Source organism: Coenobita brevimanus, chromosome 17, assembly GCF_032717465.1.
Source record: "Coenobita brevimanus isolate Jiangsu-jjx chromosome 17, ASM3271746v2, whole genome shotgun sequence".
NCBI classification, from domain to species: Eukaryota; Metazoa; Arthropoda; class Malacostraca; order Decapoda; family Coenobitidae; genus Coenobita; species Coenobita brevimanus.
Window position 1 is genome coordinate 4,074,027 of NC_136970.1, and position 72,089 is coordinate 4,146,115.

General features: G+C 41.6%; 1 protein-coding gene across 1 annotated transcript; it reads left to right on the plus strand.

Moving 5' to 3' along the window:
• The first annotated feature begins 3,977 nt into the window (after positions 1-3,977).
• On the plus strand, positions 3,978-36,795 carry LOC145391187 (peptidyl-prolyl cis-trans isomerase D-like). The gene is made up of 7 exons (XM_080265868.1): positions 3,978-4,089; positions 10,325-10,462; positions 11,552-11,847; positions 21,158-21,286; positions 22,819-22,937; positions 26,112-26,262; positions 36,083-36,795. The coding sequence occupies exons 1-7, from the start codon at positions 4,026-4,028 to the stop codon at positions 36,299-36,301; spliced, it is 1,116 nt and encodes a 371-aa protein (XP_080121994.1). The 5' UTR covers positions 3,978-4,025; the 3' UTR covers positions 36,302-36,795.
• The last annotated feature ends 35,294 nt before the right edge of the window (positions 36,796-72,089 follow it).

A 72,089-nucleotide genomic window follows, 5' to 3' on the forward strand; every position in this document is an offset into this window, starting at 1 on the left:
CAATCTGGGCCAAGTTAATGTGAAAAGCGTAATCTTAACCATTATTCAAATCCCACGAAATGTTTGAATTCGGGCAACGTCTCTTGGTATATTTATGCTACAACCAGACGAATTTAGTAACTTAGAGAAAGCGCCTTGTATCTATGGGATTTATTAAGGCTACATGTAACCTATATATTTCTAAAAATCTCCCTAAAACTCAATAAAATCGTCAGGAGAAGGCTCGAAGAAAAAAACGATATGGGAAAATACCATCACTCCATCTTGAATGCCGAGTTGTAACACTAAATGGCACCAGAACATGATGCCAGTCACGAAGAAGTGCTACTGGAAAGATGTAGAGCTGTTGCACATTTTCCGCCACTGAGTTACGTGAAGCTGCAAAAGGACGAAAAGCTGGGCCGTTAAACTGAAGAATGTTTTAAGTCGTTGTCTCGTCGATTGAAGAAACTTTTTTTTTTTTTTTTTTTTTATGTGACCGACTCTGGGCATAGGCTTCACAGCCTGCTTTCAAGGCCCAGTAGTCCTCCTACGTACTGCACACCTCCACATGTCACCACTTCGGCGCTAACACCCACCGTCCATACTGAATACATGCTAGGGCTGTCTCATACAGGACTGGTGTATTGGTATTAGCGGGGGTATTTTTACATGTCGGCGGGTCTTCTGGTAGATCAGTAAAGTCTGATTTTGTGAAATTCAAATCCTTAAACTGTTCCCTGCCCCAGCGGGATTTGAACCCGGGTCCGTTAGGACTCAGGCCAACTCTACCGATTGAGCCACCGCCTAATACCTTTTCCTAAGCGATTTAATTTGTTTATTACATCTGACTGTCCTCTTCTGTGCTACATATATCTTTTCACTGTCGCCATACTCTGCACAAATCACGCACAAAACGACAATTAACAGCCATATATAAAAAGAAAAATCGCAAAGGAAGAGTTGTTAAGAAGCTTCCTTAACCGACGCAATACGAGCCTGAACCAGCCTTATCCAAAAATAAATCGCTAAGAAAGAGGTGTTAAGGAGCTTCTTTAACTGATGGGAATACAAGCCTTTGTGGACCCGTATTCTCGTCGGTTAAGGAGGCTCCCTAGCACCTCTCCCTTAGCGATTTATTTTTGAATATAGCCGGCTAATATCCCTCTGTACATTATTTTTGAAGTCTAGTGATGCTGAAAGGATTTACATTACACACAATAAGAGAAAGGCGTAATAAACAAAATAAATCGCTCAGGAAAAGGTGTTAGGGAGCGTCCTTTAACCTATTGTTGCTACCTCCAGACACTTACGTAATTTGCCAGACATCCTCGTGCTGAAAGGGTTAATCCGACACGGGGGGAGGGGGAGAGAGGAGGGGGGAAAGAGGGGAGAAGGGGAGAGGGGAGGGGAAGGGGGAGGGAGGAGGGGTGCATGTGAGAGGGGGGAGGGGGAGAAGAAGAGGAGTAGACGAGGGAGAAGAGGGAGGGGTAGAAGGAGAGGAGTAGATGAGGGGGAAGAGGGAGGGGTAGAAGGAGAGGAGTAGATGAGGGGGAAGAGGGAGGGGAAAGAGAAGGGAGGAGGAAATAGGAGGGGTGTATGTGAGGGGGGATGGGGAGTGGAAGGGGGGAGGGGGAGTGGAGAGGGGAAGGTGAGGGAGGGGTGTATGGTGAGGTAAAGGGAGGGACCTTGAGCGATATATGGAGCAAAAAAATGGAGGCTTGGGGAAAAAACTGGCAAGATTAAAGATTAGAGAGAGAAAAAGAGAGAGAGAGAGAGAGAGAGAGAGAGAGAGAGAGAGAGAGAGAGAGAGAGAGAGAGAGAGAGAGAGGATAAGAAAAGAATGATGTAAGAACGAATTACTGAAACAAGAGGAGGGGAGGGTAAGGACAAACTGAAGAGGAAAATGAGAGAGAGAGAGAGAGAGAGAGAGAGAGAGAGAGAGAGAGAGAGAGCAATGAATGGTGTAAGAACGAATTACAGAATAAGAGATGTAGAATAAGACAAGGAAAGAGAAGTAGAAGAGGAGAGAGAGAAAACTGGTGATGGCAGGAAGTAGGGGTCAGACGTTGAGAGAGAGAGAGAGAGAGAGAGAGAGAGAGAGAGAGAGAGAGAGAGAGAGAATCTGGGAGGAACTGGGGAGATAATGCAGTACGAGTTGCAGAGAATGACTTCGATACACAGACTACACAGCCCAAGAGGTCCTTCCTTGGTCAGGCCATAATATTAACGGAAAGACTTCCTCACTAATTATAGAAGTTTAAGAACGACATGGCAAAGCAGAGAGTGAGAGAGAGAGAGAGGGAGAGAGAGAGAGAGAGAGAGAAGGGGGGGATAAAGGAAAAATTATGTAACACGGGAAATAAGAGATAGATGGACATAGGAGGTAGGGAGGGGATAGGAAAGTTGAGAGAGAGAGAGAGAGAGAGAGAATATGGGAAAAATTATATAACAAGGGAAATAAGTGAGAGATGGATAGAGGGGGTAGGGGAAAGGGATAGGAAAATTGAGAGAGAGAGAGAGAGAGAGAGAGAGAGAGAGAGAGAGAGAGAGAGGATATGGGAAAAATTATGTAACAAGGGAAATAAGTGAGATAGATGGATGGAGGGGAATAGGAAAGCTGAGAGAGAGAGAGAGAGAGAGAGAGAGAGAGAGAGAGAGAGAGAGAGAGAAGGGATAAGGGAAATATTGTTACACGGGAAATAAGTGAGATAGATAGGGGGGGTTAGGGAGAAGGGACAGGAAAGCTGAGAGAGAGAGAGAGAGAGAGAGAGAGAGAGAGAGAGAGAGAGGATGTGATGTAACACGGGAAATTACTGAGATAGACAGACAGATGGATAGAGGGGGTAGAGGAAAGGACAGAAGGGAAGTAGATATAACCGGCGAGATAGGAGGAAAAATCTGACAAAGAAACCGATAAGAAAATCAAGTTGGAGAGAGAGAGAGAGAATGAAGAACGAAAAGATACAAGTCTATCTATCTATTGCCAGACGCCATAATCCCGTAAGGGGTGGCTATTTGACTTTGAGTTATTTGTTTTACGGGGAGGAACACTAACCCTTCACCAACCCACTTGTTGACACCTAGGGCTAAGCACGTATGGTTTGGTTATATGGTTACCACCCAGCGTTGTAAATGGTTTCTTGGCTTACAGGAAACCATTTGGCTTGTCACTCAATGTAAAGCCACCTGTAAAGGAAAGAAAATCAATAAGAAGTGACAGGAAAGATGGGAGAACTAGGAAGAGAGGAGGGCAGGCACAGAAAAAGAATGATAAAGGCTAAGGAAAAAGTAGGCAGCACTACATCAAGTGAGTGGATGATGGTCGCCACCACCTACCACTAAAGATACAAGTGTGACAGGAAATAACGATGAGTACCGATAAGAGACAGCTGGAAGAGGGAGAGAGTACTAAAAGGGGAGAGGGAAACGGCGAGATAAAAGATAACGAGGGTACGATAGAGAAACAGCTGAAAGGAAGGGAGCATAGATGAGACAGAGGAGAACGCAAGAAAGGAGGGAGAGAGGGATGTAGGAAGGAGGTGAAGAACGGAAATTACGGGAATCCGGCGAGATAAGACTGAAAATGCCGGAAAGATAGGCAACTGAAAGAGGGAGAGGTTGTGGAGAGGAAGAGAGGGAAAGAGGATGAGAATGAAAGGGAGAGGGGGTAAATAAGCAGATATAAATGAAAATGGAAAAATAAAGACGGAAAGGATGACAGCGTACTGATAAGAGAGACAGCTGGGAGAGGAAAGGAACAAAAAAGGGAAAAACGGAGAAAGAAAGAGGGAGGAGGAGGAATTAAGAGAGGTGTTGGTAAGGAGTGACGAACTGATATGCATAAAACGGACTTGATAAAAGGAGAGTAACTAAGATATCGATAAGAGGCAGCTGGAAGAGGGAGGGTGCAAAGAGGGAGAGACAGAGGAGAAAGGGAGGAAGGGAGGAAGGGAGAGGGAGAGAGGGAGGGGGAATCTTCCAGACCAGACTAGCGTACAGTATCGAGTGAGAAGACGCTAAGGACCTAACTCCACAGAAAGGCCATGAATGCTCCTCTCAGCGGCAACCCACACGTCTTCCTGGATGTCAAGATTGCAGATGAACCCAGTAAGTACATTTAGAAGCAATTAGATGTAGCTGTCAGGTTTTACAGGGGAAATTACGGATATCTAAAGGGAGGGAAAGTGTACCACGCGGGAGGGACGTTCTCTCACTGCGTATTGTTATATCCCCATTTTTCGATATTAATGTGGGTAGACATTCCCAAGTCATCTTTCAATGTGATTTTGATATATTTCATTTGATTATTGGTGATGGCAAGGGCTGTGGGTGAAGGGGGAAGTGTTTAGACAAAGCTGAGGCAACGCTGTGCAATTGCAAAGTCAGTATTTTTGCAACAACAAAGCATGGGCCCCAATTTCTCATGTTTTCCGCCGTTTCCGTCAATGACCTAACTCAGAATAACTGAAAATAGCATCTGGGTGCATAAAATGGCTCTGTTGTATCATAGTGGACAATAATCACTGAGTACTTTATGCAGGAACAAAGCCAGCATTGCAAGGATAAATTTGGTTGCTATGACCACCTGGGTTTGGTTTGGGTACATTTGGCCAGGGTACAAGATCAATATGCTTTCCTGTGGTTGGGATTTTGAGGATCTTACTTTGATTTTGATTGATTTTGCAAGTCTTGTTTTGATTTTTGATTTTAAATGCACTGTTCAAATCAGGGTACTTTGTCAAGGACTGAGTCTGAGTTAGTTGAAGTCATTGTTTTAGGTGTGAAGTATAGGGATCCAAATGGCATATGATTAACAGTGCATATTGTAGGTGTTTTTTCAGTATTGGACGGTCACACCCACTACTTTGGGTAGTTTAGTTAGGTTAGGTTAATGTACAGGTATGGTATGTAATGTTGTGTTTTAAGTTTTGTGGTTTAGTCAGGTTAGAAAGAACCAACACAGTAAGCTTGACAGTACGAAACAGCAAATTTTACCTTCTTTTGTAGTTATGTGAAAATTACCAGTTGACCTACCACTTTTACCAGTACTATATCATTGAATTCCTTTTGTGGTGCATGTGTTATTGCTGTAGTTGTGATTTGGGAACTGGATAAATTTATGTTGCGCTTTCTTTGGTAGGTTAGGCCCCATTAGATAAGGTTTGGGACATACCATAACATGTCGAGTAAAAAAAAAAAAAAAAAAAAAAAGTTCATGTTAGCACAAATTTTAAAAGTTGGCATTTTTTAAGCTATAACAGGCAAATTTTGTGTTCAGAATTCATGTACTGCATTATTGGATTAGCCTACATATTGTATATTTGGTCAGGTTTGGTTAGATAGATAGCAGAAATGTCAGCATAAACTATTATTATGAACTGCTTACCTATATGCTGAAATTAGTTAATAATTATTTTAACAGTAATGATGATGATGATGATGATGATAATGATAAAGGCTTATCTTCAGCCTTTTCGAGGTTTTCTGTTATATCCAGTACCGTACTGTAATGAAATGTTGCCATTAACAAAACATCCTTTTTCTAAACACCATTTGCATTTGCTTTTCCTCTTTATTCAGCAATAGTCAGGTTAATTGCATTTTGTGTGTGTGTGTGTGTGTGTGTGTGTGTGTGTGTGTGTGTCCGACTCTGGGCACAGGCTTCACAGCCTGCTATCAAGGCCCAGCATTCCTCCTACTTACCATACACCTCTACATGTCACCACTTCGGCACTGACACCCACCGTCCATATTGAATACATGCTAGGGCTGTCTTATACAGGACTGGTGCATTGGTATTAGCGGGGGTATTTTTACGATGTGTCGGCGGGTCTTCTGGTAGATCAGAAAAGCCTGATTTAATGAAATTAAAATCCTTAAACTGTTCCCTGTCCCAGCCGGGATTCGAACCTGGGTCCGTTAGGACTGCAGGCCACCTCTCTACCGATTGAGCCACCACCTCCCCCTATTGAAGGTGAAAATGTTTGAGAAAACGGCAATGAAACAAATTTTGTGGATGAACCTTACTTGTGAATGGGGTACATTTGTTGATACTGTACCATGTGAACTTGGTAGAACTTAAAGCGCAGGTTGTTATTATTATTATAATTTTTATTCCATCATATATTATTATAATTTTTATTCCATTCATGGATTTGGAGAAAGCATATGACAGGGTGGATAGACTAGGATTGTGGAAAGTGTTAAGAATATATGGAATAGATGGGAAGTTGTTGAATGCTGTGAAGAGTATGTGCGATGGTGCGAAGGCTGCAGTGCGTGTGGATGGTGAACTAAGTGAATTTTTCTCTTTGAAAGTTGGGTTGAAACAGGGATGTGTCATGTCTCCATGGTTGTTCAATCTGTACATGGATGGGGTAATAAAAGAGGTACAAGGTAGGGTAGTGGATGTTGGAGTGGCCCTGGTGAGAGAGCATAGTGTTTGGAAACTCCCTGTACTGTTGTTTGCAGATGATACCATGTTGTTGAGTGAAGACGAAGGGGAGCTGCAAGGCTTGGTGGATGAGTTTGAGAGAGTGTGTAAGAAACGGAATCTAAAGGTGAATGTAGGGAAGAGTAAAGTGATGGTCTTTGAGAGAGGTGAAGTCAGTGAATGTACAGCGAGGTTGGATGGTGAGGAATTGGAAAATGTGAGTACGTTTAAGTACTTGGGTAGTGTGATGAGTAAGGATGGAGGTTTGGAGGGTGAAGTGCTTGAAAGGGTACAGCAGGGAAGAAAGGTTGCTGGTTCTTTGAAAGCAGTGATAAGAAACAGGGAAGTGAGCATGGAAGTGAAAAAGTTACTACATGACAGTATTGTGATACCAACTCTAACGTACGGAAGTGAAGCTTGGACGTTGTTGGAAGGACACAAGTCAAGAGTGAGAGCCATGGAAATGAGTTATTTAAGAGGAGCCTGTGGAGTCACATGGAGAGACAGGCTGACGAATGAGGATATAAAGGAGCGTTGTGGTGTTGATATGGATGTGATAGGAAGCGTTATGAGGAACACACTGAGGTGGTTTGGCCATGTGGAGAGGATGGAGGGTCAAAGACTGACGAAGAGAGTGTATGTGAGTGAGGTGGAGGGGGAAAGAGGGAGGGGGAGGCCGAGGATGATATGGAGAGATGGGGTGGAGAGGTATATGAGAGAGGGGTGTGTGAGTTGGGAGCAGGGGAGTGAAATGGCGGGGGACAGGGCGACTTGGAGGCGATTTGTTTGTGGCCACCCCAAACGGGATTGAGGCGTCTGGCAATAGATAGATAGATAGATAGATAGATGTCGGAGCCAGGATTCCATGGGTTTGAATGATGAGTGAATGGAAGTTTGGCTCATTGAATTGGGCAAACTTAGGCTGTCTGGACATTGCTACTCCTTACCCTGCCATAGGGTGGGAAAGGAGGTCTGGATGATGATTATTATTATTTTTATTTTTGTGAAAATAGTAGTGGTCCAATCTTCATCCCTACCAGTGCCTTATATTTTGTTATATAGGTACATAGCCAGGTAATTTTATTCAACTTAGGAGAAACTTATGGTGGTTAAGTGGTTCAATCAGTGTCATGGCTGTTATTGTTGTAAATCTGTGCATATCAGAAACATGAATCCAGAGGATTGCAAGTTAAAGTTGCCTTTCTCATGCAGTCCACCATCTTCCATTCAGGGAATAGGGAGAGAGTTTAGGGATGCTTGAATAACTAGGCAATAGAGCTGCTTGGTTATGTAGGTGCAGGATGCTACATAAAGGTGTCCCTCAGCACCAGTGTTGCTGACTTGAGGAAGCTTCCTTAGCAGCTCTTCTTTGGTGGTTAATTTTTCCCTTCACCACGGTGGTACTTTCTTGCATGTTATGCAAACCATACTGATGTTGAAAACATAGATAGCATATGAGAGGATGTTGTAGTGTCCAGTACAATGCAAATTTCCTGCTAAGGATGGGATCCCGGAAATCCTTATGCCATTGATAACACAGCCCAGTAATGGTGCCTCGATATTAAAGAATATCTTTTTGTACAGTACAACATTGTTTAACCTGTGATGCTTAATGTTGATGTTATGGGTATGTGCTTTTTTTTTTTTTTTTTTTTCTAGCTCACCATTTTTCTGTTGGTTAGACTTTCATTAAGTTTACTTTTTCTGTTCTTTAATTTTTAGGAATGTTTTGTCGGTGAAAAATGGGATATTAGACTTACAACCTACAGAAATTGTAAATTTAAGGCTTGTGGAGAGAATGGAGGATAACAACTGGGTGCAGAGGGTGAGAGTGTGTATGTTCAGCATAGCGTTGCAAGAGTAAGACTGAAAAAGACTTGGGATGTGGTCATAGTGTGACTTCAGGAATAAGGGACTGAATAGAGAGGCTGCCAGAGATCGAGCAGCATGGAGAGCTATCATTAGGTGACTGAAGCCAGTGCATGGAAGCATACTGAATTCTTTGTAAACAAGGACAAGATACACTCAATCCTCATAAATCGCGGCAATCTGGGTCTGGACAACTTCCGTGATCTATGAATAATAACTCTTATGTGAAAAATTAATTTGGGTCTGGACTTTGGCCAACCCGCCCCCACAGCACCCTACCGACACCTATCTAGGCACCATCAAACACAAACATACAAATTTAGGAATATTCAGTGCATGTATTAAATAGAAATAAGCCATGTTAAGGGATCTCACCTTAATCCTATGACAAAATTGCTTAAGTGAATGGAGTGGGGTGGTGTTGGGAAGAACTTAGAACAACATGGCAGCTTTAGTATGCACATATGCCACCAGGGACGCACGGTGATTGGTTGTTGGGTCGCCATTTTCAGTTTGAATGCTGCGGTTTATGGTTCTCCTCGGAAAAGGCCCAATTGGTTGCCTAGGCCCGCGACTTTCATAACTTAACAGTGATTTAAGGTTGCTGGCAGTCTGAAGGCCACCTAGCTGTGATTTATGAACACGCGATTTACGAGGATTGAGTGTATTGTAGCATAGTAGAAAAATAAAAATTGAGTTTGCCTGCAGTCGTCACATGAACATTTTTTATCATCACCTAATTTCTCGCTAATTATTGAGAAAATGGCTTTCTTGAGTATATACAGTACAGTATATATATTTTTTTAATGCACCAGTTTTGTTGACAGTTTACATAACCATACATCCAACCCTTATAAACCTGATAAAAAGCAGAGAATTTCATCAAAACACTGGAATCTGTTGGTAATAAGAATGGAACTGTTAAAACTGTCCTGCTGTCTTCAAGAGTTTGTCTTAAGATATTATATATATATATATATATATATAGTATTGTGCAGCATGCACTTATACACTGAATCGGTATGCGGTGAGTCGCTTAGACTGTGATGAAAAAGTTTTGACCTTTTTTTTATACAACAAATTTTTTGCCTACATAATTATTATGATTATGATCCTGTATGAAGCCACACTGGTCGATAGACGATTACTGTTTTTGTTCATGTGGTCACCCTTGTGCAATTTTGCAGTCATTTGTTTGTTCAGAGAAGGTCTTTCCACTCTTCACCATTGGATATGTTAATGTCATTGATGGAACAAGACTGTGATGTTGCAAGCAGCAAGTGAAGTCCAGTTAGAGAAATACAGTAAAACCTCGATATAACGGACATCAATAGACCGGAATTCGCTCTTATCGGACTCAAGAAGCTACCGGACTGAATTCCTGTATATCGGAAAATGTCTGATAAAGCCAGAAGCAGTGCGGACTGCCTGACCACTTCAGCTATGTTCACCACAATAAGATAAACAAAAGCAGTGTTTATCAGTGTACAGTACAGCATTATTATATATATTATACCATTGGATTAATGTGAAGATATAACACAGTACAGTACCGTAATGGTAGTCAAAACAGTTTAAAAACTGTTCATGCAATCCGAACTAATGTCTGATATATCGGAAAAAGTCCGGATTAGCGGGGGGGAAGTCCAGATGTCGCTTTTGTTGGAATTTTTCATTTTTCGGAATGGTTTGGGCCCCAATTAGTCCGTTATAGTGAGGTCTTACTGTTCTATATATACTGTACCAGTTGAGGTAAGTTGGAAACTTGTGTTTATCCTTATTTTTGGTGGTAAGCAGCACATGAATTGAAATAACAACCATTTTAGGTGAGTTGGAAACTTGTTATTAGGCCTGTTTGGTGGAAGACCCTTGGCCAAAAACATATCTCCACTGAACCCATGTTATAATCGACTCAAAGTACAATAAATCATTGATTTTTTTTTTTTCAAATGTCTTCTCATCTTAAAATGAAGGCACGTTGTACGTTGTTTTGAATGTTCTATTAAATAAAACCTCATTAATAATATTGTTGTATTTCAGCGGGTAGGATCGTCCTAGAGCTGTTTGCAGACACTTGCCCTAAGACAGCAGAAAATTTCCGAGCCCTTTGCACGGGTGAGAAGGGTGTGGGTCAGAAAGGATTCCCTCTACACTACAAGGGATGCACATTCCACCGCAGTAAGTATGGTTGTACCCTTACACCATTGATTGTAGTTTAATGATCTAGCAATGAAAAGTCCAAATTGATGTTTTAAGATATACTGTAGTCTCAACATTCTCCTATACAATATTGTACTTGAGCAATTGTTTATTTTAATGAACTTCTAACAAAAAATGCCTGGTGGTCTGGTGAAACATAATCATAGAATGGCATTGGTTTAATGGATGCTGTATGTATTGAAGAAATGACATGAGATTTTTCCATCTTGTAAATGCTGCCAGGGGTATAGGTCAGTTTCTTATGATTCACATTCCCTGTAAAACAAATAACTCAAAGTCAATGGCCACCCCTTACGGGATTATGGCGTCTTGCAGTAGACAGACAGATAGTGTCTTTGCCTTGATCCCCCTATGCCATGGAGGTGGTATTGCCTGTATTAGAACTTGACTACATACTTTGTTGGCGAAACATACTGCTATGGATTTATGATACCTTTTTTTCATTTTTAGTAAAAAATATTAATGGTACTGGGACTTCAGTTCTTCACACTTAGCGATTATTAATTGCTTCTTTTGCTAATACATCCATTTCTCACACATGTTGGTTAGATCCTTCATAGAAGCAGTTGTTTCCCCAACATTTAACCTCATCATGAGCTTGTAAGCCTTGTTATCTGTAATTCGTGTGTACTCATATGTACCTTCTGTCTCATCAGTTTTTGTTTACTTGTACCTACAGTTGCTGTCAGGCTTCACCCTTCACATCGTTACCAATCTTTGCTTCCACTTGGGAACCTGATTAGAAGTGGTCATAACGGAACTGTCTTCAGGCTACTTTGTCCTCAGGCCTCTCATTCTATGAGACACTCCATCCTCTGTCTTCTCTCACCAGTATACTGTTCCACTCATTCTTCACCTCCTGTGGTATCATCTAATAATACCCTTGCTTTCACTATCAGAGGCTTCCTTTTTAAACCTTGTCAGTTTGCATTCATAAGTGTCCATAACTTCTTCATGGTGAGATAGAAACCACTTGAATTCACAACAATCTGAACCAGTCCACAAAGATGGTGTTCAGTAATAATTTATCTGTTCTTCTCATTTCAGTCATTGAGAACTTCATGGTGCAGGGTGGTGACTTCACCAACCATGATGGCACAGGAGGTGAGAGCATCTACGGGGACAAATTCGAGGATGAAAACTTTGAACACAAGCACTCCTCGGCTGGGCTACTGTCCATGGCCAATGCTGGACCCGGCACCAATGGCTCCCAGTTCTTCATCACATTGGCTGACACCCCACACCTGGACGGCAAGCATGTGGTCTTTGGCAAGGTGGTCAAAGGCCTCGCAGTCACTAAAATTATGGCCAGACTTCCCACTGAAGGTGACAAGCCAGTTGAGGTAGGTGTCAAATGATTTTGTATAGTAAAACTTTGGTGATGTATATTTTTTTTAAGTGGTGCTGTAGAGGGATGCCTTCATGTGGTGATAAGTGTAACCATCTGCTCAGCTGCCCATATATACAAATGCTCCTCAACCAGTACATCTAGCAGCCTCCTTAACTCTTTGGCTGCGTGAGGTGACTGTGGTCACCTTTCTAATTATTCTTCATGACATGTTAGGTGACTACAGTCCGCCGCCGACAAATAACTTTTCAGAGTACCACGTAAGTCAACTGCTTTCCCTTGAATTTGAGCTGTGCACCAACCCAGGATGTTCTACCCTCTCTTGAAGAAAAGAGTAACTATGCCTGAATAACGATAACAGCCGGAATAGTAAAGTAAAAACAGAATGATTATCATGTTTTGTCTGTTTTACCCAAGGTGTATCCAAATGATGGCTAGTGTTATGACTGATACTGTATAAACATGTACCTCATAATGGGTCTTACTACACAGTGAAATATGAACTCTTGTGAAAGGTACATTGGTTCTCAGGCATGATCGTGCTTCTGAAATGTATTTGGGCAAAGTGTGAGCAATGCAGATCACTATAGATGCAAAATTAGACATCATCATCATCATCATCATCATCATGCGGACCTCCTTTGCCACCCAAGGGCAGGGTGAGGAGTAGCATTGTCCAGACAGCACAAACTTGCCCAGTCCAAATAGGCCACACTTCCATTCACTCATTGTTCAAGCCCCCGAAATCCTGGCTCTACCGGATACGCCAAAAAACATTCACCACATTCTGTAGCTTCACACAACGTATCCGATTGAGTCAATCCGGACGCTGCCGTGCTCACAAGGGGTGCCAAAATCCCTGATCATGCATTTCTCCTCACAACATTCATCCAGCCAGCTTGAGGTCTTGTCAGTTCCCTAGCCTCACCGACTTCCAAACCTCTCTTCCTCAAACACTCATCCACCATGTCTTTCCACTTTCTCCTTTGCCTACCTCGCCCCCATCCTCCTTCAAATTCGCTCAGGTATACCTTTTTCGCCACTCTGCTGTTATCCAATCTTTCCACATGACCATACCATCTCAGGACACTCTCTTCGATTCTGGTGTCCACTGACTTCCTCACTCCACACCTTTCATGAATCACACTATTTCATATCCTATCCACCCTCTGTACTCCACATTCACTCCTCAACAGTCCCATCTCCACTGCTCTTACTCTTGACTTTTCATTTTCATGCCACACTATAGTCTCACACCCATATGTTAGAGATGGCACTAACACTCCCTCATGTAAGCCTCGTGCAGCTGCAACACTCAAGCCTCTGTTTCTTATCAAGGCCTTCATTGCACCAGCTACTTTTCTTCCTTGTGTCACTCTACTTTCAACTTCTTTTGCTCATTTTCCTCTCTTTTCTATCACTGTACCCAAGTATTTGAACTCTCTCACCAATTCCAGTCTCTCTCCTTTCACTGTGAAATCACATTGGGAGTCCCCTCTCTCTCAATAACCATCACTTTACTCTTCTCTACATTTACTCTCAAGGCACGATGCTCACAGACATCAGCAAAACTCTGCACTAGTCTACCAAGTTCCTGTCTGGTACTTGCAAACAGTACTGCATCATGAGCATACAACAAATTTGAGATATTCCATCCATCACCAATCATTACCAACGCCATCTCTCTCTCCATTACTCGTGTTTTCACGTCTCTCATCACCCCATCCATATATACCATTGAACAACCTTGGGGACATCACACAACCTTGTCGCACGCCCACACCGATCGTGAACCATTCACGTAGATGCCCATTAACCCTTACACATGCTTCGCTACCAGCATAAAAACTTGGCAGCACCTAGCAGCTTACCATCTACACCATACATGCACAAAACCTTCCACAATCCTTCTCTGTCCGCTTTGTCGTATGCTTTTTCCAGATCCATGAATGCCATGAACATCTTATGGTCCTTCTCACAAGCTTTCTGTGCTATCTGTCTCACTGCAAATACTTGATCCACACATCCTCTGCCACTCCTAAAGCGACCCTGTTCATTACTCACTAGGACTTCTGATATCTCTCTTACTTTCTCTATAATAATTCTTCCATATACCTTCCCTACCACACTCAGTAAACTTAAGCCACGATAATTCTTGCACTCACTTCACTTACCTTTATTTTTGTACGTGGGTACAATCACAGTCTTTTTCCCCTCTGCAGGCACAATTTCACTCTCCATGCCTTCTTACATATCTCCAACAAGCACTTCATTCCACTCTCTCCACTACACTTAAGCATCTCTGCATACACTTCATCAACCCCAGCTGCTTTCCCATTTTTCAACCGTTTCACAGCGCTCTTCACATGTTCGAGTGTCATGTCTCCTGGCACTTCATTCCTTCTCTGCACACCCCCAAAACCAATCATGTTTACAGCCGCTCTGCTTTCTCTATTCCCACTCATCAGGCTTTCAAAATATTCTTTCCATCTAGTCCTTACTTCATCTCCATGGGCTAGTAACCTACCACCTGCATCCTTCACACTATCACATTTCTTTCTGCTTTCACTTCTACATTTCCTCACCTCTTTCCAGAATAACTTCGTATTTTCAGAATAGTTCGCATTCATTTTTCTTCCCAGACCATCATTTACCTCCTTCTTTTTCCTCTTCACTAGTCTCTTTATGTGCTTCCTGCTGTCGATATACTCAGTTCTTATTTCAACTGAACCCCTATCCTGTAACCACTTTAGCCACTTCTTCCTCTTTTCCTCACCGCTCTCTCAACCTCCTCATCCCACCATGCCGTCCCCTTCTTTTTTGTTGATATTCTTGCCACACCACACACCTCTTTAGCATTCCTAACTAAGCAGTCCCTAAATGCATTCCACTGGCTGTCCAGATCCAATTCATTCCACTTCACTGAATCTAACTCGTCCTCTGCTTTGGTCCTGTAATCATGTGCCACTTCTTTGATCCTCAGCTTTTCAACTTTCAGTCTTTCACCCTAACTGCTCTTCTCTCTCTTGATCCACCTCACTCTTCTCAGCTTGATCTTGCATACCATAATCATATGATCTGACAGACCTCCACATTGTCCTCTCACAGCCCTCGTATCAGCAACCATTCCCATCATCAACCTCTCTACGAGCACGTAATCAACATGATCCCTGTTTCCTCTATACTGTATATATTTATGTGGATCTTTGTGTTTGAAATATGAATTACATGTGCACAACCTCCTCTCCTGACACGTATCCTTTCGTCGATTCCCATTATCATTTTCTCTTGGTACTCCATAACACCCATTATGTCATCCTCTGGACCAGTGCCTACTCTTCCGTTCATATCCCCTATCACGATCACTTTATAGCTCCTGGGCATTTTTCCCACTACTTCACCCGGCTCATCCCAAAACCTGTCTTTCTCTCTCTCACTCCTGTCCTTACACGGTGCACACGCTACAATCACTGCCACTTTCACCTTCTCAGACTTGAACTTGACATACATACACCTCGAGCTGACACATTTGTAGTCTCTCATTCCACTCTGCCACACCTCATTCATCAACAAAGCAACTCCTTCCTTGCAGCTTCCTCTCTCATTCATTCCCGATCTTACACATTTCACACCCTCCCACTTCTTCACTTCGCACCCTTTCATGTTTGTTTCACACAGTGCCATCACAGCATATCTCGCACTCTTAATCACTCTCACCACTTCCACCCTCTTGCTTTCCTCATTCACACCTTCACATTCCACATGGCCAGGCGAGTCTGCCCATTTGGTTGGGGCCCTGGGCAGGTATTGCTGCCCTCCAAGGCTCTCTGAAACGGCTGCCATGATTAAGTGATTTTGGTTAGGGGAATCTGGGGGACACTTAACCCTGCCAGAAACCCCGGTTATATGGTTACCACCCAGCGTAGTAAATGGTTTCCTGGGTACAGGAAACCATTTGGCTTGACACGCAGTGTAGAGCTCACATGGCATCACTCTACATTGAGTGAGTGGTTGATGGGCTCCCCCGCTAATTATTTTCGAATTTCTTCTCAGAAAATGGCAGTTTTCTCGTAGAAAAGTGCATTTTTTACTATTATCACAGTAAAAAAAAGGGAAACTTAATGGTCATCTTGTATTAGAAATGTAGCAATAAAGTTACAATTAACACTTTCATTTCTTAGGGACTTAGGCCTCTTCCAGGAGAATGACTGAGAAATGCAGGGTCACAGCCAAAGGGTTACATTATGCAGTGTTATCTTCCCCTGCTGACCACCCAAATGGAGACACTGGCTGTTTTTTGAAGTTCATTATAGGGGGAAAAAGGAATAAAGTACCTCCCCCCCCCATATTTCATCGTCACAAATGATAACTAAAAAAGACATGAATGGTGGGGTATCCCTGTTGCATTGTCTTTGGGTTGCTGGCAGCCTCATATCTCCCATGGCACAAAATCACGGACTTAGGGGTTTGTACCTTGGGCTTCCATATACCAACAGTCGTGTTCTCAAAGAGATCAAAGGGCCTCAAGCAGGCTGTTACCCTCCCAGAGACATATAAGAAAATTGGATTACTCTGTAATGTTTGGTAAATGGAGTGAAGAAATGTGCTGGCAGATGACATATACAGTTGTTAATAGTGCACCACTGATCTGGAATTGTTTTTTATAAAATTTTGCTTGTAAAATAACTGGTGTGATTGAAACATACCGTAATTTTGTTTAGTTATTTTTGTGGGAATTATGAAAAAAATCATGCATGTAGTAATATAATTCACTGTAATAGACACTTTCCACCCCTTTGCTCTATTTTAAAATCTAAATGTAGTATTTGCATGTTTGCATTTTTCATCATAGCTATGGAATATAAAAAACTATTTAATCACTGATATGGTACCAGCACTTGCATTGTATGCAATTTTTAGCACCACATTAAGGCATAGATTGTTTGATGTACAGTTTCTGTATTAAGGAGTATATAAAACTATTTCATTATTTTAATTTTCCACCCACTCACTTGATGTAGTGCTGCTTTCGGGTGTCTTCCCTTTCCTCTCCTCCCTCCTTTCCTTCCTTCCTCTTCACTCTTTCTTTCCTTCATTCTTTCCTTGTCCTTCTGCCTACGGGTGACTTTACACTCCCTCTTTTGTCTTTGTTTCCTTCATTCTTTCCTGTTCTTTCAACCTATGGGTTACTTTACAGTGAGTGACAAGCCAAAATGGTTCCCTGTACACCAGGAAACCATTTACTATGCTGGGTGGTAACAATATAACCAAATTATGGCGCCTGGTGATTTAGTGGGTAATTGCGTCACTCCAATCGGATTGAGCCGGTGAAGGTTTATATCCAGTGGGTGGTTGGGGTCAGTGCTCATGTAATGCCACCCAGGGATGAATGAGGCTGGTCACTCTTATCTTAAACGTCAGGACCAACTTGCCTAGCCCTGGGCTCCTACGCTTCTCATGGGGCAACGTAGGATTGGATGATGGATGGATGGATGAATTTTGATGTTTGGATTTTTTTTTTTTTTTTTATGCAAGAAAGATGGAACCAAAGGCCAGGGGCCTGCAAACCATTCCTTCCAAGAAAAAAACAAAAACAATACAAAAGAGAGCCAAATTCAAGATCCGTTCATTTCGAGATGCCTGGACACACTGCATTTGAAAGACTGGAGATCATAGGAAGTAGGAAATACAGACAGAGGAAGACAGTTCCAGAGTTGACTTGTTGGATAAATGAAGGACTGGGAGTAACGGTTAACTCTTGCATTAGAGAGTTGGACAGAAAAGAGATGAGAGTTTGTTGCTAGACAGGTGCTACGTGCCCTTCGTAGAGGTGGAGGAATGCAAGCAGACAGTTCAGAGGAGCAGTGGCCATTGAAGTAGCGATAGAAAAGAGGTAAAGATGCAACAGTGCAGCGAAGAGACAGAGATTGAAGGGAGCCAGTAAGAGAAGGGGAGTTGATGAGACGAAAAGCCTTTGACTCCACCCTGTTGAGAAGAGCTGTATGTGGGGAGTCTCTCCACACATGAGAGTTGTATTCTACACAGGAGTGAATAAAACCCGTGTATAAAGTCAACAACTGTTCAGGGGTAAAGAAGGTACGGAGTCGGCTTAGCACACCTAATGTCTTGGAAGCAGATTTTACAAGAGTTGCAATATGATCTTTCCAAGATAAGTCCCGAGTGAATGAAACCCCAAGCATATTCAAGAATGATGCAGGATTGAGCTGGATATTATTAAACACTAGTGGGTACTCCTGTGGAAGATTTTGTTGGGTTGATAAATGTAAAAACTGAGTTTTTGCTGCATTAAAAACAAGATTATTTTTACCCCAGTCAGAGATACGAGCCAAGTCAGCCATTGGGTTTGCCACAGACTCATTCCTTGTTTGTTGAAGTAACTGCTGAGATGGACGTTGCAGGAACCGAATGGAAAGGTGAAGGGTGGAATCATCAGCATACGAGTGGTTAGGGTTAGATGTACAGCTCAGAAGGTCATTGATGAATAAAAGAAAGAGAGTCAGTGATAGGACAGAGCCCTGAGGAACACCACTGTTGATAGATCTAGGAGAAGAACAATGGCCATCTACAACAGCAGCTATAGAACAACCAGAAAGGAAGCTATAGATGAAGGCACAGATGGAAGGGTAGAAACTGTAAGAGGGCAGTTTGGAAATTAAAGATTTATGCCAGACTTGGTGGGAAGCCTTTGAGATGTCAAGTGCAGTGGCAAAGCTTTTGCCAAAGTCCCAAAAGGAGAATGACCAAGAGCCTGAAAGGTAGGTGAAAAGATTGCCAGTGGAGCGTCCCTGATGGAACCCATACTGATGATCAGAAAGAAGGTTGTGATAGGAAAGATGCTTTAACATTTTTGTGCTAAGAATTGACTCGAAAACTTTTGAGACACAGGATGTTAAAGCAATTGGACGATAGTTGGAGGGTTGGGAATGGTCACCCTTCTCTGGGACTGGGTGAATGAGAGCAAACTTCCAGCAAGAAGGAAAGGTACAAGTTGACAGACAAAGGTGAGAGAGTTTACCAAGGCAGGGTGTAAGCACAGAAGCACAGTTCTTGAGGACATCGGGAGGGACTCCATCAGGTCCATATGCCTTGTTAGTATTAAGGCCAGTGATAGCAGAAAATACATCAGATGAAGAAATTTTAATGTCAGCCATAAGGATGTCAGAGGGGGGAAGTGATGGAACAGTATCGGAATCGTCTGAGGTGGAATTGAAGGAGAATGTCAGAGCAAAGAGATTGCTTATCAGTGGAAGAAATAGCTAAAGAGCCATCAGAATAGAAAAGAGGAGGGAAGGATGATGAGGTAAAGTTGTTAGGAAGGTTTTTGGCAAGGTGCCAGAAGGAGCGGGACGAATTCGCGTTGGAGAGTTAAGAGCATATAGTGCGGATGAAATTATTTTTAATAGAGCAAAGAACAGACTTAGCACAATTCCGGGCAGAAGCGTAAGCAAGATGTGATTCGGGGGTGGGTTGGTTCTGGTAGTTTTTATAGGCCCCTGCATTGTTGCGGGCAGCATTAGAACAAGCGTGATTAAACCAAGGCTTTCTTGCATTAGTCAAAGGATGTGAGAAAGGAATGTATGCTTCCATGCCTGAGAAAATAACCTCCGTAATGTGCAATGCACACTCAGATGGCTCCCGGCCATGGAAGCAATAATCATTCCACGGAAAATCAAAGAAGTACTGCCTGAGGGCCTCCTAATCCGCGGCTCCAAAGTGTCACAGACGACGTTTCTTTGGAGGTTCCATAGGCCGTGCTGGAGCAGCCGGATAGGTCAAGGTAATTAGGTTGTGATTGGAGGAGGCCAACAGAGAGGAAAGATTAACAGTGTAAGCAGAAGGATTAGTTGTAAGAAAGAGGTCAAGTATGTTGGAGCTCTCTTCAGGGCAGTCAGGGATACGGGTAGGGTGCTGTACAAGCTACTCTAGGTCATTATGGATAGAAAAGATGTAGGCTTGTTCACCAGGTAGATCATTGAAAGGAGAGTAGAGCCAAAGGTGGTGGTGAACATTGAAATCTCTTAGAATGGAGATTTCAGAGAAAGGAGAAATGGATAGAATGTGGTCCATCGTTGAAGTAAGATAGTCGAAGAATTTTTCTTAGTCGGTAGAATTAGGAGATAAGTAAACAGTGCAGATATATTTAGTTAGAGAATGACAGGAAAGCTGAAGCCAGAGAGTATAGAATTCAGAAGAATCAAGTTCAGGAACACGAGAGCAAGATAAATCGTTGCGTACGTACACACAACAGCCACCTTTGGCTTTGAAATGAGTATAGAGAAAGTAGGAGGAAACAGAAAAGGGTTTGCTGTCAGTTGCCTCAGACATCAGGTCTCAGACAGGAAGAGAATGTGAGGTTTAGAGGAGGAGAGGTGATGTTCGACTGAGAGAAAGTTAGAGGAAAGGCCGCTGCTCCTTACCTTGCCCTAGTGTGGGAAAGGAGGTCCGGATGATGACAATGATAATTTTGACTTTACAGAAAGTGGAACTCCCATCATCCAATCCTTATTGCCCCATCAGGAGCATAGTAAACTTCTCTGTAACCCATTCTTTACTGATTGCATTCTCAAATATAAGAGAGACATTTCACTCACATACCATCTTGATCTTGCTTGCAGTGGAGGGTGGGTGGTAATGATATAATTACAGTACTGTACAGTATTGTTAAATTAACATTCTTCACGCTGAGTTACCCCAGTCTTCACATATACAGGTATATACACATAAACCTCTCCTCACTATCAGATGGGATAGCTTTGGACTCCTAACAAAACCACACACACACACCCTTGCAGTGCTGTCAAGAAACAACTGGCAAGTGACAGTACATATAGGGGTCATGGCGAATTTGATCAGTGAGGTATCACACGACCGTGGAATAAACATGATAGGTGACCAGTTGTCAAGTTTCCAATTGGTCAAGGCCTTTGAAATTTTATTGCACTATGTGACAAATTATGATGTCATATAGCATGCCAGAACAAAGCTGATATGCTACACCAGTGCACACCAAAGTAGCTAAACCAGCTGTGTTTGATTCCTAAATGCTTAATGCCCCCATCCAACATGTGTAAGCCAGTTATGAAGTCAGTGTTGTTTAGGCTTGTTGATGCTTATATGCAGGTATGACAGTTTTTTTTGGTAAGTAGGGGTAAAGCAGTTACTCAGGAGGATAGTGGACTTCTCATCAAACAAACCGAATTACATCATATATACATGTAACATTTCCATAGTTCTGAAATAGTTGGACTCAGATTCTCATTCTGTTTTCATGATGTGTGTTGCAGAGGTGTGAGATCTACAACTGTGGTGAGATCAAACCTGGGGAACCATTTGGCATCATAGACAACGATGGCACTAAAGACATATTTCCACAGTTTCCTGAGGACTCCAATATCAACTTTATCAGTGCTCCGGTGAGTCTTGGTGTGAGGGAAGTAGACCCATACTGTCACAGGGTTAGGGAGCTCAGTAATTCCTCTTCTGTTGTGATTTATTTTGCATATTGCACCTTACTGTTCTCTTGTATGATTTTGATGCCTTTATGATGTTAATATAGATAAGAAACTAAAGATTATTTAAACACCATATGACAAAAGATATTTCAGCATCATATGCAGAAGTAAACAAGCATTGGGCAGTTTCCCTAGCTGATCAGAATACAACCCCTGGATTTGTTGGTATAATCCTGTACACGAGATTATTATGTTGAAGCTTTTTGAAAAAGTGTTTTTTAATCTGGAGGACTGGGGGATTTGTAAGTTAATTTGTCAGATATAGCAGTTATAAGACGAAAAATACATTATCACCATGAATGGGTAAGCAGATTCTACGTAGAGACAGTGTTGTAGATAACCATGTGAAGTGCATAAAGCTGGTAACAAAGCCCATCACCCATCATGATAAGGGTAGAGAACAGATAAGGGAACCAAAGTGTCATCTCATGTACCTCTTTATCTTTCCTTTCTGATTTTGTCACCACCACTCCCTCCTGCCACTTCAGTTCACCCTTCCTTATGTAGTACTGGCATTCGATTATATTCCACCACCTCTTCTTGGTGATTCTCTCCTCTTCACCTCTTTCCAGTCTCCTCTTGTTCTTTACCTCCATCTTGTTTTCAGACCCCTTTGATGCTCCAATTTTTCTTTCTACTTTGTTCCTGGACTCATTATCCTCTCATTTCAACGTCTCGAGTGAGGATTCTTAATATTTCCTTTCCATGTTGTTCTTGATCTCCCTCTTGTTATTCTCAGCTTTCTGCAAAGATGTCTGCTTTGTCTTTACATCTTTTTTTTTAAAATCCTGTTCTCCACTTTGCCTTAATATTGACCTTAAAATAACTGCCACCATTGATTACTATTTTGGTGAATTGGAGGAACACATTAATCTCCTTAGCTGGATGAGTCACCCTAAAGCTGAATGAAATAGTCTGTTTTTATGTATCCCACAGGTATATGTGAATCATGAGAGTGATGAGACTGAGTTGGTTGGATGAAGTATGTATAAAGAAGTACAAGATGCAAGTTTGGCACCTTTTTCTTTTTTCGTAGAACTTTGCAGTCATTGGAATAGTGCCATCTGGTGTGTGTGTGTGTGTGTGTGTGTGTGTGTGTGTGTGTGTGTGTGTATAGCTATAAAACAAAATGAAATGTTTGTACAGACAGCTAGTTTTGGTAGAAAGAGCCACGATCCAGGGACTTGGATGATTGTTTGGTTGATTTCCTTGGACATACCTATGATAGTTATCTAAATTTTTGTATTTTCTGTACTTATTTCAGGATCCTGCCTCCCCTTTAGGTGGAAAAAATGGATGATCATGATGCTGGTGGTGATGATGATGAAAATTTATGTTCATACTCACTTCATTTATTAGCAGGAAATAGGATGATGATGGTGGTGGTGGTGAAACTATGTAAGACGGTTTTGATGAAAAAAATGCTGTTGCAGATAACTGAGCTGATGCAAGTGGTGGAGGACATTAAGGATGCGGGTAACACAGCGTTTAAGAAGCAGGAGTACAGGACAGCCATCACCAAGTACCAGAAGAGCATCTCCTACATCAATCAGTAAGGACTGGACTCATGTAGTTCATTATTTTATGTATGCTGTTGGGGGAGAGGGAAACCAAGAATAGGTGGAGGGTCAGTGGGGAGAGGTACAGTAAAAGTCCGCCAATCTGACCACCAATAATCTGAAAATCCCAGTATTCCGAATGAGTCAAGACAAAATTTTTTGAAATTTTCTGGACTTTATGTAAGGATTTATCTGGTTTGTACTTGCCCTTGGACTTGGGTGTACCTGCCTGCAACTATTCAGCTACACTTCTATGCATTTCTGGTGAGTAAAACAGTAACCAATATCATTTTAAGTGTTTATTTAATGATCATGTACATATTTCTAATGTTTTCAATGGGTCCTCCCAATAGTTAAAAAAAAAAAAAAAAAAAAAAAAAAGTTTGAAAACCCTCGGTTCCCTGCAATTCGGATTACAGGACTTTTCCGTAGTAATCAAAGAGGATGTGACGGGGAGTGGGAGACTAAGGATGAGATGGAGAGGTGTATGAGAGAAGGTGTGAGTTGGAGGGAGGGCAGCGTGATGACTGAGGACCAGTTGACATGGAAGAAATTCTTGATGTGTCTGATGTAGTTATGCTTGCTTTTGATGGTGGCAAAGACCAAGGATGAGATGGGGGATGGTGTGAATTGGAGTTGGGGCAGCTTGATGGTGGAGGACAGGGTGACATGGAGGTGATTCATTTATAACTACGCCATATGGGATGAAGGCTTCTGGTAATGAAGATATTTCAGACAATTTTATTTAATTCAGGAGGGAGACTTCAAAACTGGAGGGGTTAGACATTGCTCCCATTTACCTCTTCTCAATAGTGAGTTACTCCAAAACTGAATAAACTGTCTGGTAGCAGCAGGAATGATGATAAGATGATGTAATGGTGGTGAAAGAGTTAACAGTTTGTTATCTCTTAGACAGTTGTAATCTTAGGAGAGACTTTGTAGAGGAGGGGCTAGCTGTAGACATAAAGACCTTTTTAACTTGAAGGGTTAGAGATGTGAACTGGAGGGGTTAGATATGGACTTGATCAGCCTCTCCAGTTGTTGTTGTTGTTGTACTAGCTACCCCAGTCTGTCTGATTGAGTAGACCAATCTACTGCTGGCAACCAACCATTCCTGCAAGGCTGTCCAGTGCAGTGAATCAGTGTCTCCATGTGGCTAACAGCACCTTGCTGTGGTAAGGTGCAGGGATGGTGTGGGGATTGGGTTTTTGGGTGGATGCTGTATTTGCATCTCTCCCAGTTAATAGGTTCACCATAGTAGGCTGCATGTCACTCTGTTATTTGGCTGAATGGTTACCATCCAACGTTGTTGACGGTTTCCTGAGTGAGAGGAAACCACTTGGCTTGTCACTCAGTATTGGGTCACCTGAAGTAGAAAGAAGAGTAGTAAATTGTGACAGCAAGGATGGGAGAAATGGGAAGAGAGGACAGACACAGAAGGAGAATGTTAGACATGAAAGAAGAAACAGGCAGCACTACATTAAGTGAGTGGATGATGGGTACCCCGATGTTCCTCTTCACTGCTAAAGCTGAATGGAAGTATTAAATGAAATTGTGTGATGATAGTGATTAAACTGAGAGACATGATTGTACTGAAGGGTTAACAGCTTCCATCAGATTAAATATATCTAATTTTAATTAGATCACCACAAAATGAGCATATTTAGCGGAGATTAAGTGTATTGTAGTGAAGGTATCCATGAAAGCCATTTTAACTGCACCGTATTTGATCCCAGTTGAGAATGAAGCCCTGTCCTTCTGCAGTTCAGAGGTGGTTTGTTGTTACAGGTCTGTGTATTGAAATTATTTGAGAGCTGTTGTGAGTAGGAAAATATTACTAGCTGACACCTGGTGATCTAGTGGGTAAAGGTACTCCAATCAGATGCGGCTGTAAGGGTTTCCATCTGAGGGAAGGTTGGGGTTTGTTGCTCACAATGCAATTTGGGGGACGAGTGAGACTGGTCACTCTTGCCTCACATGTTTAGACTAAGCAGCCTAGCCCTGGGCCTCTGCACTCTTGTTGGGACAAAGAAGGATTTGATAGATGAAGTTAAATTTTATGACAGTAACTATGTGCTTGTATTATTTCAAACAGGAGCCCCTGTATAACTTCTGTCTATCTCTTGCCAGACGCCATAATCCCGTAAGGGGTGGCCATTTGACTTTGAGTTATTTGTTTTATGGGGAGGGGCACTAACCCTCTGCCACCCCACTTGTTGACACGTAGGGAGCACGTATGGTTTGGTTATATGGTTATCACTCAGCATTGTAAATGGTTTCTTGGCTTGCAGGAAACCATTTGGCTTGTCACTCAATGTAAAACCACCTGTAAAGGAAAGGAAAGCAATAAGAAGTGACAGGAAAGATGGGAGAAATAGGAAGAAAGGAGGGCAGGCACAGAAATGATAAAAGCTAAAGAAGAAGTAGGCAGCACTACATCGGGTGAGTGGATGATGGTCGCCACCACCTACCACTCTGTATAAGTTACTCATGCCATTTTCATGGATGCAGAATTTAATCACTATGTACTCATGTTAAGGCCTGACTGCATAACTTTCTCTCCAAAATTTTTACTTATTCAAAGGGCAACATAGCCTGTAGTCCACTGGTTTCATGTTCAGATGAGCCTGTAGCCACGTAAATAATAACAACCCATTCACCTCCTTTCTTTTATGTTCCTTGTGATCCCCGGTGGTCGAGTGGTCAGAGGTATCAGGTAGGGGGAAATTCATCTGCAGTGTATGTATATTTAGATGTTTTGCAGTCATATATTGCCACAAGGATTGTAAACCAGTCACACAACTTACTTTTAAAGATTCTGGACGGTGGTAGCCTAGCCTTTGAATCCTACACTTCACAAGGAGTTATTGTGGGACTGTGTATGATTTTTAGCATATCATCATCATGCTGACCCTTTACTTTCCTGACCCTTATTCCCTAATCATTGTCATTATTCCAATGCATATCATCATTGCCTGTATTCCATCTAATCTTTATTATTGTCTTTGTAGCCCTAATTATCATTGACCTTTCTTCCCACCTGATCGTTATTATTTTGACAGTACCACCAACTTTGTGTAATCATCATTATTCTCTTGATGATCCTAACTCTTCAGGCATTTCTTTATACAGGTATTGCTATAGTCTCATGCTGCTTTTACTTCCAGCATGAAGGAAGAGTGGGCTGTGAAGAGGAACGACTTTTCCGACAACGAAATTGCCACATTGAACAAAATCTCAGTGTCTTGCCTCCTAAACCATGCACTCTGCTCCTCAAAACTTGGCCAGTATGACAAATCCATCAACAACTGCAACAAGGTGAGTGGAGCAGTGTAGTTGCTTCTTCTTTTCTTCTTCTTCTTCTTCTTCTTCTTCTTCTTCTTCTTCTTCTTCTTCTTCTTCTTCTTCTTCTTCTCCTCCTCCTCCTTCTTCTTCTTCTTTTTTTTTTTTTTTTTTTTTTTTTGAGGGGTGCCTACAGTGCCCTGCAATCCTAGATATGTGGATTAGCTTATACTGTATACTGGCTCTGTGCACTAGGTGTGAAGGTTTTATATGCTTTGTGTGTGTGTGTGTGTGTGTGTGTGTGTGTGTGTGTGTGTTTTATCAGTGGCCTTTTTTATCAGTAATATTTATTTTTTCTCTAATCAGTCATATGTGTTGGTTGTTATGTGCAAGCACATGAAAATGGTATAGTGATTAAAAGGATCAGTTATTGAAAGCATCAATTAGGCTGACAGTCAGGTGCTGTAAGCATTATGAATCCCCAAGAGGCTGCAACAGGAAGTTATTGTTCATGTGTAGATGGAACACATGCCACCAATTTTAGATCATGATTGCCAAATAGAAGAACTTTGAAAAATATATGACATCATGGTGTGGTGGGTGCCAGGGAGTGCAGCATTAAGGAAGGGGGATAACCAAAGTCTTGAATTTTTATCAACATTGTCAAGTATTTTTAGTGGTAGGTGGGGGCGCTCACCATCCAGTCACTCGGTGTAGTGCTGTTCTCGGGTGACTTGCCCTTTCCTTTCTTCCTTCCTACTTTCCTTCCTTTGTCGTCTGTATTTCTTTCCTGCTGTCATTTTCTGTCTTTCTTTCCTTCATTCTTTCCTCATCCTTCTGTCTGTAACTGACTCTACACTGAGTTACAAGCCAAATGGTTTCCTGGCGTACAGGAAACCACTTACCAAGCTGGGTGGTAACCATATAACCAAACTATGGCGCCGGTGGTTTAGTGGGTAGCTGATTAAGGTGCTCCAGCCAGATTGAGCCTGTGTAGGTTTATATCCAAGGGGTGGTTGGGGATTATTGCTCACAATGCCACTTAGGGTCATTCATCTTAAATGTCAGGACCAACTTGCCTAGCCCCGGGCTCCTTCACTCCTCATGGGGCAACGCTGGATTTGATGATGATGATGATGATGATCAATTTTTTTTTTTTTTTTTTTTTTTTTTTTTTTTTTTTTTACATGTTAGCTTATGATTTATTTATTTTGTTCCCTAGGAATACCATGTAGAACTTTACATACAGTCTAGTCCTTTTGTGAATCATCATCATCATCATCATCATCCAGACTTCCTTTCCCACCTAGGGACATGACTCCTTTGACTTTGGAAAGGTGTGGTCTTGTTCTGTTGTATAATCAGTCAGGTACCAATCTTTATGGGTACTTTTTCACAATAAATACAGTATTGGGTTGGAAAAGTGGTATTATAGTAAAGCCACAGTTGATTACCTCTCAGATAATGAAGTTTGGTGTAGCATGTCCTTAGTGAACACCAGCAACTCCCTGACTAAAGCTGAGGTAGAGTTGTTGTATGATAATTGTTGCACGGTAGGTGGGGCCGCTCACCATCCACTCACTCAGTGTAGTGCTGCTTTTGGTGTCTGCCCTGTCTGCTCTTCCTTCCTCATCTGTCTTTTTTTCCTTTATTCTTTCCTCTTCCTTCTGCTTACTGGTGACTTTGCACCCCCTCTTCTGTCTTTCTTTCCTTCATTGTTTCCTCTTCCTTTTGCCAGTGGGTGCCTCTCCTCTGACATGCCAAATGGTTTCCTGCTGTACTACACTGGGTGGTAACCATGTAACCACTCTATGGCACCTGGTGGTTTAGTAGGTAACTATGGCACTCCAGTCGGATTGAGCCAGTGCAGGCTTATATCCTAGGGATGGTTGGGGTTTATTGCTCATGTAATGCCGCTCTGGGATGAGTGAGGGTGGTCACTATCATCTTAAATGTCAGGACCAAGTTGCATAGGCCTGGGCTTTTATGCTCCTCATGGGACAACATAGGAATGGATGATGGATGGATGAATGGATATTCACTGTCACTACTGGTACTATTCATAATGCTGGTTTCGTTTGGGATTTGTCCTTCATCTGCATTAAAACATATGGCAGTACTGAAAATAAAATCATATACAGTCAAGCCGCCTAATTCGCGTATCTGTAATCCGCGGTACTTTGCCCAACCAGTCCCAGTTTTTTTATTCCGGCGAAAAAACTCGAAAAATGCGATTCCTAGGTTCCAAAGTGGCCCATTTTGTGAGGAGATTTATAATATCTGGGCACCCATGATGTATTCCGTGGCTGCTAGCCAATGACAGACAACCTAAAGTCGTTCTATTTTATGAAGGCAGTTTGGGTGGGGCCTCCTAAGACCTCACACCACTAGCTCTGTTGCCACATCACTGTCGTCACACGTGTAATTATTCCTGCTCACCTCTCTCCCTCTTTTTTTCTGCTATTTTATGTTAGTAACTACTTATAAATGAATATTAAATACTCTGTATAGATGTAATTTAAAAAAAACTATAGTATAGTATAAATCCGGTAAGACTTGCCAGTGTTGCTTTTGCGACGTTGTCAAGTGGAGTGATACGGGAGATAACCTTGTGTGTGCGGCTCATACTCGGTCAGTCTCCCGCCATGGAAGCTTGCCCATCAAAATTCAAAACAAGAGAAAAAAATAAAGAGAATAAAAACAGAAGTAGTTAATATAAATATAAATATGAGAGAGAGAGAGGGGGGGGGGAGAAGCACGTGTGTGGCGGCGATGTGGCAACAAAGCTAATGGTGTGAGGTCTTAGGAGACCCCACCCAAACAGCCTTCATAAAATAGAAAGCCTATAGACCCAACAGCCAATCACAGCCCGGCCCTGGTGGGAAGAGTGCACATTACAACCGCCATGATTTGTTTACCTCCTGTCCCGCCAACTGTGTGTGTTCCCTCGTGAATTCTGAATGCTACCTGGCCTTTTTTGTCAAGGTTACCTCTCCCTGGGCTCTGTTATGGACGGTCTCACCCCCCAAGCCGACGTTTGACCCAGCTGGGGTCCAAGAAGTAGGCTGCTCTCAGTTATCAGCAGTGTTTGGATGTTATTCGTTGAGTGGAGAAAGGAGAGAAGTTTGTGTTTGCTGTTGGCTAGGTAGGTGTAGGTAGGGTGCCGTAGGGGGGTTCCACAAGGGTCCAGACTAAATATCCTTTTTTCCCATTGGTTCTTGACTTTGTAAACCGTGGAATTCGTAATCTGCGGGTAGGTACCAGTCTCTAATTGTTGTGGATTAGGGGACTTTACTGTACTCCCTCTACTCTAACCTGGCCTAAAATAACCATCTCTTCATCTTGAATGCTGAGTTTTAATGGTAGACTAACACCAGAATGTAATGCTAGTCAAGTAGGAGTGTCATGGAAATGATATAGAGCAGTAGTATTGAGAGGTATGTGAGAGAGGGGGGTGTGAGTTGGGAGCAGGGCAGTGAAATGGCGGGGGACAGGGCGACTTGGAGGCGATTTGTTTGTGGCCACCCCAAACGGGATTGAGGCGTCTGGCAATAGATAGATAGATAGATAGTATTGTCTTTTGCTGCTATGGAGTTACATGAAATAAGCTTCAAAGGGATATAAATTTGGCTCATGTTAAGATGAAAAGATTGTAGTGTTCAGATGTTCTTTTGGTGTAGAATTCAGCTAAGATTAGAACCATAAACACTATTCATTTATGTATACTCAACAGTGATAACATAATGCTTTCTGTCCTACTTGTACAATTGATTTAAAAAAAAAAGTATCAAGTAGGGGTCCAGTGATATCTTAAATGATCATTGCAGTTCGTGATGTGAGGATTAATAATTTTCCAACAAAATGTGCATATGGTAGTAGTACTGACTAAAGATTGTCAGACAAGCAATATATACATCATTCTTATGAAACACTGTTTATTATACAATGCTGCCTCTTGATTAGCAACCTTATTAGTCCGCCAAAATGGCCGCTGTCCATGAAATCGCTGTCTGAGGGACAAACTTCTAACCTAAATAATTAATACGGTCCTGGACTCTTTCAGCTGTACCCCTAATTTCCTCCATTAACCATTAATATCACGTCATAGTTCTTCAGTGATAAGATAAACGTATACTACATATTCAAAGAAGATTAACAAACTTACTTTTAATTCGTTTTGAGTGTTTCTTACTGATAAATTTAGTTATCGTACCTTGGCAACCTGTTAGAGCCTTTAAAAAATAAATACTGCATGCACTCCAACTTAACCCTAAATTCCTACTGTGAACACTAATAAAATAAACTTACACTTAACATGAAAAAGGATAAACAAACTTTTAAATCACTTTTGCTATTTATTGTTAAAATTACTGTCATGCTTGGTGGTTACTGTACTGCAGCAGCCTAGTGACCACGGCCCTGACTCTGCTTACTCTTCATCTCTCGTCTCTAGTCTTCCTCTCGTCCCTCACATCGTAACACACGCAAACAAACTTCATTTTCGATGCGATGGGCCTCTGTGTCCTCATCTTCCCAACCATCATATAGGTCCTCCTCAAGCTGAACAAGGGGCTTGTCGACATCGTCCTCTTCGTCTGACGAGGCATTCATAATGGCTTGTCTTTGTGCCTCAAACCTTTCTTGTTGCTGACTTAAAAATAGTGTGATCAGTGTCAGGCGCCTTGCATTTACATTGTCATTCAGGTTCTCAGTGAAGATTTTCGTCAGATCTCGGAAATACACTAGGGCTTGGCCTCGACAGTTAAAATGGAGAGAGGTTACCTTGTCTTGAACTTCGGACAGTACGGCCAGGATTTCAGACAAATCCTTCACTGTTGGCTCATTTAGTTTCTTTTCTTCTTCCTTATCTTCTTGCACTTCCTCTTCCTCCTCTTGGTTCAGCGTCTCCTCAGCAGTTTCTTCTAAATCATCACCTCCTACCAAGTCCACGATTTCTTTGTCAGACACACACAAGAGTCCCGGCACAGTTCTGATGACGTCAGCAGTCTCACGTGCTACCACCTGCAGCTCCTGCCTGGCTGCCTCGCCCGCCTGTTTCAAATGTGGAAGCAGGGGGGCCCAAGCGGGTGCAGTGGTGGCTTGATTGATCTGGCCCCAAGCTTCATAGAATAAATCCACTGCATGCTTTATCTTAAAACACTACCAAAAGGCCCTGACAGTCATTTCCTCTTGATCCTCTTCCTCTTGACTTGCCTCTTGATCGGGTTCACTGTCACTAGAATTATCCTCTTGGATCTCCTTCAGTTCACGAGTTATCAGTCTTTTCCCTCAGTTTGCTGTGAAGCTTGCCATAGAAGAAGAGTTTAGTGTTAGCAATTAACTCTTGATCTAAAGGTTGAATTTTGGCGGTAGTGTTGGGAGGCATAAAAACAACCTGTATGCTAGGGTGGCGGTTTACCATGAAGCGAGCGTGCCCGGGTGCATTTTCCAGGAACAACAGTATTTTCCAGTCAGTATTTTTCTTCTTGCAATACTCGCGAGTCTGGGGCACAAAAATCTCGTCTAACAACTTAATAGAAAGGCTAGAGGTCATATATCCAGTGCTGGTTGAGTATCACACACAGTTGGGGAGTTTGTTCATATCACAGTGGCGGCAGGAATGTGGTTTGGCATATATATAGACAATAACGGGTTTCATTTTGAAGTCCCCCGAAGCATTGCAGCATGGCAGGACACTGATGCGATCCTTGGCCATTTTGGTTTCAGCAGCCTGATGGAGGTTTTTGTGGGCATAGGTGGACTTGGGTGATTTCTTCCAATACAGCCCAGTCTCGTCACAATTAGAAACTTGATCTGGGGTGTACCCACCTTCCTCCATAATAGCCTTAGCAATTTGGGGAAATTCTTGTGCAGCTGTAGTGTCTGCAGATGCAACCTCGCCCTGGTGGAAAGTCAGCTTTACCCCACATTGTTTGTAAAACCTGTGTAGCCACCCACGTGAGGCATTGAAAGGAGCAGGATTTTGGATATTTTTTTTTTGCACAGTCCCTGGTACACTGCTGGTGCCCTTGCACGAATTTCTGGTCCATCAACACTTGCTCCTTTTCTTAGTCGCCTTGCTAACCACTTCATTACATAATGTTCAGTCACCACTTGGAGTCTGTTTTTTTCGGTAGTGTCGTGCGTGGCCCGTCTAGCTCCACCTGCACCACCCATAAAATACTTTGTTGTGGTTTTTATTGCCTCCTTTATCTCAGCTATTTTCTCTCTTATGTTTCTTACACTCGATTCAGGTACATTCAACAGCTTAACAATTTTACATGTCTTTGCACTGTCTTCAATCATCTGGATTATCTTTCCTCCACACTGTATTGTTTCTTTGGTTTGCCACGCATGTATTCTCTGGCCTTTTTTATCACTTTTACACTACCTGCACGTCCTGTTTTTTTCTCTGGGCCACCATCACCACTTGGGTCAGCCCCCGAAGTTGAAGCCATGATAATAGAACACTTAGTAACCAGACAATAAATGGAAGGACACAAAAAACTTTAACAATGGCGAGACTGCAACGAGTTGAATGAATGTGCGGCGCATGGATAAGCAATGGGTCAATGAACTGAGTGAGGATAGACTCGCACTCACTGTCAGTGTTACCAGGGTCTGACTAGGTCTGACCTTGGCAACTCTGCCCACCCACTCGCTACGTGTTAAATGCCTAGCGGCTTTACGCTAACCATGCAGCATTAATCACTATGAGACGGTTTCTTTCCTATTGCTATCCATGAATTCGCTAATGAAAAAAATGCTATCTGAGGGGCTCCACTGTAATGTTGGATAGAGGGTTCAAATACCTGGGTACAGTGATAGAAAAGAGAGGAAAATATACCAAAGAAGTTGAAAGTAGAGTGACACAAGGAAGGAAAGTAGCTGGTGCAATGAAGGCCTTGATAAGAAACAGAAGCTTGAGTGCTGCAGCTGCACGAGACTTACATGAAAGAGTGTTAGTGCCAACTTTAACATATAGGTGTGAGACTATGGTGCAGCATGAAAATGAAAAGCCAAGAGTAAGAGCAGTGGAGATGGGACTGCTGAGGAATGTATGTGGAGTACAGAGGGTGGATAGGATATGAAATAATGTGATATATGAAAGATGTGGAGTGAGGAAGTTGGTGGACACCAGAATTGAAGAGAGTGTACTGAGATGGTATGGTCATGTGGAGAGAATGGATGACAATAAAGTGGTGAAAAAGGTATATCTGAGCGAATTTGAAGGAGGGAGGAGGCGAGGTAGGCCAAGGAGAAGGTGGAGAGATATGGTGGATGAGTGTTTGAGGAAGAGAGGTTTGGAAGTTGGTGAGGCTAGGGAACTGACCGGAGATTGAGCTGGCTGGATGAATTTTGTGAGGAGAAGTGCATGATCTGGGATTTGGCACCCTTTTTTAATGTGGCAGCATCTGGATTGACTCTATCAGATATGATTATGTGAAGCTATAGAACATGGTGAATGTTCTTGGTGTATGCAATAGAGCCAGGATTCCAGGAGCTTGAATGATGAGTGAATGGAAGTGTGGCCCATTGGATTGGGCAAATTTGTGCTGTCTGGACATTGCTACTCCTCACCCTGCCCTAGGGTGGGAAAGGAGATCCGGATGATGATGATGATGATAATGATAGAATCATATTGGATATTGCAGTATCCTTCATCTGTGCTGTCTGATTGATTTATGTGAAGTTTACACCACTACTTTTTTTTTATTGACTGTACATTATAAGATACAGGTATCACTACAAGTTTCTCCCTGTCCTTTACTCATGCATTACTACCCTCATAAAAAGATATTGCTACACACAATAAACTCCCTCCATTGCTGTATGCTTATAATGTTCTAGAATGTAGATACTAAGTTTTTGAGGCTTGAAAAAAAAAGGAAAGAAAAGAAAAGAACATCCTTTTAGGCCCAGTTAATACAAAACATATCAGAAGTTAGGTGTGCCAAAGTCTGATCTCCTTAGTGTCTCAGTGACTGTGTTTGTGGATGGTGTGAGAAATGGGTAGAAAAGTAAAAAGTGGAGTCATCAGCACATCAGTAGATAGGGCTAGATGAATAGCTCAGAAAGTCCTTGATAAATAGGAGCAGAGTTGTGGAGGAACAGAATCCTTAGGAACATGGCCACTGACAATTTCAGAACAGTGGCAGTCTACAACAGCAAGACTGACAGGAGAGGAAGCAGAAGTGGAGACATATTGTTAGAAGCTGTAGAGCAGTTTGGAAATAGCAAAACTGACAGGAGAGGAAGCCTGGGGTGGAGACATACTGTTAGATGCAAGTTTGGAAGTGTAAAATTTTTACTAGACTGTGATGACCTCTGGGATGTCTGGTGCAGTAGCAGGGTTTTCATCAGTTTGACAAAAGGAAGATGACCAGGAATCTTAAAGGAATTGGGGTCAGCAATAATGTCTTGAAAAGAAAAGTACAGTACTTCAGAGTTGTCCTGGTGAGGATAGAATTGAAGACTTAGAAGTGCTTATTAAAGTCCTTGGACAGTAGTTCTTGGACTGGAAGACATGCTAAGTAAGAGCAGACTTATAACAGTAAGGAAAAGTGCATGCCAGCAGACAGAGGCCAAAAAAGAGTTTACCTAAGCAGGGTGTCAGCAAGGAAGCACAGTTCTTGAGAGTCACAGAATGGGCCTTATCTGGACCATCTGCCTTAGAAGTATTAAGCCCAGTGAGGGAGAAAGTACATCTTATGAAGAAATTTTAATGTCAGGCATGAGGAAGTTGGAAGACGGAGGAGATGAGGGAAATTACACCAAGACTGTCCAGAGTAGACCCAACAAAATAAGATCTTTTGTATCTGTGTAGTTGTCTCTCCATTGTTTTTCCTGTTAATCACTACCTGTGTAGCTATTTGTCTTCATCTGTGTACAGTAGTGCCTATCAGTCCACCTTAACTGTGCATCTCTGTACCCTCTTTACCTTATCTGTCTATGTATCTGTCACCTGTATATGTGCATTTGTTTATCTTCATCATTTGTGTTCTGTCTCCTGTTCTCTATCTCCCACAGGACCTAGAATCAGTCAGGCAGAGAATCCCAGTGTGTATCTGTCCTGTATGTCATTCTATCCTTATCAATGTAGCTGTCTCCTTACCCCTTACCCAACAAAGTATAGAGTTGAATATGCAGAACCTCCGTTGCTCACTGATGACGCTAGGCAAATAACTTCAGTGCTTTGTTTGGCCAGACTGACTAGGAAACAACAACAACAACAGCAGCAGCTACTACTACTGCTACTACTATACTACTACTACTGTACTACTACCATACTGCTGCTATACTACTACTACTACTACTGTACTACTACTACCACTACTATACTACTGCTATACTACTACACTACTACTACACTACTACTATACTACTACTACTACTGTACTACTACTACTACAACTACTACTTACTACTACTTACTGCTACTACTATACTACTACTACTACTACTACTAGTACTAATATACTACTACTACTACTTCTACCACCACCACTACCTCAGCAACAACTTAGAGGCATCAATTGTCATTTTCCCTCTTATTTTCCTTTACCAGTCCTCATCTGTTTATCCATCTATCCTTCCCCATGGACTTTCTTTGTATGCATGTTTTTTGTATCTTATCCATGAAGGTATCTCTCCTTCCAATTTGATTCTCTCCTCTAGTAATGTGTGTCAGTCCTTCAAATCTGTGTATGTGTCTCCCACCCTCCATCCCTGCACAGGCCCTAGAGTTGGCAGTGCAGCACCTCAAAGTGTATCTATCCTCTCGTCGTCTAATTATCTGTCCCTCTTATCCATGTAGCTTATCTATGTAGCTGTCTCCCATCCTCCTGCCTCACAGGCCCTAGAGTTGGACGCACAGAACCCCAAAGCGTACTTCAGGCGGGGTCAGGCCTACAACCTCAGCAACGACCCCGAGGCAGCCCGAACTGATCTCCAAAAGGCGCTTGACCTCGAACCCAATGACAAGGGCATCCTGAAGGAGCTGGATATTGTCGCCAAGAAGATCAAAGCCCAGCGGGAGAAGGAGAAGAAGATTTACTCCAAGTTGTTTCAGTGAATGCCTGATTCTGGATGACCGAACCAGGCTGGAGCTATTTTAAGACCATGAATCCTAAAAATGTCATATTTAATTTATTCCAGCTATCAGGCAGTTTTATCCAGTTTAGGGAAGACCTCAGTTTGTGAGGTTAATGAAAGCCATATCTAACCCCTGAGTTCAGAAAGCGTCTCTTAACGTGAAGAAAATCATGTGAGTATAGGGAAGAGTATAACTTAAAATATGTCATCAGGGTGAAGTTGTCAACCTGCTGAATCTTAATGGTGCAATTTGTAGTTTACTCTTGCTGCTGCCAGACAGTTTTATTCAGGTTAGGAAAGGCGTGTCATATATGAGGGAATTTGTTGTTAGGCCTTTCCTGACCTTTCCAGTTTGAAAAGTTATCTCTAAACTGAATAAAATAATCTAAGATGGCAAGAATAAAATGAAAAGGACATACCTAGATTTGGTGAGTTAAGAGTAAAGAATATTCTGTCAAGTCCTTCAGGGAGCTGGAAAAAAAAAAAAAAAAAAAAACTCTATAATGGAAGAGAATCTTTACCATCATCTTAATCAGCATTATAATAATGGAGTTTGAAATACCCTGTATTGCAGAATTGTGTTCAGTTCTGTTCCATTTTGAAAAGTTGGAAAAGTAAGTTCATTAGAATCATATTGGCAGTATTGGGGGTTTGGATTAAGTTGATCAGAAATTGGGGAGTTTATCATGGTCCAGTTTTGAAACATTAGGAAATTGGGTTAGCTTCATTAGGAATCAGGTTGTCAGAAATTTGGTCATTTATTAATGTTATCAGGAATTGCACTAAGTTTTTCAGAAATTTGGTAAAGTTCCCCAGTAATTGAGTAAGTTTATCAAAAATCTGAATAAGCTTATCATAGATTTGGTTAAGTTTATCAGTTATTAGGTTAAATTTATCAAATATGATGACATTTTTCATAATCGATTTTGAAATGTATGGACAGTGATTTAGTATTGGTATTTTGCAATGTATGGACAGTGATTTAGTATTGGTGAGATTGAATTGGGTTGGTAGGTTATGATTTCTGTGATGGACTCTTACTTATCGTGTTGGTTGCAGTGATGATGGTGGTAGGTACTGTAGACTCTTCCCTGTGCAATTTTGTAGAAGTCATTGGTGGATCTACTTGAAGCTGCCCTTGTGATGACTTCACTGCTCATTTTGAACTGCCCAGGAGCTGTGGCTGGTTGTTTACTCTGATATTTTAGTTAATATTTATATGTGAACATGTGTGAATGTGTTTTTGTACCGGTATTGTCATACAAGCTGTATTAAATAATGAATAGCACAGTCTGTCTCGTTACTGGATACCCTGTTTTGATGGTGTTAGCCTTACTGTTAGCATACTGTATATATAATGCCTGATAACAGCTTTCATATTTTATTTTTGCTACTTTCAGATAGTATTATTGAACTTTGGAGAAACTGCATATTGGAGGAGTTTGTTGTTGTCAGCATTAACTCCATTATGAGGGTTTTTTCCAAAGTGGAATAAAATTGTCTGATGGTTGTTATTCTTGCTCTTGATAGTAGCAAGGATGAGTAATGAAAATGCATCAGATTGAAGTTCTTTTGTACATGATAATGGTCAGCTCTGGAACTACCTTCATTATTGTCTTTCCCATTTCAAAAGATGTCTGGATGGTTGAGGTAGGACCACCACAAGGGAGGTTTATCCTTCTATATATCATTTGCCCTTTTTATTTTTATTTTTTATTTTTTTTTCCTGTCCATCACTTTTGTTACACTTTCATGCCTCATACAGTCTTCTTCCAGTAGAACTTTTTTTTTTTTTTTTTTTTTTTTTCTGCATGAGTTTCAAGAAATATCCACAGTCTCAAGATTTTCTGCTTTTTGCCATTGCACAAAATAGTACTGTGATTGCATTCATTATGTAGGTAATGTATTTTCCTTATAATTCAGTAGTCATCATCATCATCATCTAATCCAATGTTGCCCCATGAGGAGTGTAGGAGCCCAGGGCTAGGCAAGTTGATCCTGACATTTAAGATGGGAGTGACCAGCCTCACTCATCCCTGAGTGGCATTACGTGAGCAATAAACCCCAACCACTCCTTGGATATAAACCTGCACCAGCTCAGTCTGATTGGTGCATCTCAATTACCCACTAAACCACCAGGTGCCATAATTTTCTTATATGGTTACCACCCAGTGTAGTAAATGCTTTCCTGGTGTACAGGAAACCATTTGGCATGTCACTCAATGTAGAGTCACCCGAATACAGAAGGAAGAGGAAAGAAAGAATAGAGGAAGAGAGGAAAAGACAGGCACCCAAGAGCAGCACTACAAGTGAGTGGGTGGTGAGTGCCCTTGCCTACCACTAATTCAGTAGTACTCATTTATTTTTTTCAATCTTGTATTACTCTGTCTAGAACATTTAACTTGTAAGAGACCAATGTACACCTCAGGCAGCATTTACATGGTTGAAAAGTCTCCCGTCACTTCTTGAATTTGAACTATTGTATGTAAGGTACAGCCTAAACTGTTCAGATGTTTTGTGTTCAGATATCTAGGGCAGGTGGCACAGCTGTCAAAGGTGAAGGTGTGTGGTCATGCAGTATGTCACAGGTGTGTGAAATAACTCACAAGTTCAATGTTGTTGATAAGTGGGTGCATAAAAGATTTAGTGATATTAGAGGTAGGATGCAAAATAATGCTGTTTTTGATGCAGTATGTAAAGGAGGGCATACAGCAACAGAGAGGTGGGAAAGGATTAAGCTTGCTGGAGAATCTCTTGAATGTGTTGAGGAGTTTTGTTATTTAGGGGTCATGATAAATGCTGGAGGTGGGGCTGGAGCAAGCTTGGTAGCAAGGTTAAGAAGTGGTTGGAAGAAGTTTAGGTACAGTAGAAGTTGCCCCTGCTGACAGAGAGGGCTCCTCCTCCGTGCTAAGGGGTCCTTGTGTGCAGCGTGTTTTGGTATAATTCTGTAATGCAGAGAGACTTGGGCAGAATGAGGAGGATATTCTTGAGCTCAGACATAGAGATGGGAATGATTAGTTAGATATGTGCTGTGTCCATGCATGACATGCCTGGAGAGTTAGGATTCTGAGTGAAGAGTTGAGTGGAATGATGGGACTTCAATATATTATGAGTGTTGTAATGAAAAGAGATAAATTATGATATAGGCATGTGGAAAGGATGTAAGATGACAACTGGGTGCTGAGGGTGAAAGATTTGAATGTTGAGCGTGTGAGGTGCAGACCATAAATGTCCTGGGATGAGGTCATAGATTGTAATCTCTTGGATTTACTGAATGGAGGGGTTCCTAGAGATTGAGCAGTGTGGAGAACCACCATCAGGTGATCAAGGCAGACATGCAAGCATGTTGGAGTCATTATAAGCAAGCAAGTGAATGATACTCGGCAAGCATTTTTTGGTGTTTATCCTTTGGTTGCTTCCTCATTGATTGAAGTTCATGAACAGCCACATTGCCACCTTGACTTTGAGACAATTCAGTGAAGCTCATTTAAAAAGAGTTGGCCAGTATTCTTGTGCTGCCAGGAGGATAGGTGAGTCTCATACCCTTAAATGAACAGGACTGTGATTGATTAGTGTTAGGCCTCATTGCCTCAAAGTGGATAGTATGGGATGAGCAGTTTGTTTTGATAACCCTCGCCCAGACATCCATGAAAACGGTGTCTTATGCTGACGATAATATGTTAAGTGTAGTGTATAGTTAAAGGCTGAAGTAAGTTGAAAGCAAACATCACTGATTATTTGTGATAATCAGTAATTACTGTACCTCCATCAATGAAGCTGGAGGAGGTTGTGTATTCACCCTTGTTTTTCTGTCTGTCTGTTTGTCCAGACAATATCTCCTTAAGTTCTCAGTGAATTTCAGTGATATTTTGTGGAAGGGTGGGCCAAGGGCCAAGGAAAAAGTGATTAAATTTGGGGGAATCCGGAGTATCCTGCACGATATTTCCAAAAGTTCTTAGTGAATTTCAATGAAATTTTGTGGAACGGTGGGCCATGGGCCAAAAATGAATTGATTAAATTTTGTTGTGGATCTGGATCCAGATCCTTTTTGAAGGCATTGGCGGAGGGGTATGTGCCCTCTGAGTGCTTTCTAATTTGTCTTGTATTGGAGTTTCACTCTTCTGACATCTCCATTTTCATCAACCAGCATGCACTTTTAGGTATGAAATAGAGGTACAGTATTATTCTACTCCACATTGGACAGACAGAACCAGATAAAGGATAACCAAACATACTTCAGGGAGAATAATTTTTTATTACCAGTTAACCTTTAAATTTTTGTGCAGAAGTGGAAAACAAATGTGAGGATATTCATTGTTTAGTGTTATTTGTCAGTTGGACCCTCAAAGTTATCGGGTGCTGCTTCCTAATCATGAACTGAGCAGTAAGAGATATTGCATGACCCATCCACTCATCCTTCTCGTGAACAGTGTTATCCTTTTCCAAGGACACGCCAGTTGCTTCATATCTCAAAACTCAGCATTCATCATACAAGTTCCAACATTGCATACACTCACTAAATGGCCTAAACAGCACAGTGACTGCATCCCACTAATATTCAACGATCACTTTGCACTCCAGACAGACAGATATGAATCTTGAGCATGGCCTGAAGTTGCACTTTTTAATCACTCCCTCCTCTCAGAACCACATAGAACTTACTTTGGATATTCGCAAACAGCATCCATACTAGGCCCCTCATGAACTTGTTTCCTGGAGGCACTTAAAAAGATCACGTTTGGACAGTAAAAAAATACTGAGAACACTCTGCAGGCATCCATGTGGTTGGCATTAAATGAGTTGAGTCCAGCCTAGGCCCCCACCATCATAGTGTTGAACATGAATAAGCTGAAAAATGCACAATAAAGCCTTAATAACAGGATGTACAAAGACTGCAAAGGCAAATCACTTTCAAGAAACAAAAATACTTTAAGTCAAGAACCACTTGAATATGAGAATAAAGCCTTAATAACAGGATGTACAAAGACCACAAAGGCAAATCACTTTCAAGAAACAAAAATAAGTCAAGAACCACTTGAATATGAGACATACATTTCATATATTCAGCATAGAATCCATCCCGTCCTTGAAATTAATGCTGCCCCAACCCACATCACACAAAAATAAACAGCTCATCTACACTATGCCTTGAAAACATCCTGCTCCTCCTCCACCCAACACTGCTACATAGACATGTATACAAAACAGTCACCACAGCCTTCTAATACCTTCACGGAAACAGAATCCTTCCTGAATGTCCATCATGTATTCACCTTAAGAAACTGGCCCTTCCCGAGACAGGTCACCTAACCATGCTATGTACTGTAACTGTATGCCCATTACCCTTCTCTCCCAGTCTCCTTTAGTTCCAGTGCAGAATAGAGGGTGGTCTGTATTTTCTACTCTTCCAATCTTTTGTGTGGTAGGTGGAGTGGAAACATTTTGGCTGCAAACATGAAATCATTGAACTTAAAAAAGCAGACACTTAAGCATAAAAATGAAGTAGAGCATGATGCAGGGTAGATACTGAGCCATCCTTGCGTCACATGATTATTTGGTTGTGTAAATGCACCACCCTGTATAAATAAAATATTCTGACGTCACTGTGTTGCCACCCTCTTGCACTGCTACCCATTTACTCACCTCATGCGTCTTTCTCTCACAATACAGATATGCCTTCAACATAACCACAACAAACATCTGTGGAAGTGCCTGCCCAAAATGGACGGATTTATGCAGTTCATTGGTTCATCCAGGTAGGTCTGAGGTCACAGCAGCAGCTCTAGCAACAACAATTGAGACTTATACTCAGTAAGTAACATATTAATCAGAACTTTAGTTTGTAATTCATAAATGTACTTCTGACAGAATGGTGAGGTCATCCTGTATGGGATTTTTCTCACAAATTCCGGTAATCTTTTTGGACAATACCCGTTCATTAATCTGATAACAGTACTTCCAGGTTCTTATTTCAACTGAGGCAAGTACCCTGGCCTCAGGAGAATTAATCTGTCTATCTATCTATCTATTGCCAGACGCCTCAATCCCGTTTGGGGTGGCCACAAACAGATCGCCTCCAAGTCGCCCTGTCCCCCGCTATTTCACTGCCCTGCTCCCAACTCACACCCCCCTCTCTCATATACCTCTCCACCCCACCCCTCCATCTCATCCTCGGCCTCCCCCTCCCTCTTCCCCCCCTCCACCTCACTCGCATACACTCTCTTCGTCAGTCTTTCACCCTCCATCCTCTCCACATGGCCAAACCACCTCAGTGTGTTCCTCATAACGCTTCCTATCACATCCACACCACAACGCTCCTTTATATCCTCATTCGTCAGCCTGTCTCTCCATGTGACTCCACAGGCTCCTCTTAAATAACTCATTTCCACTGCTCTCACTCTTGACTTGAGTCCTTCCAACAACGTCCAAGCTTCACTTCCGTACGTTAGAGTTGGTATCACAATACTGTCATGTAGTAACTTTTTCACTACCATGCCCACTTCCCTGTTTCTTATCACTGCTTTCAAAGAACCAGCAACCTTTCTTCCCTGCTGTACCCTTTCAAGCACTTCACCCTCCAAACTTCCATCCTTACTCATCACACTACCCAAGTACTTAAACGTACTCACATTTTCCAATTCCTCACCATCCAACCTCGCTGTACATTCACTGACTTCAACTCTCTCAAAGACCATCACTTTACTCTTCCCTACATTCACCTTTAGATTCCGTTTCTTACACACTCTCCCAAACTCATCCACCAAGCCTTGCAGCTCCCCTTCGTCTTCACTCAACAACACAGTATCATCTGCAAACAACAGTACAGGGAGTTTCCAAACACTATAGTGCATAAAGATCTCACAGTTGTGATATTGTGACATTCACTGTAAAAAAGTGGCTGTACCTGGCCAAGATGGTTTGTACATGCTGCTTGTAACAGTGAGGACTAAATTCTGTCCAGTCATGGACTCAACCTGAGGTTACCAGTACAGTACACTGATCGCTGTTGTTACCTCAGCAGTAAGTTCACAGTAATAAGACAGTAAAACTAGCAGTGTTGGTGACAGCACTTAGGAGAAAGTGCAGGTAAATAAAACTGGCAGAATGGCCCCCAGCTTTTAGGGTAGGGTTACCATGTCCATAGAGCAATGTCTGCATTGTCATTTCACGTACCGTACAGTGTTACATTTACTTGAGATTATTAATCAAGGTCCTTAAGTTACAGTTAAATTCATTAAGCTTTTGAACACAGGGTTGCTCTGGAGGAGAGAGTCAGCTAGTATGATTAGTGGTATCAGTGACATATAAGCACTGTTGGAATGGAAGAAATTAAGGGTTTGAGGGTTTGGAGATCTTGCAGGCAGAGACGTGTATTGAAAGTGAGATGAATGTGACCAGAGTGAATGATAGGAACATGTGGGTGACAAGAAAGCAGTGTCATTGATATCCACATATGTCTCACAGGCTGAATTAAATGGTAAAGTGAAAGGTGTGTTTTTGTATGATCCGAAGCTTTTTGTCACAGTTGTTGAAGGTATGGGTGTTGGCAAGACTGGTACTGAGTGGTGATTTGAATGGACTCGTGGGTGCACAGGCTCAAGGATTTGGGATACATGGAGGATGGGGTGATGGGACTGGGCATATAGAGGAGGGAAGCATCTCTAGCTTCCTTTCTGGTCGCTGTTGTAGACGGCCATCGTTCTTCTCCTAGATCTATTAACAGTGGTGTTCCTCAAGGCACTGTCCTATCACCAACTCTCATCCTTTTATTCATCAATGACCTAAGCTGTACATCTAAACCTATCCGCTCATACTCTGATGACTCCACCCTTCACCTTTCCATTCGGTTCCTGCAACATCCATCTCAGCAGTTACTTCAGCAAACAAGGGATGAGGCTATGGCACACCAAATGTCTGACTTGGCTCATATATCTGACTGGGGTAATAATAATATGGTTGTTTTTAATGCATCAAAGACTCAGTTTGTACACCTATCAATCTGACAAAATCTTCTACAGGTATACCCACTAATGTTTAATAATATTCAGCTTAATCCTGCATCATCCTTGAACATGCTTGGGGTTTCATTTACTCGGGGCTTATCTTGGAAAGATCATATTACATCTCTTGTAAAATCTGCATCCAAGAGATTAGGTGTGCTAAGCCGACTCCATTCCTTCTTTACCCCTGCACAATTGTTGACTCTATACCAGGGTTTTATCCGCCCCTGTGTGGAGTACAACTCTCATGTGTGGGGAAGCTCCCCACATAGGCTACAGCTCTTCTCAATAGGGTGGAGTAAAAGGCTTTTCGTCTTATTAACTCTCCTCCTCTTACTGACTCCCTTCAACCTCTATCTCTTTGCCGCACTGTTGCATCTTTATCTCATTTCTATCGCTACTTCAATGGTCATTGCTCCTCTGAACTGTTTGCACCTCTACGACGGGCGTGTAGCACCTGTGTACTGTAGCAGCAAACTCTCATCCCTTTTCTGTCCAACTCTCGAATGCAAGAGTTAACCGTTATTCCCAGTCCTTCATTTATGCAACAGATCAACTCTGGAACTGTCTCCCTCTGTCTGTATTTCCTGCTTCCTATGATCTCCAGTCTTTCACACGCAGTGTGTCCAGGCATCTCGAAATGACTGGATCTTGAATTTGGCTCTCTCTTGTATTTTGTTTTTCTCTTGGAGGGAATAATAATTGCGAGCTCATGGCCTTTGGTTCCTTCTTCCTCGCATAAAAAACAACAACTCTGTTTATGAAAAGAGATTAGGCTGATAACATGTGAGGCTTGCAATGTTCAAAACCAGACCTTTTTTTTTTTTTTTTTTTTTAAATATATATAGAGTTTGACAGTACACTAGTTAGGGATGTAAGAGCCATAGCTGGTGAGGCTTCCTTAACCCCTTTACTGCCAGGGCACTCTCATAAGAAGATGACTTGGTAGCATTTAGAATGAAATAAAAATGATGTCCTTAAACTAGAAGGGTGAATCAACAGTTGGTTTCGATTTACGTTCACAGTTGTATTACAGTGAAGATTTACGAGAGGTGCTTAATTTGTAACCACCATAGCGTTCCAGCTGAAGGTCTGGTAAAGATGATCGCCACCCAATGATACCTGGGGAAGAAATATATACACACAATTGTTTGGTTTGTGAGAACTGTATAAGAGAGACAGTGAAGTATAATGGATAGACAGAAGATGAATAAAGATGAGAATATGGTGGAGTAATAAGGTTGAGTGTAATGTATATTTGAAAGCCACAGTTTTGCTCTCCATCCAGATTTACCCGTGACAGGAGGGAGGTCATAGGTTTGAATGGAATCTAACGTCCATTATGAAGGTGGTAGGTCGAAGCTTTCTTAGACTGCACGAGGAACAGCTTGCGATGATGCTGTTAATCATGAAATACTGGTATAATAAGAATCTGAATTACCAACAGCGGGTCTTCATTGTAAAATCATGGCTGTTATATCCTTGCAGCCAGGGAGAGGAGTGCATTACTTACCAGGAAATACAGGCCACGAGTGTACTTGGTATTGTATGATAATGAGGTGGATGGAAAAAAAAGAAAGAACAAGTAGAAGGGACAGGATAAGGGAGTACATGAAGGGGGATGTGTGATAAAGAGATGCACAGAAGGAAAAGAGAAACCTCGAGAACAGCTAAAAAGGACAGGGAAACGGAGTGCATGAGGGAGGATGTGTGATAAGAGGTGTGTGGAAGGAGAAGAGGAACACTGAGAATGAAGATGAGGAACAAGGTAGAGTGTGTGAGTTTCATTCATCCATTCATTGCGAGACGCCATGTATCCCAAACGGGGTGGTCAAGGGCTTAGAGTTAATTGTTTTACAGGGAGGGGCACTAATCCTCCACCAACCCCACTTGACACGTAGGGAGATAGTGAGGGTGGTTAATAGTGATGAGAGTGGCGAGGAGAGTTTGAAGGACATAGGAGAGTGTGTGAGAGAGGATTATGGTAAAGAAATGGATGGGAGGAGAAGAAGAGGTGGACTAAGAAAAAAATAGAAGACAGTTGTAAAAGTGAAGAACATACGGGTGGGAAAAGAGAATCCAAGAATGAGAAGGAGTGGCAGGTTGTGGGAGAAATGAAGAAAGGTAGATCAGAAATTAGGGAAAGGAGCATACTAAGGTTAGGGAATAGATGGGGGAGGGGGATGTATTAGTAAGAGGTGGAACAGAGGGAAAGAAGACGTAACACAAGCCCAAAATGAAGGGATGAGGCTGGGAGAGGAGTATTATGAGATGGATAAGGTACGTTTAAGAGTTCGGTGGAAGGAAAAGAGGCAGACCAATAGTGGGGTTGAGGTAGTAAGAATTGAGAACTGTATGTGAGATTAGTTAGTATATGAAGAAGTAAATGATAAGAAAAGAAATAGATCATGAATGAAATGGAGGGATATCGTGGAGAAGTTCAGTATATGATAGGTGAGTGGAAAAAAGGAAGAAGAACAGTGTGGAGTGACAGGGTGGGGATTATAAATTATGTGAGGGCATTTATGAGAACGGTGGATTGGACGAGAGAGTAACAACGGTAAATCAAGAACAAGGTGAAGGGATGAGGTTTGGGAAGTATACAAGGGAGGGTATGTGACTGACGTGGATGGAAGAAGGAGTAGAATGAGGGTAGTACGTGAAGGAGATGAAGGGAAGATAAGAAAACCCAAGAATAAAGTTGAGAGAGTTTGAGGGAATGCGTAAATGAAGACGCACAGGAGACAGAGAATTAGATGGAAGGATATGTAGGAAGATACGGACGTAAACTTGAATAATTTTGACATTTCTTAGAAATAACTTCGATGGAACATGGACGATTTAGACATTACTTGAATATACCAGGGAAAAGACTTCTTGGCATAAATATAACACAAAACCATCGAGTAATTTATATATATTTGGATAACTAAGACGTAATATAGATGTGATTTAGATTTAACCTGGTGTTAAGGCAACCTGGACATAATTGTAAACAACTCTGACGTTACTAAGACAGTCTGGACAATCTTTAGAAATGATATAGATTTAGATGTAATAGGGACAATTTGAATATAATTTAAATGTAAAAGACAATCCAGACATAATGTAAATGTAACAGACGTAATTTAAATGTAACAGACCTAATCCAAACAATTTAAATGTAACAGACGTGATTTAAATGTACTAATCGTAATCCAGACAAAACAAAGCTGCTACTTGGCCAGAAAATTGACATAACTAGACATTATTTAGAAGACATTGCCCCAATCTCGACCTAACTTCCACGTACCACTAGAGGTGGGTGGGATGGGCGGGCCGAGGGTGGCGTGGGCGTAGGTGAGGTGAAGGCGTCTGGTGAAGTTATCCTCATCCTCACTCCCACCCTCACACCACACTGCTCTCCTCTCCTGGAAAATTGAGAATGTTGTAATGCTAGGTGTTTAAGGCTCGACTTCTCGTTCCTAGAATACCTAACGTGTAGCGGGGTCCTCTTTCGAGACCGGGGCTTAGGACAAATAAGAGAGAGGTAGGACACAAAAACTCCAGCCAATAACCTTTACACGTGTATTCTTCAGTCAGACAAGGTACAACAGCGATGTTATGACACAATATTTGGTCAATTACAAACACTTATAACTAGATAATCAGTATCTCCCAGGATACTATGGTAGTATGCACTTGAAATAACACTCGAGGCGTAGTGTACGGAGTTAGTACAGTCCAGGTTCTCTGTGCACGTGGAGGAGTTAGCGATGAGGCTCACTATGGGTGTGAGGCACTGGGGTCTAATTGTATTTATGGTAGTATGAGGCGGAGGTTATTGTTAGCGCGTTCAACTTATTATTTTCTGAGAGCAAGGGGTTTTTGGTTTTTTATCATAATACGATTCAAGGTTTCTGCGCGCGTGGAGGAGTTAGAGATGAGGCTCACTAGGGGAGGGTGTAAGGCAATGGGGTCTAATTGTATTTATGGTAGTATGAGGTGGAGGTTATTGAGAGCGTGTTCGATTTATTATTTTCTAAGAGCAAGAGACATTTGGGTAAATTACTAATACGAACTCCACGGCTTGGGTGTTTCGCTGATTATAATATGAGAGGTGTTACACATGTCTTATTCACTATCACTTGGATTCTACGTGGGTTATTCACTATTCCGCCCTGTCGTATATTAGACCATTATTCCGACTTCACGTAAACACTTGGCCTGGTGCTAGGAATGCACTCTATTGCCTCGTCACTGTTACACCGTACTCAGGGCGCAATCACTGTCTCATGTCACTGGACGGCGGGTGCGGCGGGGAGACACGCCGGCGACAGTTCTGCCGGAACAGGGGCACCACCAGGGGAGGTCGTGTCGAGAGGACACGGGACGACACGCAGGGGCGTCTTCTCTCGTCCGGGGCTGCAGGTGGCGAAGGGGCCCGTGCTTTCCGGGCTGGGAGCAGGAGTATGGCCCTCAGGATTGGGGCCGAACAATTCCCTGATCCTCTCGGTCAGGTCTTGGCCGGAGGTAGAGGTCCTCCGCCGGCGGGGCGTAGAGCGGTCCCGCCCGGGCGTTTTGGGGAGGGCCTGGAGTTCCCGAGGGCTGCGGCCCCCAGAGCCAGGCGGCGCCGTCAGGGAGGGGCTGCGGCACCGGTCTGCGCCAGGGTCCGTCAGGTGGGTCTTCTCCAGGTCCAGATGGAGCAGAGGCCGGGGGAGACGATAGGGCCTCTTCAGTACTCTCCTACGTCCACTGCGTTGGGAGTCAGGATACTCGTCCCACGCTGGGGCGGCGGGGCTGCTCTCGACTGCTTCCGGCCGTGGGGCCCGGCTACTGGCTGTGGCTTCCCAGGGGCGCGACCACAAGGTGCCGAGGCCCGGCTACTGGCCGTGGCCTGAGAGGGGGAATAATTACCAGCGCACCTCGGGACACCTTCAGAGCGGCTACCGGCCGTCTGACGAAGGCGGGAGCGGCTACAGGCCGACTCTTGCAAGAGGGGTGGGGAGCGGCTACAGGCCAACTCTTGCAAGAAGGGTGGGGAGTGGCTACAGGCCGACTCGAGGGCAACGCCTTCGGAGCTGCTACCGGCCGTCTGACGAAGGCAGGAGTGACTACAGGCCGTCTCCTTCAGCTGGTATGAGGAGCGGCTACAGGCTGACTCAGGGGCAACGCCTTCAGAGCGGCTACCAGCCGTCTGACGAAGGGGGTAGCGGCTACAGGCTGACTCCTACAGGAGGGGTGTGGAGCGGCTACAGGCCGACTCAGGGGCAACGCCCTCGGAGTGGCTACTGGCCGTCTGATGAAGGTGGGAGCGGCTACAGGCCGACTCCTGTAGGAGGGGTGTGGAGCGGATACAAGCCAACCCAGGGGTAACGCCTTCAGAGCGGCTACTGGCCGTCTGATGAAGGTGGGTGCGGCTACAGGCCGACTCAGGGGCAACGCCTTCGGAGCGGCTACTGGCTGTCTGACGAAGGTGGGAGTGGCTACAGGCCGACTCTTTCAGGAGGGGGTGTGGAGCGGCTACAGGCCGACTCTTTCAGGAGGGGGTGTGGAGCGGCTACAGGCCGTCTCCAGAAGGACACCTTCTGACGAAGGCCGGAGCGACTACAGGCCGTCTCCTTATTACCCTCAGGTCGGCTTCTGGCCGATTCCTTAGCGAGGGGCGGGCGGCTACCGGCCGTCCCAAGAGGGAAGACACCTTTGGAGAGGCTACTGGCACACTCCTGTAGAAGGCGGGAGTGGCTACAGGCCAACTCCTGAGGGGCGCTGATCGGTGCTGGACAGACAGCTCCACCCCGAGATGGTTTGGTGGAACCTCGCCCGGAAGGCAGTGCAGGATTCCTGCTATGGCGACAGAGGGGTGGCTCCGAGTCATAGGCGCGTACGGCCTGGGCTGGCTTGTGCCGTTGTCGCGCCGAGTCTCGGTGTGCTGTTGCTGCTCCTCCGTGGGGTCTTTGTGGGGGTGTTGGGGAGTTTCCGGGGGCACTATGCTGAATCCTTGGTGAAGGTGATTGGGCGTTCCCAGGGACACTATGCTGTATTTCATTTTTTTTTTCTTTTTTCTTTTTTCTTTTTTTACCAGCCACGATGGTGAAGCCGGCATTGTTTTCAGTGTTTGTGTGTGTGTGTGTGTGTGTGTGTGTGTGTGTGTGTGTGTGTGTGTGTGTGTGTGAGCACGATAACTTCGCAGCCGCTTAAGATATCCTACAAAGTTTTACAGGTGTGTAGTAGGGTGGAAATATCCAACGAGTATTGTTTTCAGTTTGTCTGTCAATCTGTGTGTCCGTTAGCACGGTAACTTCGCAGCTGCTCAAGATATCATCACAAAATCTTACAGGTGCGTAGTAGGGATGAATATCTACGAGTTCGAAATTGATGAAAGTAGGTTAGGGTCTGTGTGTATGTTATCACGATAACTTCGCAACCGCTCAAAATATCATCACAAAATTTTACAGGTGTGTAATAGGTATTATAATCTCGTACGAGTTCGAAATTGGTGAAAGTAGGTCGAGGTCAAGGTCATATTCCAAGCCGCGCCAGATATGTACCGGCTTGCGGCTGGTGTGATTCCCCCCTTGGGGGGGCCTCTAGTTTTCTTTGTCTTGATAATGCTGAAGGCACCTCTCTCTCTCTCTCTCTCTCTCTCTCTCTCTCTCCGTGTGTGTGTGTGTGTGTGCATAGGGTAGAAAGTTGGCATGAGTAAGGCACATTTGGAGACATTATGTGGATCAGCCGGACATGTAAGGTGGTGTTTGAAAGCCATATACCAACGACAAGTGAGGGAGTCCTTATATCACCGTTATAAGAGACTCCGTAGCGTATATTCCCGAGAGATATATTCCTTAGTGATATACTTCTCAGTGATATGTAGGGTAGGCCATATATTACCCGTTTTTTTTTTTTTTTTTCGTGTTGCTGGGACGGCCTTCATCTTTACCATCCTTTAATATATTTAATGTAGAAAATGATTCGGGGTAGACGTTGGTAACGCTGATTGAGCCGTCCTCGCAATACAAGGGAACTGAATTGCATAATACATAGAAAGAAATGATGCCGGGTAGACATTGGTAACGCTGATTGAGCCGGATTGTTTAATATATGGGGAGAAATTACGCAGGGTAGACACTGGTAACGCTGATTGAGCCGTCCCCGCAACACATGAGAACTATAGACATTGGTAACGCTGACTGAGCCGTACCCGCAACACATGAGAATTGAATTGCATAATGACCGCCTCACCTGTATAAACTGGGTTGCGTAGTGTATGGCACACGTGTATATTACAGAGAAAGAGGTGTTACAAAATGAAAGCCAACTAATACAGCGCAGAAAGCCACAAAGCCATACCACCACAAAGCCACGCCACAAAGTCATACCACAAAGCCACACCACCACAAGGCCACGCCACCACAAAGCCACGCACCATGAAGCCATACCACAAAGCCGCAACATAAAACCACGCCAGCATTTCAGCCACATGCGGTACACTCGTAAATCACAACCCGTCAAAATTCAGCATGCGATGTTCTTGTGCAAGGCAAAGTATGGTTTAACTGGGTTTAAAATAAATTAGGCTCGTTTGACTCTTAAGTTGGTCTAAAATTTTCATCTTCTCTTAAATGCTGAGTTGTAACGATCGATTAACAGTTTGATGCATTACCTCGTCTTATTCTGACTTGGCCTAAAACTGCCGTCTCCATCTTGAATGCTGAGTTGTAACAATAGATTAACTCTACAGTATGATGCTAGTCACAAAGAAGTGCTGTGACATGGATGGGGAGCCGTAGTATTGTCTTATTCTGCAAAGAGCTGTGTGAAATAACCTACAGAAGGACGGAAACTGGGGACAAGTTAATGTGAAAGGACTATGTAGTAGAAGCTTAAATTCAGGCTTAATATTCCCCTAATCTACCAATCTACTTTCGAGGGACAGGGAGGGGACACAGGGACGTTTGTATAACCAGGCAGCTCCACCGCCCAGTCATATCGTTGCCATCACGTGAAGGCGTCCCTCATCACCACCGTAAAACATGTTCAAATGGATGCGTGGCTTCTTTCTCTCTATATCATATTTCTGCCATCTTCCTCCCATTTCTGGATCTTACATACCGAATTTTTGCGGCGAAATATTGTTAGGAAAATAATGATGATGATGTTCAAAATGAAATTTAATAAAACGAAATATATTAATGATGACGATGATGTTCAAAGTGAAATATAAGAAAACGAAATATATTTATGATGATGATGATGTTCAAAATGAAATATAATAAACGAAATATATTTATGATGATGATGATGATGTTCAAAATGGAATATAATAAAACGAAATATGTTTATGATGGTGATGATGAAGATAAATATATTAATAATAGAATGAATAGGTACCTGATTCTTCACGTAATTAAGCCATACAATTATTCATTTTTATTAATTCAGACACCTAATTGTTCAGTTACCCTATAATTCGTTCACCTTAACTTGGCACTGATTTTCATCATTTTGCAACTTATTTCCCGTAGCTCAGTGTTGGAAAAAGGAAAAATTACCCTTCTGCATCCTTTTCATAGCACTTCTTTGTGACTAGCATCGTATTCAAGATTTAAGCCTTTGTTTACAGCTCAGCATTCAGGATGGAGAGACGGCAATTTTACGCATATTCATTCCTGATTTTCCTTATTTTCTTTCTTACGATATTCCTGATTTTCCTACTATCTTTTCCTACGATATTCCTGATTTTCCTGCTGCCCTTTCCTACGATATTCCTGATTTTCCTGCTGCCCTTTCCTACGATATTCCTGATTTTCCTACTATCTTTTCCTACGATATTCCTGATTTTCCTACTATCTTTTCCTACGATATTCCTGATTTTCCTACTATCTTTTCCTACGATATTCCTGATTTTCCTGCTGCCCTTTCCTACGATATTCCTGATTTTCCTACTATCTTTTCCTACGACATTCCTGATTTTCCTGCTATCTTTTCTTACGATATTCCTGATTTTCCTGCTATCTTTTCCTACGAGATTCCTGATTTTCCTGCTATCCTTTCTTACGATATTCATGATTTTCCTACTATCTTTTCCTACGATATTCCTGATTTTCCTGCTATCCTTTCTTACGATATTCCTGGTTTTCCTGCTATCCTTTCTTACGATATTCCTGATTTTCCTGCTATCCTTTCTTACGATGTTCCTGATTTTCCTATCTTTTCCTACGATATTCCTGATTTTCTTATCTTTTCCTACGATATTCCTGATTTTCCTATCTTTTCCTACGATATTCCTGATTTTCCTGCTATCCTTTCTTACATTATAGTATCCTGATTTCCTGATTTTCCTACTATCTCTCCCTACATTATATTATCCTGATTTCCTGATTTTCCTATTATATTTTCTTACATTATAGTGTCCTGATTTCCTGATTTTCCTATTTTCTTACGTTATAATGTCCTCATTTCCATTCCTAATTTCATCGTCTTAATTTTCAGTCTCCAAAATCCTAAATGAACTATATGACTCTCTCTCTCTCTCTTTCTCGTGAGTTGTTGATATGCTGGTATTCTGGTTGTGTGTGTGTGTGTGTGTGTGTGTCCCTGTTTTTACATTCCGTTTTTTTCCATCCCATTTCCATTCTTACAACAATTTTCAACGATTTTCGTTTACTTATTGGCGGGGGACAGGGCGACATGGAGGCGATTTGTTTGTGGCCACCCCTTACGGGATTAAGGCGTCTGGCAATAGATAGATAGATAGACTTTCCTTCCCTTGACCATTCTCAGCCACCCAACGCCAACACCATTATGTAACCCGTATTTACAACCCCGTGCGTGAGATTCCCCCCCCCCTTTGCTAACGTACCGCCTCCAATATAAGTAAATAAAGAAGGAAATAAAGAAACGCAGGATTTTATGAGATTGCACGTCTAGTAACAGTTTTGCGTTGGTAAGATGTGGGATTTTGTGGGCAGTGTGTGTGTGTGTTGTAGTAGTGTGTGGGTGGGTGGGTATAGTGGTGTGTGTGTGTGTGTGTGTGAAATGCTGTACTCTCTTTACTTTAACATAGCCTAATTTCGCCATCTCAGTCTTGAAGGCTCACCTGTAAGAGAGATTAACCCTAGAATATGATGGTAGTCACGAAGAAGTGCTGTGGAAAGGATGTAGTGCCGTTGTCTTATTCTGCCGCTGAGCTACATGAAATAAGCTTCAAAAGGACGAAAATCTGGGCCAAGTTAAGGTGAAAAGAGCATAATGTTTTAATGGTATGTGAGGTTCTGGTTGTTTGGTTATTGTTTGGTTTTGCTTGTTTGGTGTTTGTTGTCTATTGTTTGGTGTTTGTTTATTGTTTGGTGTTTGTTTATTGGTTGGTGTTTGTTGTTTATTGGTTTGTGTTTGTATATTGTTTTGTTTATTGGTTGGTGTTTTGTTTGTTTAATGTTTGGTGTTTGTTGCTTATTGTTTGGTGTTTGGTGTTGATTGGCTGGTGTTTGGTTTTTATTGTTTGGTGTTGTCTCTTGTTTGCTGTGTTGTTTATTGTTTGGTGTTTGTTGTTTATTGTTTGGTGTTTGGTGTTTATTGTTTGGTGTTTGTTGTGTATTGTTTGGTGTTTGTTGCCTATTGTTTGGTGTTTGTTTATTGGTTGATGTTTTGTTTGTTTAATGTTTGGTGTTTGTTTGTTGCTTATTGTTTGGTGTTGATTGCCTGGTGTTTGGTTTTTATTGTTTGTTGTTGTCTCTTGTTTGCTGTGTTGTTTATTGGTTGGTGTTTGTTTTTGTTGTTGATTGGTGTTGTTTGTTTATTGTTTGATGTCTGCTTATTGTTTGATTTAGTTTGTTGTTTGTTGTTTGGTTATTTATTGTTTGTTTGTTTGATGTTTATTGGTTGGTGTTTGGTGTTTTGTTGGTTGTGTATTGTTTTTTGTTGTTTGTTTGTTGTTTATTGGTTGGTGTTTGGTGTTGTTTGTTTGGTGTTGTTTGTTTGTTTTTTATTGTTCGGTGTTTGGTGTTTATTGTTTGGTGTTTGTTAGTTGTTCTCTTTCTCATGTGAACGTACACCCGGTGGACTGCAGGCTGGAATGGTTTACCTGATACAACCCGTGAGCTGCGCCGTAATCTTGTTCCCTTCTCTGTGCTGCCGCTGCTTCCCCCCTCACCACGGCACGCCTGGAACACATCATCACCATCATCACAACCTTCATCATCATTACCATCATCACCACCACCATCATCATCATCATCATCACCACCACCATCATCACAACCTTCATCATCATTACCATCATCACCACCACCATCATCATCATCATCATCATCACCACCATCATCAAAAAAAAAAAGTAACGATTATATTCATCCATCCATCCATCATCCAGTCCTACGTTGCCCCATGAGGAGTGTAGGAGTCCGGGGCTAGGCAAGTTGGTCCTGACATTTAAGATGAGAGTGACCACACTTACTCATCTCTGAGTGGCATTACGTGAGCGATAAACCTCAACCACTCCTTGGATATAAACCTTCACCGGCTCAATCCGATCGGTGCCAAAATTTGGTTATATGGTTACCACCCAGCATAGTAAATGGTTTCCTGGTGTACAAGAGGTGTACAGGAAACCATTTGGCATGTCACTCAGTGTAGAGTCACCTCCAGGCGGAGGGAAGAGGAAAGAATGAAGGAAAGAAAGACAGAAGAGGGAGTGTAAAGTCACCCGTAGGCAGAAGGACGAAGAAAGAATGAAGGAAAGAAAGACAGAAGAGGATGGAATGAAGGAAGGATGGAGGAGAGGAAAGGGCAGACACCTGAGAGCAGCACTACATCGAGTGAGTGGATGGTGAGCGCCACCACCTACCACAACGGTTATGTTCAACTGACAACAATACCGTCCCTTCACTACGAGACTCCCATTTTAAGTCGAATTAAATTGACACCAGGAAGAACGCAGAGGCCATATACTTAAACCTAAAACTGCGAAGTGGAGAGCAACCCCCGTAATTTTAGGCGGTCATTTGTAGAACTTCGTGTGGGTACTGTATTACGAATGGTTAGCCTGCATACCGTAGTACAGAAAGCGGTTAGCAGTCTTGCGGGAAGGCCAAAAAAAGGTACTATCTTCGCCATATACTTCAAAAATTATCGCAGAGGAAGAGAGGGAGAGAGAGAGAGAGAGAGAAGAAAATGGGAGTGTGCTGTCCGCTTTCAAATATTTAAACACAGGCCATAGTTTTCAGAATCGCGTCATCGTTCTGAATGTACTAAATTTCGAACAAGGTTTATTTATTTTTTTCTGTTTTCCCACCAATAGTTTAAATTAATAACATAAATATAAGTAGTGTCCATTTATACTCCTTTCACTTCCATTTAGCCTATACTCCTTTCACCCTAACTTGGCTCAGATTTTCGTTCTTGCACGGCTTATTTCACGTAACTGAATGGCGGAAAAGGGCATTGCTACAGCTCCGCATCCACTCCATAGCACTTCTTCGTGACTAGCACCATATTGTTGTGTTAATTTATCGCTAGACTCAAGCTTTCAAGATAGAGATGGCAGTATCAAGTCAGGTATAAGTTGGGGGTAGGACAGCGTAATGACTGGGGGCGGCGACACGGAGGCGATTTGTTTGTGGCCACCCCTAACGGGATTAAGGATTCTGTAAATAGATACATAGGTAGATAGATAGAGTAGAAATGGTGTAGTTAAAGATATCACTGTGTCCCTTTGCTTACTGTGTCTCGTCCCTTTGCTTGTGTCTCGTCCCTTTGCTAACTGTCTCGTCCCTTTGCTTACTGTGTCTCGTCCCTTTGCTTAGTGTGTCTCGTCCCTTTGCTTACTGTGTCTCGTCCCTTTGCTTAGTGTGTCTCGTCCCTTTGCTTATTGTGTCTCGTCCCTTTGCTTATTGTGTCTCGTCCCTTTGCTTACTGTGTCTCGTCCCTTTGCTTACTGTGTCTCGTCCCTTTGCTTACTCTATCTCGTCCCTTTGCTTACTGTGTCTCGTCCCTTTGCTTACTGTGTCTCGTCCCTTTGCTTACTGTGTCTCGTCCCTTTGCTTACTGTCTCGTCCCTTTGCTTACTGTGTCTCGTCCCTTTTGCTCACTGTCTCGTCCCTTTGCTTACTGTGTCTCGTCCCTTTGCTTACTGTGTCTCGTCCCTTTGCTTACTGTGTCTCGTCCCTTTGCTTACTTTTACCAATATGTAGTAACTTCTTCCTTGCATCAGTAGGAGCATCCCCAGAAATTTTTATCATAATCCTTTCATTTTGATGTAATCCCGTAGAGAAATAAGCAGACAGGCAGATAAACACGCAGACAGACAGACAGGCAGATAAACAAGCAGACAAACAAGCAGACAGGCAGATAAACACGCAGACAGGCAGATGAACAAGCAGACAAGCAGATAAACAAGCAGACACAAATAAGCAGACAGACAAATAGACAGGCAGATGAACAAGCAGACAGACAGACAGACAAATAAACAAGGAGACAGACAAATAAGCAAACAGGCAGATGAACAAGCAGACAGACAAATAAACAAGCAGACAGACAGGCAAGTAAACAAGCAGACAGACAGGCAAGTAAACAAGCAGACAGACAGGCAAGTAAACAAGCAGACAGACAAATAAACAAGCAGACAGACAGGCAAGTAAACAAGCAGAAAGATAAATAAACACGCAGACAGGCAGATAAACAAGCAGACACAATAGGCAGACAAGCAGATAAACAAGCAGGCAGAGAGACAGACGGACATTCAGATAATCAAGCAGACAGACAGACAAGGGCGAAAACATTACCCTCATTCGCCTTCCGTGACGTGGTGTAAATAAGTATCCTAAAAAATAATTCTTGAAAATATAAATATCTGTATAAGTATGAAAGTAAATCAATCGACAGAATCAACACGGTTAAACGTTATGCAGTCACATTATTATTATTATTATTATTATTATTATTATTGATATTATTATTATTATTATTATTATTATTATTATTATTCATAGGATGTGGTATGTTATCGAGCGAAAACACTTCTCTTGCTGTCCATACCAGAGGGTGGGTGAGGGTGGAAACTGAGGCAGCATCTAATCGTGCAGTCTTGTGGATATTTGAACTATATATATATATATATATATATATATATATATATATATATATATATATATATATATATGACTTGTGCTTCACACACACACCACAAAGCCAGACAGGAGACAGGACGTGTGTGCTGGGCAATCCCCAGGTCCTGTCCTCCCCCCTTACTGATTTTTAACCAGCCCATACCCCACTGACCGGGCTATTGTATGGCCCGGCCTGCACTATAGGTGCAGGGAATCTTTAAACGAACGAACGACTTGTGCTTGCCTGCAAAAATTTTCGGGAATAACTCATAGCCTTTCCATCACAGAATATCTGCAAATACCATTACGAGTCTTTGTTTCCATGCCGTTATTGAGCCCACAGTGACCAATTCTGACCAAAAAGTCGAAAGAAAAAAAAAAATTGTCGCATATTATAGCCTGTCGCGATTTCCAACAAGTTTGCGTCGCGCGCGATCGCCGAAGTTTTTGTTTGGTATTTTCTGACACTCTCTGGACTAAGACCAACCTAATGAAAAAAAAAAAAATTAGGTCAGTATCTGTTACCGTTCTCGTGAAACGAACAAACGCACAGACAGACATATACATACACAGCTTGACTTTATTAGATTCGTTAAATGATACCCATTTTGAAATCCCCATAAAAAGTTATGTGACCGTGTGAGACTTCATATTCACCATAAAAAAAAAGTACCAAAATGATATAACATTGATAAAACAGAGGGAGTATGGAAAGGAAGCAGAGAAAAATACAATGATAAAATACATGCGGCCAATACAACAGGATGAGGGGAAGCAGAGAAAAATATGTCTTTATGTCTATAACCAGACGCTTTAATCCAGCAAGGTGTGACCACAAACAAATCGCCTTCGTGTCGCCATGTCCCCTGCCATTACGCTGCGTTCCTCATAGTTCAAAGAAAAATAGTGATAAAATACATGAAAGACCAGTTCAAAGGAAGGATGGGAAACAAAAATATAGAGATATAACGCATAAAAAAACAGTACAAAAGGAGGAAAATAAGAGATAACCTTAGGGTATCGGAAGACAGGAGGAAAATGTATAAGAGGTAGACTAAGTTAAAGACAATCGGAATAGAGGATGAAAATGTATAAGAGATTGAAAGTAAGTTATGAGAATCGGAATACAAAAGGAAAATGTATGAGATAGAAAATAAGGGAATCGGAATACAGGAGGAAAAGTATGAGGTAGAAAATAAGAGAATCGGAATACAGGAGAAAGATGTATAAGAGAATCGAAATGCAGGATGAAATTGTACAGTATAAGAGATTGAATGTAAGAGAATCGGAATACCTAAGGAAAAAGTATTAGAGGTAGAAGATATGGGAATCGGAATCTGTTTATCGACGCGGACAATGTTTACATCAACACGGCCACATTTTCCCGCCATAATTAGGTCTGGTGGCGCGATGAAACGATACGAGTGACGGATGTGGGGATTACGAGCAGACAACATAGCCGCTCACCCTCCCATCGTGCACTGGAGCTCGTATAACCTTGAGTTTTGTGATTTTTTTTTTATCACGGGGATCGCGAAATTAAACACACGCACGTATATACAGCTAACGGTTATTGTAAGATGGTATGCATTCTCTCTCTGCTTACCTGAGTTTTTTTGGCTAGATTTTTTACCCGTATCACCTGCTCTTTCATGAACACCTGTGCCGTGCAGGTGCGGGAGTTGCCTGGGATTACACTACACGAACTAATGCACTGACTCTCTCTCTCTCTCTCTCCACCGCCTCGCTGCATAGGGTCGTTGTATCGTTCACTGAGATTACGTAGCACCTCCATCTCGCGATTTATTTTGTACATAACGTCATAATATTCTTTTTTATGTTTTTTATTTTTGTTATTCCTTCTCCGCCTCCTCCTCCTCCTCATCATCATCATCAGTATCATCATCATCATCTTATTTTCATTATCATCATCACAGTCATCATTGTCATCATCACATCCTCTTCCATATCATCATCATCATCATCATCACATCTTCCTCCTCCTTATCATCATCATCATCATCATCATCATCACATCCTCCTCCTCATCATCGTCGTCATCTATATTATAATGGTCCGATTTCTGTTTGTTGGTTTGTCCGTTTGTTACCGTAACAGAAAAACTGGAGCATTGTAGCGCAATTTTTGTTATAGCAAGGTACCATTAAAATGTTCTAACTTGAAGAATAAAACAAAATCCTGTCCAATCGCGCCACCGGTTCCCGAGTTATGACTTACTTCTGGCCTTTTGACATTGAGTTTAAGTGAGTCATCTATAATGGAATTTTATGAGTTATATATAGGCAATAGATAGTTGTATTAGTAGTTGCAGTTCTAATTTCATCTAAATAGCGAACCTAGCGAACTGCACCATCATCCTTTCGGGAGATAGGTGCGTTTTTATAACCGTGCAGTGTAGTTACCGAGTTATATCGGTCCCACCACGTGAAGGCGTCCCTTTCCAGAGTCTCTTGAAATCTTCCTTTGTTAGCAGGGAACCCAAATTGAACAATAATCAGATGGGTTGGAATTTTGCTTAATTAGTTTGAAACCTTATGAAATCTTGCTTTACTAGTTCGAAACATCATGAACTCCTACTTTACTAGTTCGAAACCTTACGAAATCTTGCTTTATTACTTAGAAACCTTATGAAATCTTGCTTTTTTAGTTAGAAACCTTATGAAATCTTGCTTTATTACTTAGAAACCTTATGAAGTCTTGCTTTATTATTTCGAAACCGTATGAAATCTTTATTAGTTCAAAACCTTATAAAATCTTGCATTATTCGAAATCTTGCTTTATTAGTTCGAAACCTTATGAAATCTTGCTTTATTACTTAGAAACCTTATGAAATCTTGCTTTAATACTTAGAAACCCTATGAAATCATGCTTTATTAGTTAGAAACCATATGAGATCTTGCTTTATTACTTAGAAACCTTATGAAACCTTGCTTTATTACTTAAAAACCTTATGAAACCTTGCTTTATTACTTAGAAACCTTGCTTTATCAGTTCAAAACCTTACGAAATCTTGCTTTATCAGTTAGAAACCTTATAAAAATCCTGCTTTATTGGTTCGAAACCTCATGAAATTTTGCTTTACTAGTTCGAAACATCATGAAATCTTACTTTACTAGTTCGAAACCTTACGAAATCATGCTTTATTAGAAACCTTATGAAATCTTGCTTTACTAGTTCGAAACCATATGAAAATCTTGCCTTATTAGTTTGAAACCTTATGAAATCTTGCTTTACTAGTTCGAAACCTCATTAAATCTTGCTTTACTAGTTCGAAACCTTATGAAGTCTTGCTTTACTGGTTCAAAATCTCATTAAACCTTTCGTAATTTATGCGAAACCTATTGAAATCTGGCTAAAGTAAGGAATAACAGTCAGATGGTTTGAAGTGTCTTTATTAGTACAAAATCTTATGAAATCTTGCTGAATTAGTGCAGAGCAGTCATATGGGTTGAAATCTTCCTTTATTAGTTCGAAACTGAAATCTTACTAGGCTCATCAATAATATCAGACGGGTAGAACAGTTATATTGAATCGAAACCCAATAACAATAATGAAATGAATATGAATCGCCCTTATTAGTTCGAAACAATAATTCACGAGCCGAATGCTAATCGCCCGCCAGAATATCCTCTCGGCCAAGTCCAAGATTTAGGCCATATCTTGGTACCCTGAAGGTTTCATGTTGATAGCTCAAGCCATTCATGAGATATAATGGTGCTGAAGGCGGGCGATAAAAACTAGTTGACCTTTGGTAGCCATTTTTTTGACCTTCATCTCGACCCTGAGTGCCTATGTTCGAACTCGTCCAAGATTTAGGCCATATCTTGTTACCCTGAAGGGTTCATGTTGATAGCCCAAGCCGTTCATGAGATATAATGGAGACACACACACACACACACACACACAGGACGGCAAAAACATTATCGCTTCTTTCAATGGCGGGCGATAATAATATAATTAATTCTAGTCTTTATTAGTTCGAAACCTAATCATCGGAATCATCTTTAGTTCCAGACCTAATAAGAGAAAAGAATCGAAATCTTTATTAGTTCGAAATCCAATGAGAATAATGAACTGGATTCTGTATTAGTTCGAAACCCAATAATATAACGGAATCTTTATTAGTTAGAAACGTAATAATATAATGGAATCTTTATTAGTTAGAAAAATAATAATATAACGGAATCTTTATTAGTTAGAAACAATAATATAACGGAATCTTTATTAGTTAGAAACCCAGTAATATAACGGAATCTTTATTAGTTCGAAAAGTAATACTATAACGGAATCTTTATTAGTTCGAAACCCAGTAATATAACGGAATCTTTATTAGTTCGAAGAGTAATAATATAACGGAATCTTTATTAGTTCGAAGAGTAATAATATAACGGAATCTTTATTAGTTCGAAGAGTAATAATATAACAGAATCTCTATTAGTTCGAAACCCAATAAAAATAATGAACTGGAGTCTTTATTAGTTCGAAAAATAATAATATAACAATCTTTATTTGTTGGAAACATAATAACGAATCTTTATTAGTTCGAAACCCAGTGAAAATAATGAACTGGAGTCTTTATTAGTTCGAAACCTAACAATATAACGGAATCTTTATTAGTTAGAAATCTAACAAGAATAGTGAACTGGTCTCTTTATTACTTCGAAACGTAATAGTATAATGAACTGGAATCTTTATTACTTCGAAACGTAATAATATAATGAACCGGAATCTTTATTACTTCGAAACATAATAAAAATAACGAACCGGAATCTTTATTAGTTAGAAATCTAATAAGAATAATGAACTGGACTCTTTATTACTTCGAAACGTAATAATATAATGAACTGGATCTTTATTACTTCGAAACCGAAAAAAAAAACAGTAATCATATGGGTTTTATTTTGCCTTTACTAGCTCAGAGTCGCTCAGGTGTAAAGAGACTAATGACTGCGACTGTACAAAGGCCAGCTCACGTGCTTGACTCGTGCATGCGTCAAGGGCACGGCGGAAGCACGAAAATTAGGTATCACGACTGTTTTTGCCCCTCTCTCTCTCTCTCTCTCTCTCTCTCTCTCTCTCTCTCACACACACACACACACACACACACACACACACACACACACACACACACACACACACACATTTATACTAGTACTAGTTTTTGCGTACCCACTTGTCTGCCCTTCCCCTCACACACACACACACACACACACACACACACACACACACACACACACACACACACACGTCAGCGTACTCGAAAACCAAAAGTGAAATTTGCTCATGGAGAACGTTTTTTTTTTTTTTTTAATGTGATTTTAAGGACTACATTCACCTTCATTTTATTCTTTCTGACAAGGAGAGTATGTTTTCACCCATGTTTGTTAGTTTGTTTGTCTGTTACCAGGATTACTCAAAAACTAAAGGAGAGATGTGGACCAAATTTGGTGGGTAGACAGCCCATGTCCCAGGCAACAATCGATTAACTTTTGGCACCGATCCGGGTCGTATTACAGATTCTGGATCCGGAAAACACTTTTGGCGAAACCCTAATCAGTGATGAGAAAACCTAACCCATTATGAAGAGTGGTTTGGAAATGACGCTGCCCTTGTCGGAGAGATGCGCTCCACTGAGTGCCCCTCTAGTTATAATCTGCACTTGAGTTGAAGGTATTGGTCTATCTATCTGTCTGTCTATCTGTCTATATATATTTGTCTATCTATATCTATTTGTCAGTCTATCTATCAATCTATCTATCTGTCTCTCTGTCCATACAGTCAATTATGTTGTGTTGCTTGGAAGACATAAGGGATGAAGGAGGTTAATTAACTTGTAATCTCTCTCTCTCTCTCTCTCTCTCTCTCTCACACACACACACACACACACACACACACACACACACATACACACTTTTTGCAAAACCCTAATCAGTGATGAGAAAACCTAACCCATTATGAAGAGTGGTTTGGAAATTACGTTGCCCCTGTCGGAGAGATGCGCTCCACTGAGTGCTTGTGTGCTTGTGTAAAGGTCACAGCCTTGCCCTGAGATCGGACTATATGTAAAGCTGACGATCACGACCATCAAGTGATCCTGACCGACCCGGCGACCCGGTGAATCACACACACACACACACACACACACTCACACACACACACACACCACATAATTTTCTTAACATCTTTTCCTTGGCGATTTACTCTACATTACACCTTAATATCCTCTTTTTATGTTATTGATACAAACTATTTCAGGGAAAAAAATAAATAAGTAACACACAAGGCGATGTTTAGTTGTAAAAAAAAAAATAATAATAAATCGCTAACGTAAATGTCTTAAGAGGCACTTATCGATACTGCCCTCAAAGTCAAGTGGAAGGCAAGATAAAAATTACTTTGACTTTGTTCTTTTATCTTGACTTAACGTGTTTTTTCGAACTTGCAAGATCCCTAACACCTCTGCCTTAGTGATTTATTCTTGGATATGGCGGGTTAATATCCTTCTGTACGTTGTTTATGAAGAGTTTGGCGCTATTGGAAGGATTTATATAATACATGTTACATTACTTCTAAAGTCTGCTTCCAAGAGATTATTTATGCTAAGCCGACTCCGTGCCTTCCTTACCCCTGCACAGTTGTTGACTTTATACACGGGTTTTATCCGCCCCTCTGTGGAGAACAACTCTTATGTGTGGGGAGGCTCCCCGCATACAGCTCTTCTCCATAGGGTGGAGTCAAAGGCTTTTCGTCTTATTAACTCTCCTCCTCTTACTGGCTCCCTTTATCCTCTGTCTCTTCGCCGCACTGTTGCATCTTTATCTCTTTTCTATCGCTACTTCAATGGTCACTGCTCCTCTGAACTGTCTGGGCGCGTAGCACCCGTCTAGCAGCAAACTCTCATCCCTTTTCTGTCCAACTCTCTAATGCAAGAGTTAACCGTTACTCCCAGCCCTTCATGTATACAACAGGTCAATTCTGGAACTGTCTCCCTCTGTCTGTATTTCCTGCTTTCTATGATCTCCAGTCTTTCAAACGCAGTGTGTCCAGGCATCTCGAAGTGAACGGATCTTGGAAATGGCTCTTTTTTATTGCTTTTGTTTTGTTTTTTGAGAACGGTTTGCTGGCTCCTGGCCTTTGGTTCCTTCTTCCTTGCTTAAAAAGAAAAAGACGACAGTAAGGTGTAATAAATTAAATCACTTGAGAGAAAAGGTGTTAGGGAGCTTTCACAACCCAAGGTATAGAGACTCTGGACCTTGGCACAACCCATGGGACTACTGGACAAGGTTAGACGAGATAATGCCCTTATCTTTGTCGGTTAAGGAGCCTCCCTATCACAATTTCCTAAGCGATTCATTTTTCTAATCACACCTGACTGGCCTTTTCTGCGTTAAACAAATCCTTCAGCTATGGCCATACTCTTCATAACGTACAAAGGGATAATAACCAGCCATACCCAAGGATAAATCGCTAAGGAAGAGGTGCTAGGGAGCCTCCTTACCCCCCGAGAATACGGGCCCTTAACCCCTTCACTCCGATGACGCAACAAGCCTTGGTTAACCCCTTCATTTCGAGGGATTTCTTCTAGGGGATATAATGTCGCCTGGAAGTAGCAAGAATACACTGTAAAATAACCTAAAATAAACCTAAAAAAACTAAAACTAAAATGAAATAAACTAAATAAACCAAAATAAACCAAAGCAAACTAAAATAAATAAATAAACCAAAATAAACTAAAACAAACCAAAATAAACTAAAATAAACTTAGATAACCCAAAAACTAAAATATAAATAAATCAGAATAAACTAAAATAAATTAAAATAAACCAAAGTAAATTAAAATAAACCAAAGTAAATTAAAATAAACCAAAATGAACCCAAATAAACCCAAATAAGAATAAACTAGAAAGAGGTCATGGTAGTGAAGGGGTTAATAGTCACGAAACCATGTCCTTACCCTTGAGGTTATGGTTTCTTGTGTGCATGGGATTAGGCTACTACTATTACCGTTACTACCATGCCTACCATTACTACCACAGCTACCATTAGCCTACCCTTGATACCATAATTACAACAGCTAGCATTACTACCACAACTACCATTACCATTACTACCACAACTACCATTTCCATTACTACCACAACTACCATTACCATTACTACCACAACCACCATTACCATTACTACCATAACCACCATTACCGTTACTACCACAACTACCATTACCATTACTACCACAACTACCATTACCGTTACTACCACAACTACCATTACCATTACTACCACAACTACCATTACCATTACTACCACAACTACCATTACCATTACTACCACAACTACCATTACCATTACTACCACAACCACCTTTACCGTTACTACCACAACTACCATTACCATTACTACCACAGTTACCATTACCATTATTACCATTACCGTTACTACCACAACTACCATTACCATTACTACCACAATTTCCATTACCATTATTACCATTACCGTTACTACCACAACTACCATTACCGTTACTACCACAACTACCATTACCACCACAACTACCATTACCGTTACTACCACAACTACCATTACCGTTACTACCACAACTACCATTACCATTACTACCACAACCACCATTACCGTTACTACCACAACTACCATTACCATTAGTACCACAACTACCATTACCATTACTACCACAACTACCATTACCTTTACCACAACTACCATTACCATTACTACCACAACTACCATTACCATTACTACCACAACTACCATTACCATTACTACCACAACCACCATTACCGTTACTACCACAACTACCATTACCATTACTACCACAGCTACCATTACCATTACTACCACAACTATCATTAGCCTACCATTGATACCATTATTACCACAACTACCATTACCATTGATACCATTATTACCACAAATACTATTACCATTGATATAATTAAAACCACAGGTACCATTACCATTGATGCCATTACAACCACAACTACTATTACCATTGATACCATTACAACCACAACTACCATTACCATTGATACCATTACAACCACAACTACCATTACCATTGATACCATTACAGCCACAGCTACCATTACCATTGATACCAGAACTACCACAGTTACCATTATCAGTATTAGCACTTACTACTACAGCTACCATCACAGCCATTGCCACATCTGACTCTGTTACGACTACAACAACCATTCCTACTGGTACCATAACTACCACTGCAACTACCATCACAACCATTACCGTAGCCTACTCTATTACTGCTACGACTACCACTACATTACCATTGATACTGTAACTACCATAAATACCATTACACTTATCAACACTGTTACTACCATCGCTACCATCACCATCATTACCATATCCGACACAAATACTACCACACATAAGACTGCTCGGTACCACTGTTACCATTACTACCACAACTACCACAATCATTACTACCATTACCACTGCCAACTTTATTACTACTAAAACTACCACCATCACCATTAAATGTTACCATCGCAACTACCACTACTACCATTTTCATTGCTACCACAACTACCACTACTGCCATTACCTGTTACTACCACATCTACCACCACAACCATTACCAGTAGTACTACCACAGCCTGTTACTACCACAACTACCATCACAACCATTACCACTGTTACTACATCTACCATTACCATTATTACTACCACAACTACCATCACAACCATTACCACTGTTACTACATTTACCATTACCATTATTACTACCACAACTACCATCACAACCGTAATATTACCACTGTTACTACCACAACTACCATCACAACCGTAATATTACCACTGTTACTACCACAACTACCATTACCTGTTACTCTGGTACTACCACAAGTACCATTACTATTATTACTACCACTGTTACTACCACAACTACCATCACAACCATTACCACTGTTACTACATTTACCATTACCATTATTACTACCACAACTACCATCACAACCATTACCACTGTTACTACATCTACCATTACCATTATTACTACCACAACTACCATCACAACCATTACCACTGTTACTACATCTACCATTACCATTATTACTACCACAACTACCATCACAACCATTACCACTGTTACTACCACAACTACCATTACCATTATTACTACCACAACTACCATCACAACCATTACCACTATTACTACCACAACTACCATTACCATTATTACTACCACAACTACCATCACAACTATTACTACCACAACTATCATTAGCATTATTATTACCACAACTACCTTTACCGGTTACTGCCACAACTACCATCACAACCATTACCACTATTACTACCACAGCTGCCATTACCTGTTACTACCACAACTACCATTATTACTACCACAACTACCATCACAAGCATTACCACAACTACCATTACCATTATTACTACCACAGCTACCATTATCTGTTACTACCACAACTACCATCACAACCATTACCACTATTACTACCACAACCACCACCACACCCATTACCACTATTATACCACAACTACCATTACCATTATTACTACCACAACTACCATCTCGACTATTACCACTATTACTACCACAACAACCATTACCTGTTACTACCACAACTACCATCACAACCACTACCATAACTACCATTACCATACCCAACATTTCTACTGCCACAGCCACCAATGCCAAAACACAGAGAATTCCTACCACAACAACCACTAGGGGAGCACATCAGTCACCACCACAGCTACCATTTACCACCACAACCATATCTACCATGACGACTGCAATTACCGGCACCAAAACTACCATACCAAACCCGCCAGCACCGTCACCATTTTCTTCTTTTTCCTTTCTATTCCTCCTCCTTCACCTCCCTCATCATCATCATCATCATCATCATCATCATCACTTTCTTCACTTTCTCGTCCTTCTCCTCCTCCATCATCATCATCATCATCATCATCATCATATCATCATCATTTTCTTCTTCTCCTTCATCATCATCTCCTTCCGCTGCTTCATCTTTTTCTTCTCGTCCTCCTCGTCCTCCTCCTCCATCATCATCATCATCATCATCATCATCATCATCATCAGTTACTTCACCTTCTTCTTCCTCTTTTTCTTTTTATCATCATCATCATCATCATCACCATTTTCTTCTTCATCTTATCATCATCATCATCACCATTTCCTCCTCGTCCTCCTCCTCTTCCATCATCATCATCATCACCATCATCATCATCATCATCATCATCATCATCATCATCATCACTCCACCGCCAGACAAGGGACTCCAGTTATGCAGATCGGTTTAATTTGTATCCTTATATGTGTATTTATTGTTTCATACCACCTTATTTACGAATTTCATACCCATCATCAATTCCCACGTCACTAACACCATCAGTTCCCACGTTACTAATACCATCAATTCCCACGTCACAAATATCATCAATTCCCACGTTACTAATACCATCAATTCCCACGTTACTAATACCATCAATTCCCACGTTACTAATACCATCAGTTCCCACGTTACTAATACCATCAATTCCCACGTTACTAATACCATCAATTCCCACGTTACTAATACCATCAATTCCCACGTTACTAATACCATCAATTCCCACGTTACTAATACCATCAATTCCCACGTTACTAATACCATCAATTCCCACGTTACTAATACCATCAGTTCCCACGTCACTAATACCATCAGTTCCCACGTTACTAATACCATCAATTCCCACGTCACTAATACCATCAATTCCCACGTTACTAATACCATCAATTCCCACGTTACTAATACCATCAATTCCCACGTCACTATCAATTCCCACGTCACTAATACCATCAATTCCCACGTCACTAATACCATCAATTCCCACGTCACTAATACCATCAATTCCCACGTCACTAATACCATCAGGTCCCACGTTACTAATACCATCAATTCCCACGTTACTAATACCATCAATTCCCACGTCACTAATACCATCAGGTCCCACGTTACTAATACCATCAGTTCCCACGTTACTAATACCATCAATTCCCACGTCACTAATACCATCAATTCCCACGTTACTAATACCATCAATTCCCACGTTACTAATACCATCAATTCCCACGTCACTAATACCATCAGGTCCCACGTTACTAATACCATCAATTCCCACGTTACTAATACCATCAATTCCCACGTTACTAATACCATCAATTCCCACGTTACTAATACCATCAATTCCCACGTTACTAATACCATCAATTCCCACGTTACTAATACCATCAATTCCCACGTCACTAATACCTAATACCGGGTACCATCAGTTCTCGAGTCGTCATTTATTTTTATTATTATATTAATTTTATTTTTATTGTACTTATTATTTTATTTGTATTATTTTTTATTTTTTTAACAGGTAGAACAAGCGACAGGGAGATTTTCCACTTTTTTTTTTACTATGATATAAAAATCTTATTCCTATTATTCACTAGCTTTTATTGTCATTAAGTGTAATTACCAGTACTGTACCTTTAAAATACCTGTACTAATTGTCTAGAGTATTGTACTTATTGAAAGCCCCATCCATCCATCCATACGCCTGTTACTGTAACTGTACTCCTTTCACTCTAACTTGGCCCAGATTTTCGTCCTTTTGCAACTGCAGAATACTCTTTTCACTCTGATTTGGCCCAGTCGTCCTTTTGCAGCTATACTCTATGTATTGCCAGACGCCTTAAACTCGTAAGGGGTGGCCACAAACAAATCGCCTCTACATCGCCCTGTCCCCCACCGTTTCATTGCCCTGCTCCCAGCTCATATCCCCCTCTCTCATTATACCACTCCATTCCATCTATACTCTTTTCACTCTAACTTGGCCCAGATTTTCGTCCTTTTGCGGCTTATTTCGCGTAACTCAGTGGATGAAAAAGACAGTTGTACGGCTCCACGTCCTTTCCACAGCACTTCTTCGTGACTAGAAAATTTTGGTGTTAATCTATTTTTACAACTCAGCCTTCAAGAGGGAGGAATGGTAGTTTTTGGCCATGTTGGAGTGAAGGGAGTATAGAAGTCAGGTTATAATAGGTATGGGATAATAGGTATAATAGATATAATAGGTACCGTAGGTATAATAAGTATAATAATAGGTATAATAGGTACCGTAGGTATAATAAGTATAATAATAGGTATAATAGGTACCGTAGGTATAATAAGTATAATAATAGGTAAAATAGGTATAATAGGTATAATAATAGGTATAATAGGCAGGTATGGGAAGGTGACTCTCCTACGCACCTGATGGTAGTACAGAAAAAAAAAAAAAATCGAATCGATGCGCTGAAGGGACACCCCCCAAGAGAGAGAGAGAGAGACACTTCCCGCACTTAACATTCTGAAACCTGTAAAGCGTAAATATTAGCTTCATTTTCTTATCGGTGATCGAAACATTTTAAAACAGCAACACACACACACACACACACACACACACACACACACACACACACACACACACACACAAGACAAGGATCGGTATTTTCGTGCGGTTAGGAAAGTTATTAACACCTCTTCCTTACCGATTTATTCCTGATTCAGCTCCGTTACTATATTACCGTGTGTTATTCAAGCCATCTATGTCGATATTAAAAAAGA

Coding starts and splice junctions, on each gene's coding strand:
- LOC145391187 (XM_080265868.1), top strand. CDS start 4,026: ATGAATGCTCCTCTCAGCGGCAACCCACACGTCTTCCTGGATGTCAAG. Junction 10,463..11,551: donor GGGATGCACATTCCACCGCA/GTAAGTATGGTT, acceptor TTCTCATTTCAG/TCATTGAGAACTTCATGGTG. Junction 11,848..21,157: donor AAGGTGACAAGCCAGTTGAG/GTAGGTGTCAAA, acceptor TGTGTGTTGCAG/AGGTGTGAGATCTACAACTG.